This window comes from Mangifera indica, chromosome 1, assembly GCF_011075055.1.
Source record: "Mangifera indica cultivar Alphonso chromosome 1, CATAS_Mindica_2.1, whole genome shotgun sequence".
Classification (NCBI taxonomy): domain Eukaryota; kingdom Viridiplantae; phylum Streptophyta; class Magnoliopsida; order Sapindales; family Anacardiaceae; genus Mangifera; species Mangifera indica.
In genome coordinates, this window is record NC_058137.1 from 14,765,828 (window position 1) to 14,837,916 (window position 72,089).

At 33.1% G+C, this 72,089-nt stretch overlaps 2 protein-coding genes across 4 annotated transcripts; one reads left to right on the forward strand and one right to left on the reverse strand.

Annotated features, from left to right (window-relative positions):
• Window positions 1-4,459: 4,459 nt before the first annotated feature.
• LOC123226653 (beta-galactosidase 10-like) lies at window positions 4,460-18,539 on the forward strand. The gene is made up of 19 exons (XM_044651161.1): window positions 4,460-4,753; window positions 5,075-5,170; window positions 5,275-5,387; window positions 5,502-5,568; window positions 5,724-5,816; window positions 8,847-8,990; window positions 10,614-10,702; window positions 10,916-11,021; window positions 11,170-11,257; window positions 11,360-11,478; window positions 12,223-12,387; window positions 12,905-13,104; window positions 14,084-14,193; window positions 14,750-14,859; window positions 15,118-15,225; window positions 15,633-15,743; window positions 15,839-16,047; window positions 17,706-18,033; window positions 18,210-18,539. Exons 1-19 carry the CDS (start codon window positions 4,592-4,594, stop codon window positions 18,318-18,320), a joined length of 2,529 nt encoding a protein of 842 aa, XP_044507096.1. The 5' UTR covers window positions 4,460-4,591; the 3' UTR covers window positions 18,321-18,539.
• Window positions 18,540-25,511: 6,972 nt separating this feature from the next.
• On the reverse strand, window positions 25,512-51,751 carry LOC123220321. Of its 3 annotated transcripts, XR_006503031.1 has the most exons (11): window positions 51,283-51,751; window positions 49,800-49,897; window positions 49,662-49,707; window positions 49,286-49,368; window positions 49,108-49,172; window positions 48,118-48,179; window positions 47,267-47,326; window positions 47,004-47,036; window positions 40,113-40,158; window positions 25,853-25,918; window positions 25,512-25,768 (listed from the first exon to the last, which is right to left on the reverse strand). XR_006503031.1 is itself a non-coding variant. In XM_044642490.1 (10 exons), the coding sequence occupies exons 1-10, from the start codon at window positions 51,652-51,654 to the stop codon at window positions 25,721-25,723; spliced, it is 933 nt and encodes a 310-aa protein (XP_044498425.1). In that variant the 5' UTR covers window positions 51,655-51,751; the 3' UTR covers window positions 25,512-25,720. The 3 variants fall into 3 exon arrangements, 2 of the variants coding, with proteins under 2 accessions (XP_044498425.1, XP_044498436.1); XM_044642490.1 differs by lacking the exon at window positions 40,113-40,158; XM_044642501.1 differs by lacking the exon at window positions 40,113-40,158 and having other exon boundaries at window positions 46,981-47,036.
• Window positions 51,752-72,089: the final 20,338 nt, after the last annotated feature.

A 72,089-nucleotide genomic window follows, 5' to 3' on the forward strand; every position in this document is an offset into this window, starting at 1 on the left:
CCTTATGTTTATAGTCGTACCTTGACCCAAGGTATAACCATTTTTCATATTTGTGAATAATCATACACTTTTCTATACAATTATTCTACAAGTCTAATTCTACGTGTCACGGATGCTTATACGTGTCTTCCATACGATAGTTTGATAGTCATTGGTGCTTTTACCCTAGTTGATGAATGATCATGTAGGTCTTATGCATGTTTGTTTAACACGTATAGATTCCCAATTTTCATTTATCACAATTGTTCTTGTCCTTGGAAAGGTTATGCCTACAAGTTTAAAATGATGAAATTTGTTAATTTTGACCTTAAGTATATACCAATTCAAAACTAATTCACACACTCATAATCTTAACATGTTTAACGACAATAATAACATAAATAAACACAAAAGAAACATATCAAATCAATATAACAATGAAAAATATTCTTAATTCAAATATCCTCTTATATTGATATTTTAATGATAGCCTTCTATTAAATTTGTCAATTAACCCTTTCTCATATCATTACACTCACTATTAGACAATTTCATATCAACTTAGCTGATCGAATTCAATATAAGGCATAAATATAACAAGACAAGATTCACATGCTCAAAAGACAATGTAGTAACAATATCATGCTTTTGAATCATTGTTACAAATACCATAACTCCCATAATTTATATAACTCCCTTAAATCAGATAATTCCTAACCAACAATCCTCATATAATCATATTCAAGACCAAAACTAAATCTAATACTTACTTTTGATCTTAGCTCGAAGAATTCGCTACTAGAAAATGCTTGACTTCATTGGAATCTTTATTTTGCAACTGAAACTTACATGCTCGAAGACTAGATACAAGTAGTTTTTAAATAATGAGTTGCTTAAGAGATACTAGCAAAAACCATGTGATTACACACCTTTTAAAGTTTTTCTTAATTTTACCCAATTGAATGGTTGTTCACTTATTTAAAGTATTTGACATGACATGTTATCCAGATGATACCATATGAATAGGGCGTGCACCCTTCATCAAGGTGAGATTTTCATAAGCTCGAGAATATGATTTTAGAAAACACATTATTGAGGTAAGATTTTGAGATTGATTTTTGAGGAAATGATTTAGCATGTTTTCTTAGAGATAGGGTGTTGAGTTGGGACTAGAGATTCCAAGACTGTGAAACTTAAATGCCACCCTTGTAAACATGCATCCTTATCAATTGTTTGAGATGTGTTTTCTAGAAGGCTATTGTTGGAGGGCAACCATGACATAAACTATGTACTCATAGAGAGGTGTTGTACCTAAAAAAGACACAACATTCACTATATGCACCCATAAAGAGGTGTGTACCCATATGAGGATGTTATAAGAAAAAGTTCATTTAGTGGTGTCCACAAAGAGATGTCTGGTTATTGAGAACTTTGATAGTCTGAGAAATTGATTCACATGGCAAGGTGTTGAATGCTTGTCTTAGTCTCAGGTCCTAATGGCTTATAGATGATAAAATGAAAAGAATTACTTTTTAGAAAATGCTTTCTCCAAAGGACAAGAGAGAATCAAATTAGGAATGTCCAAATGTGTGACAGATGATTAAAAAAAGGAAGACAAGATATGTTTTTACTGTAGGATATATACTCTTACTTACTAAGTGTTTATGTCTCACCATTTCCTATTTAATTTTGTAGGTGAAAGATGATTGATGACTACATGGCGTTGGTTCAACGATCGAGTAACATGAAGACGACTAATGTTGATTCTTGTTATTGTAAATGTTTTTAATGTTTGATTTGGATTTGTACACACATACTATTTTGAGTTGTATTTGACACTTGAAGATTGTTTCCAAAATTTTTTTAAGGGCATCTTGCTAATTTTGAATTGTTGTGTTTGGTAATTATCTTTTATTACTTAAAATGGACTAAAGTAGTAGCATATTTCTCTAGAGGGTAGGACTTTTAAAGTGGAGTGTTACACAGATTTCTTTGGTGAATTATAGAAGCGTTTTTTAAAGGCTTTCTCTTTAGCACTAAATTGTTAGTGAGATAAGATTAACACCAACGAGAAGTACATTGAATAATAGCTAAGTTTAATGCAAGAAAATAAAGACACAATAAGATCTTTTAAAATGGTTTTGTCAATGAGTTAAGAGCCAACTTCTACGATTATGCTATTGATTATTTAGATAGAAAATAACAGAGTTACAATAAGAATGTTAGAAGTTATGAGTGCTTGTTTGATGCTCTAACATTTTACTTAACCTTGCATTTATAGGAAAGGAGACAAAGGTTACAACTATGACTTAGTAAGTAAAGTGATGAATCATGACTCTTAAAAAGGAGTTGTTATAGGATGGATGTGTGCTCCTGATTTGGTAGAAAAATAGTTTCTTTTTTAATCGTAATTGCTAAGTCATGTTAAGTGGTTTTGCGATAATAAAAAATTATTGTTTAATGTAGATGTGTTCTTGAAATTTACGGTAATTGTCAAATCCAATTCTCAATGTTACCTTTAGATTAAATATTTTTTATTTACATTTTAAATCAACCCGCAAGTTAGTGATTAGTTTATCTACTATTCACTAATTGTCACTTAAGTATCAAATCTACAAGTTTAACAAAGAAAGTTTTGACAATATAACAAATATCGTTATAAAAAAATTAATGAATAAATTTTTCTCTTACTTGAGAAGTAATAATCATCCTAAGAGGAAAATTAGAAATCATGGTCAAAAGAATAAGACATAGAAATGTTGTCAATGAGCAAATTTTGACACCCGTAAGTTTTGTAGAGTAACAACAATAACCCAACCGTTAAATACCTTGTCTAATTAAAAGACCGTTGGCATAAATAATAATTTCATACCCAAAATCAAATTCGGTTAAAAATAAATAACTAATAATATAAGGGTAAAATGGTAATTTTATCATCTATAACTTTTGAAAAATAAAAAAATCTTTTTACATATCATATTCAAATATTTTAAATATGATAATTTAATATTTTAAAAGGTTTGAAAAGATAAAAGTCCACAGGACTATTTCTCACCTAAATTTAGATGCGATCTCAAAGTTATATCCATAGAGTTTAAAAAATCCGATGTCTCACCCATGACATAATTACCGTTAAAATTCTCTATTAGAGATAGGATGAAATCGTTATTTTATTAATAATATTTAAAAAATATATAATTTATTAATTTTCTCCCTTAACTTTTAAAAACTAACAACTTTATCTCTACCTAAAGTTTTTTAACTTTAGAAAATCACATTTTCCCCTTAAATTTTCTCTTCACCTCTCTGGCCACTATCTCTAACACTGACGACCTCCCCTCTCTACCCTAAATCATTGGTTAACGAACGTAAATAAATCTGAAATGGATCTCTTCGTCAAAGATGAAGAGATCCGATAAGATTTGGGTGAAAAGATTCTAGATCTCTTTGTTGATGAAGAGATCTGGAATCTTTTTGTTGGAGACGAAGAGATCTAGAGCCTAGATCTCTTCGTCGATGAGGAGGCTTTGTCATCGTTTTTTCCAAATCACCGGAGAAAATAGTCAGAGGAAAAGAAAAGAATTCTTAAGTTTTAGGGGGGAATATGATTTTTTAAAGTTAAAAAACTTTAGGAGAAGTGAAATATTAGTTTTTAAAACTTAAGAGAGAAAAATGTAATAAATTATATATTTTTTGATATTATTAGTGAAATAATGATTTTACTCTAACTTTTAACAGAAAATTTTAATAACAGTTAGTTAATGAGAGAGACTTTAGGTTTTTCAAATCTCGTAGGTGCGATTTTGAGATCACACCTAACCCCCATTGACAATTCCTTACCATTGCCACAATCTCACCCCCACCACCATTTCTTTCATCGCTTTTAGATATGTCATCGACAACTCTTCACTTAATTGAGTTGACGACAACTTGATTGAGTAAAAAATTGATGATGATAATGCAAAACTGCAACAGAGAGAAGTTAGTAGGGATCGATGAGACATATGACAAAAAGGGTGAATGATGGTAGTACGAGAGAAAAGGTGGATTGACAGGTAAGTAGTGTAGGTTGAGTTGTCTAAGAAACAGACGTGGTGGCAGCCTACAAAAAACAAAAGTAGATAATGGTGAGAGTGAAATGAATGGGAAATAAGATAGTTTTTATACAAATTAGATATTTAAAGATTTTTTATATTTTAAAGTTAAGACTATACAGCAATTTTGAATAAAGTAATAGAGATGAGATGGTAATTGCTTTTTATCATTATGTTAGCATTTTTTTTTATTGATATAATTTTATTTTAAATAGAAAAATGTTAATTATACCAGGAACAACGGTGAAAAATTATTTTAGTCAAATCTTAGGTGAGAAAAAATATTTTTTCGACACCCATAGGTTTTACTGGTAACAATGGCACCCCCACCGTCAGACACGATAGCTGGAGATTTTTTGACAGCATTAGTCTCTAGATTAGCCAGATACAAATTGCTGATCTGAACCCGCGTTGTCTAAATAAATGCCTGGTACCCAACATGCACATGTTCTTGCCTTTTCCTGCTTATAAATTAACACACTTTCTTCACTTCCTGCTAAACACCACTACTCTTCAAAATGGTGTTGACAAACATCAAGTTTTTTCTCTTCTTCTCAAGTAGTTTAATCACATTTTGCTTCGCTTCAAATGTAACCTACGATCGTCGCTCTTTGATTATTAATGGACAGCGAAAGCTTCTCATTTCCGCCGCCATTCATTATCCTCGCAGCGTTCCGGCGGTGACTCTCTCCCTCTTTCATGATATATTGCGACAGTTTGAACTTAGACATATATCTATATTTCATGATATATTGGACAGGCATGGGTTTATTGTTTCAGATTTTACTGTTGAACTCGGTCTGTATTGGACTTTATTTTTACTTCTTTTACTTGGGAGATTAAATGGAGCCTAAATGTTTGTTTGTTTAACTAGCTGATTTCACTGTTATTCACACTTCCTGCTGTGTATTGATTTTCGTTCTTGATTTTAATGTTCTTTGAAATGTGCGTTTCACTTTGTCAGTAATTGTATAATCTGAATGCAAATGTGATATGCCTAGATGTGGCCGGAGTTGGTTCAAACTGCAAAGGAAGGAGGAGCAGATGTGATCGAGTCATATGTGTTTTGGAATGGCCATGAGCTATCTCCTGGAAAAGTGAGTAACACGAATGTAATACATAAAATTTTTAGTTTACGTTTTTTAAGAAAATTTTCTATGTTGGTTATATTAATCTTTTTCTTTTAATCTGGAACTTAAAGTATTATTTCGGGGGACGATTTGATCTGGTCAAGTTTGTCAAGATAGTTCAGCAAGCTGGGATGTATATGATTTTGCGGATTGGTCCATTCGTTGCTGCAGAGTATAATTATGGGTACACTAATGTTTTAAATTGAAAACTTAATGCTTATGTTGCCGAGTTAATAGTACTTACTCTTTCACTTCTGTTTCTATTTATAAAATGTGAAAGTTTGATCATATAACACAGGGGGGTTCCTGTTTGGCTGCACTACATTCCTGGCACTGTCTTCCGAACTGATAATGAGCCATTTAAGGTATGGAATTTATTTTTGGTGTCTCAGTTGCTTGGAAAACTATAGACAGCACTAGAAAATCTTGATGTTGTTCTGATATATGCAATAGCGCTCATCACGCATATAAAGGAACGATAAACAATTGTATCTAATTTGCTTATTTGTTCAATATTCAGTATCACATGCAGAGATTTATGTCTGTCATAGTGAACCTAATGAAGCAAGAAAAGCTTTTTGCACCACAGGGAGGTCCCATCATCATGTCACAGGCAAGTTTGCTAATAATACTTCATCTGCATATTTCTATTATCATTGGAGGGTGGTGGATCTAGTGCTTAAAGGTTTTAGAATCGGAATGCCAGTATTTGGTATTAAATTGAGTCAATCTACCAATTCATTGTTTAGAAAATTACAAATTATCCTACTCTCTTCTCAGAAGGATAATAATTTAAGATTTTGATGATTGATGCTTTCATCAATTTACGTAACTAAAGTTTGCTTTTACAGTTTTCTTTAATTTGTAAAGCCATAAATTCTACTTATACAGGAAGGTGCTTTGTGTCATATAATATAGTGTCTTATCCATGAATATAGACAATGGGACTACCTGCTTACCACTTACTTTTTCTAGTGTTGATTTATTTTTACCTAACAAAACTTGTTCACAAAATTTATAATATTCCCTTTTCATATTATAGAGGATCTACGAAGCACAAAAACATTTTTCATATAATTTTTTGAATTTTTCTTTTCATTTTTTTGGATTTTTTTCTTTTTTTTAATCTTTTGGATTCTTTTTTCCTGATTTTTTTGGTCACCTTTTTTTAATATAATTATTTTTCATACATCTCTTTTTTTCTTCCCATAGGTTATCTCACTTTTCATTTTACGTTTCCACACATTTCTCAAATTTCACATTTTCTTATAACCCTTTTCTTTATTTTTTTTTCACTTTTCTATTTAACTTCCAAAACCTTCTTTTTCAATTTTCACCTCTGCCACCTTTTGCCCATTACGTTCTTAACTTTTATTTTTTGACAACTATGACACATTTTCCCACTATTCTCCAACTGTCTAGGGCCCCATACTCTTTTTTTTTTTTCCCTCTCCTCCTTCTCCTCTTCGTCTCTTTTTTCTTCTTGTATTTTTTTTCTTTCAATCGGACATTCTTCTATTCTTCCACGATTGAGAGTATTTGATCACTCACCTTTGACATGAATCCAACGTAGCATCATCGATCTTGTCTAGATGTTGACTTTTCCCCCACCTTTGTCACTCTTTTTCCTTTTCTTCTATTTTCTTTTTCTTTTCTTTTTCCAACCACTTTTCCCATGTTGAGTCTGGTAACTCTTCATCTTTTTGGTCAATGATTTGTCTCTCCTGCCGGATCTACTGTTCTAATACCATTTGTTAGAATTCCTAACAATTTATTCAACAAAAATGAAAATAAAACAACGAACAAATTTAGCTATAAATTATTTCATAGAATATTTTGATTGATTTCACTAATAGAAAGGATTATAAAGATAATCCGAACAATTAAAGGAGTCTGGAGCCTCCAATTTTCGGTCGTTCGAAGTATCGGAGACCTCCCACAATTAGCCAAACTGGTTGCCTTCAATACCAAAACCTTAATATTGTTTTCCCTTTCCCATTTGAAACCTATGTATCTTGTTTCATTAGGACAAGTATCTCAATCCTAACAACTGAGTATTCCATAAATTCATGGGAACAAAAAGGAAAACAAAAGTATAATTTCCCTCTTATCTTGTTGTATTTTATTAGAAACCTTCATAGTAATTTTATTGCATATATAGCTTTTTTATTTTGGACGAAATGCTAAAAAAATTATTGCAATCTAATATCTTTTCGTCTTTGATATTGAGCATGGTACATCTAAGCTTTAATATTTACTATTGTGAAGCTTGGTATTGAAGACAAGTTGCTTTTCATTTCATTGATAATCATTAATGGAGTTTGTGTTTTAATTCATTACTGTTAAAGCAAAGAAATTTTCAAATAAGAAAGTCTGACCGTGCAATACACTTCAATATTGATGTAGTTATTATCCCTCATCATATTCCATAAATTTTCGCCATTCATGTTTCTTTGTGTTGTGGGCTCCATGATAAAAGTTGACCTATATTTTAATATTTGCACGTGCCTCCACATTTTGTTTCCTATATTTTTGAAAAAATGCATTGTTGTGTTTTAACATTTCTGTTTTTGTGTTTCTATTTCCATGCAACTTAGTAGAGTATACTAGAAGATTACTTTTAATATTGGTAGGTAAACTAAATGTTTAACTAATTTTGTGCAATTATTTTAATGGGAACGTTAATCTCTATTTCATAAGATTGTCGTGAAAATTTGAATTTGTAATCATCATCTTCAGGAGTGATGTCTCAATCAATTTCTGAGAGTTTTAATTCAATGCCAGTACAATATAAAAAGTTTGTCCCTTCAAAGACAAGGAAAATCAGATGTCAAATAAAGTAGTAACACCAAACAATGATGTCAATTAAAGTACTAACACCAAACAACCCAATGTAATTTTAATGTAGATCATAGTATGTAATAGTCTTATTTAGTAAAATGTAAAAGAAAATAAACAAATCCTAAACCAACTGTCAAAATGCAGAAGTTTTTTCCAATTCAAATAGGAAAATAAGGCATAAATACTTGTAAACTAAATTTGGAAAATGAGAAAACCTGTTCCTAAATATGCTAGAATAATACCACTTGTATAAAATTTCTATACAAAGTGATATGGCATAGAGTGAATGGATGGATTAAACAAATTAAAAGATAAAGTGGCATAAAGTGAATGAATGAGATAAAGTTTAAGATAAATCAAACAATAAAAAAAGATGAAGTGGCAATAATACAACAATGTTGAATTACATTGTGTGTACTGATTTATATGTTACTATAAACAATGTTATTTGGATAAATTAATTTGAATCCACAACAGGTTTTTTCACCCCTGAAATTGAGAGATTTGATATTGTTTTAAAATTTTGGGCCCAAAAAATTGTGGCCTGTTCTGAGTTTTCATAAATGATTATATAATCAGCTTTTTAAAATATCATAATACTAGTATCAGTAACTCCGTAATTTATGTTGATATAATTTTTTCTGGTAAGTGTGTTTATGTGTCTGTTCGTGCATTGAAATTTGATTTTTTCCTTTGGTTTTGGTATGCTTTATTTTTGCATAGGTTCATATATCTGTTTTGGTGTTTCTTTTAAGGTAGCTTGTGGTTTTAGATATCATTCAACATCTGGCTCTTATTGCAGGTTGAAAATGAATATGGATTCTATGAAGCAGGATATGGAGAAGGAGGAAAGAAATATGCCTTGTGGGCTGCAAGAATGGCTGTTGCTCAAAATATAGGGGTGCCTTGGATAATGTGCCAACAGGATGATGCTCCAGACCCTGTGGTAAGAGTCTAAGAGATCTGATTTTTTTTTTTCTATTCCTTTGCTACAGTGTCATACAGACTAGACCAACATTAGATCCTATGTACACCAACTTTTGGTAGCAGAAATACACATCCAGTCATGCATGTAAACATAACAAGTGGTAAGAATTCTTCATTAAACTGGAAACAGTAATTTCTTTCATTTGATACTAATCGATCTCTAATTGGGTCAAGTATCAATTAAAAGAAGGCTAGATTCTGTGGACATCTGACTCTTTTGGCATAAATACAGGCAAATAGGACTACTATAAAACTTTATTGAAGACTCTCCAGCTGTTTTTTTTGTGTGTTGTGCATTTTACAATTCCATGATGGGCAAAGTTTCAATTATCATTTACATAGGAAAATGGTTGATATAATCTCCCAATGTCTAGCTCCCAAGTTCTTGATCCCCAATTTCTCCCTTCTTTGTTGATGCCCAAATTTGCTACAAATAACATGTGGGAAATTCTATAAAATCTCTATGCAGTATATAGTATATGAAAAGAATGAGTTTTTCTTAGTTTTAAAGTTAGTAGGAGTACATGATCCTTTTTATAGATATTGGGATCTGTGGACAGAGAAGCAATTTTTTGGGTTTAAGCTTATTGCATGCGCTTTTCCCCAACCCTTTATCATGGATAAGCCTCCAAAGGGGAAATTTTATGCTACCTCCACTTTATCGGTGGAAATTTATATGGATCTATTTATTGTTTGAATGTTGATAAAATGATGGTAAGAAGAGAGGAAACTGGGGTTTCTGGTTTTATGTTATATCATAGTTGTTCCAAACTAAAGCCTGTATTATACTGTAATTTAATTAATAGTATCCATTTCTTTGGACTCATACTCATTATAATTTGTTACCATGTGGTGTCACCTTCAATTCCAAAAGCTTAAATGTATGGCAAATGCTTCAGCATTAGTATTCAAACTTTAATTGCATAATTATCATAACTTTGTAAAATATGAGAGTATCTTCATTCAGTTAGAACTTTACTGTTTTTTAATACTTAAGTTGCAGGCAAATCTAGTATCACAAGTGCAACATGCACACACACAAAGACATACTTGTCTGGTTTTTAAATATAAAGTGTGACCATGAGTTTTCTGTTAAATATTTCTTCTTGGTAGGAAATAGAAGAGATGCTTATTTTATATTTAAGCTCTAACATGATCTTGTTTTGTTTGGTCTTAAATGTCTTAGTTGATAGGAAGAATTAAAAGCTGCATTTAAGCTCTAAAACAATACATATCTCAGATGAATCACCTATTTTTTTAAATAGGTCTAGCTGTCTAAATATATAAATCTACTAGTCAAGTGTCTTAGCAATCGTATTTTAGTTTTCTTATTTTAATTGAAGATTTGCATTGATTATTTCGCAGAAAGTTCATGGTAAAAGTTTACTTTTTAGTTGTTATAAGTTATTTTATGATCCTTTCCACTATTAGTAATGCACTCTACTTTCTCTTTCAATTGAAATTCATAATTAGGACTGCACTCTCCTTTCTCTATTGCATGGTCAAATTCAGAATCATGACAATTTTAACACTCAGAACAAATAATATAATATTTTTTCTTGTTCATTCTCTTATTTTGCAGATCAATACTTGTAACTCCTTTTACTGTGACCAATTTAAACCTAATTCACCAAACAAGCCCAAAATGTGGACTGAGAATTGGCCTGGATGGTTTGTATTCTAAATTTGAACTCTGCTTTGATTGGAAACTTTGCTCTGTATATCTATGTATTTTATGTGTGCCTTTTTAATCATTGTTTGAATTTCTTCTGTCTCAATAATGATTTTTAGAAGGATGTAAACTACCCTAGACTTAACAATGCATCTCTGATTTTTTATGGTTTCTCCTGAAATTGTGATACAACAATGCTTTACCTTTTCCAGGTTTAAAACATTTGGGGCTAGAGATCCCCACAGGCCACCTCAAGATGTTGCTTATTCTGTTGCTCTTTTTTTCCAGAAAGGTGGCAGTTTACTTAATTACTACATGGTATAACAATTAATCTTCTATCTTTATGCATTAAATGTATTAAGTGTTTTACTAGGTAGTTCACTTCAATTATTGCATCCATCAACTTCTGTTTTAAGTTTTCCTTCCATCATCATTGCCATTGCCATCATTGTTTCATGTGGTTCAGTATCATGGTGGAACAAATTTTGGTAGAACGTCAGGAGGCCCTTTCATTACTACAAGTTACGACTATGATGCACCAATTGATGAATATGGTGAGTTCTCATTCTAATGACTATGAGCATGTGATTCAACGCTGTTAGGATGTATTGTATTTAGCATGTACTATTTTTTTTAATAATTTTGATTGTTTTTAGGATTACCAAGGAATCCAAAATGGGGACACCTTAAGGAGCTTCATAGAGCTCTAAAGTTATGTGAGCATCTACTCTTAAACAGTGAGCCAATTAACTTGTCACTGGGCCCTTCCCAAGAGGTGATTTGCTTCTCATTTCTGACTTTTTTTTTTTAAATTTTAAATGCAACTTTTTTCTGCTAAATGTTGATATCTAATCCAAAAACAGTTTAAATTCTTTTATCTATTTTCAAATTTATATATATATTTTTTGGTCATTTATGGTTCTTTTGATCTAAGAATGTAATTTCTTACTATGTTCCATCCTATTCTTTCATACTTCTATGCTGCCTTGTTTGAATGTGTCAGGTCAAGCATTTTCCCTTTTTGATAAACTGTTTGTTGTGATTTGAAATCTACTTGTTTTGGATCTGATTGGGCATATTGTAACTCAATTTGATTGTTGATGGAGTCTGAAGGTGAAAATCCTGCCTTTTTTTTTTTTTTTTAATAGGAAATGTAGATATGTATATTTTTGTAAAAAAACCTTACATGGTGGATCAACTTGAAAAAGAGATGCTGTTGTAACTATAAGAGTTTTATAATTTATTTGAAAAAAAATAATGGCAAAAGCAATTAGTTTTGCTATCAGCAGGGCATCTAATAAAGATAATGAATTGCAAATTTTTTTACTTGGGAAAGATAAAGGGGAGGCCCTTCTGCTACCTTCCTACCCTCCATAGAAAGAAATAAGAAGTTTGTTATCTTTTGCATCACTGATCATGTTCTCCATTGATAATAGTTTTGCCATTCAAATTTACTTTAATGTGCCTTTTATCCATTCTGCAAGTAGTCATCCTTCATAGAATAATGACTTTTTTGTAGGCCGATGTGTATACTAACTCTTCTGGAGGATGTGCTGCCTTTCTTGCTAACATGGATGATAAAAATGAGAAGATAGTACAGTTTCAAAATGTGTCATATCACTTGCCGGCATGGTCAGTCAGCATTCTGCCAGACTGCAAGAATGTAGTGTTTAACACAGCAAAGGTAATTTTTATATATTTCTGTCCCCACAAGCTGCTAACAGTTAAAATTGAAAGTCACATTCCTGATAAAAATGTACTTCGATAAGCTTTCAACTTCCTAACTGCTATCTGGCGTACATACATGCCAAGATTTCTAAACAAGGCAGAGTCTTTAAAAGATTAATTTCTTTTGTTTAAATCTTGTATTGGGAATATCTGTGTTTAAATATGTTTAGAAAAAATCTTTATAGTAACCAATATTTCTTGTAGTTAACTTATTGGGAGAATTTTTAGTTCAAACTAAATGGCACAGCCAAAATGCATGGAAATAAAAGCAGATATATAATGAAGTAGATCAACAAACTATGAAATGTTAATTTTTCTAAGTGAGAATTAACATCAGAGACTGACTATTTTAGCATCATATTCTGTAGTCTGGCAATAAACTGCTCTTGACACCTTTCTCTGCATGCCCTAAATTCTGTTCTGTGAATAGTGCCCTGAATTAACTTCTTTACCAACGCATAAATTATTGACAGGTAAGTTCCCAATCGTCAATAGTTGAAATGGTCCCAGTGAATCTTCAGCCGTCAGTGGCTTCAACAGATAAAACTCTAAAATGGGAGATATTTAAGGAGAAAGCTGGCATTTGGGGGGGAGCTGACTTTGTAAAAAATAGTTTTGTGGATCACATTAACACCACAAAAGATACCACTGATTACCTCTGGTATACAACAAGGTTAGTCTTACTTTGGAAAAAGATTACAGTACAATTTTATCTGCTGTAGTGTTTTCTTTTCCTCTATCTGTTTTTGTTTTCTCTCTGGAAATATAATGTGTTGTTAAATAACCACTCAACTCAAGGGCTTGCGCTATAAGTGGGGCCCCAGATTAGTTTCAAGCTCTTTTATAAGCCCCCTCACGTTTAACATTCACTGAGCCCATATTTAAATAGCTCTGCCAAACCAATACTAAGTAACCTAATAACATTGGCTAATTGTGATATTTGGGGAATTTAAATTCAAGACCTTTTGCATTGACACTATATTTAAGCAGTTGCTTGACTCAAAAGCTTAAACTTAAAGAAAGAGTCTAACACTATACAATGCTTTAAGATAGAGTTCTAGTAGAAGAAGAACAAAGATAAATTAGTTTTAATATACGAGGGTGCTACCATCTTTAAAGTTTTTTGGAAGGGTGCAATGCCATCTTGGGAAGATGAAACATTAGGAGGATGAGATGTCTCGCTGATAAAGATCTCCATGAATGTTTCAGAATTCAAAAAACCAAAGAAAGTCACAATCATTAACCACCCCGTTAACAACAAAACTTAATGGAGCAAAAGAGAAATCGCTGTAAAAAAAGTTTACCAGAGACAATGTTTCTGCATATGTACTTAGTTTGTTGTGTTTTTGATGATAAATAGTCATCTTATCAGAAAAGAAGTTATAAACAACTTGCAGAAACGTAAGATTGAAAGGAAAAATAAATTGAAACTTCTGTATCTTTTGTAGCTTTGCCATCTAGTATTTTTCAGGTTCTTGGAAGAGGGCCTATGCTTTCTGTTGCGGTGTTTTCTTTTTATGCAGACTATCCAGAAAGTGCATTTTAATACTAATTACTATGCATATTAAGCCTTTGCTTAAATTTACCATAAAATTAAGTGAAGTCAGCTTTGAACACTGGTATTGATATTCTAATATAGTTTTTAATTGCAGTATATTTGTTAGTGAAGATGAAAAATTCTTAAAGAATGGAAGCAGCCCAGTTCTTCTAATTGAATCCAAGGGTCATGCACTTCATGCTTTTGTGAATCAAGAACTTCAAGGTTATTATTATTTCTTTACCTTGAAGGTGCTCTTCCAGTTGCATGCCTTTAATTTTCTAAGTCAGACATTGCTTATCACCTACAAAAGTTTTGAAGCAATTTGTGAAACTTTTGACCTGTGTAGGGTCACTTTATTTTGTATTTGACTTTAGTTTATTCAATGAAGTATAAGAACTATAATAATGTTTCTCTTTTCTACACCTATGTCAAGGATAAATAATTTAAATTTAAATTTGTAGGTATTTTGTTTGATCTTTACATAATATCTATTTTTCATGCTGCTTTGTTGATTTTTATTTGTCCACATTACCACTTGAATTTATGGTTTCATTGTAAATATTGGTGCATATCATGATGCTATCTTTTCATACAAAATTTCTTTTTCACATATTATTTGATTGATTCTAATCTTTCCAAATTGTTGTGCGTATTTTTTCATTAATTTTGCATAATTGTCATTGATTGGGTCAGTATATATTCTGGACAAGCTCCTATGAGTAGTCATATTTCATTCCTCAGTATTTTCTGATGAGCTATTTATATTTCATGTCACTAGGTAGTGCATCTGGAAATGGCTCACACTCACCATTCAAATTTAAGAATCCCATCTCTCTCAAAGCAGGGGAGAATGAAATTGCCCTGTTAAGCATGACAGTTGGCCTACAAGTAAGTTAATTATCTATACTTATCAATATTATCTGGTCTTTTATTTTTTGTCATTAATGGTATTTTATATTTTTGTCTAATAATAAAAGGGAAGAATGCTACCTCACAGAAACACTTAAAATGTTGCTTTTGGTTTTGTTGAAGAATAATTTTTTCTCCCTTGTAGCAATTAAAAATGTTTCATAATCTGTCTTTTAATGTTTATTGATGTTATATTATCTAATGCTGCATTTTTAAAATCCTTACTGCTGTTTCTAGAATGCAGGACCATCTTATGAATGGGTGGGAGCAGGATTAACAAGTGTCAAGATTAATGGGTTCAACAATGGGACACTGGACTTGGCTACATATAGTTGGTCCTACAAGGTACATTTCTTCATCAGGCATACTGAACTTTTATATCTCATGCTGTAGTAAAATTCTTAATAGTTTAGCTCTCGGACCTCTTTGCAGAAAAATTGTCAATATCTAATCTAATAATATAATTAACTTTTTTTTTCTTACCAATTGTAATAGTAACATTGTCATATTGATATAAGTAACTCAGAGTTAACAAGTGAAAATTTTAGGAATAATTTCAGAAGTCCTCCTTAAAGTGTAGGCTATTCTACATTAACATGCATGAAACCTTAAATTTCACATATCACACTGTAAGTAGCCAGGGGAAACTGTTTCTTGGAGTGTTGAAATTCTGGGGAAAATCATCCTTTAATCAACAGTGGGTAACATCTAAAATTTTGTAAGCTTTCTTTCCTTCTTCCTGTTTTTCCCAGATAGGTTTGCAAGGAGAACACCTGGGCATATACAAGCCAGATGGTTTGAATGGTGTAAAGTGGGTATCAACTTCAGAACCACCAAAAAAACAGCCTTTGACATGGTACAAGGTAAATACCCGGGAAATATTTATATTTTATTGTTATATAATAATCAGCTCCTATCTCCATTTGCCATGAATTTCAGATTTTCATGAATGTTGCAGGTTGTGGTGGACCAACCACTCGGGGATGAACCTATTGGTTTGGATATGCTTAAAATGGGGAAAGGTTTAGCTTGGTTGAATGGAGAAGAAATTGGAAGATATTGGCCTAAGAAAAGTTCTGTCCATGGGTGTCATCAAGAATGTGATTACAGAGGCAAATTCTTCCCAGACAAATGCTTCACTGGATGTGGAGAACCAACCCAAAGATGGTAAACCAACATATGGAAAATGCTTTAACTGCTTGGAACCAGGAAATATGTTAGAGGTCCTTTGCTCCTCAAATTGCATAAAAAGTGCCACAATAGATAGCTCAACTCTTTTGGGACTTCCATAGCCAACTAATATTTCTCTTTTGTTGGATGAAAGAATGGATGGATGGATGGATGTGTATACATCCAATCATAATGTGTGAATTAGTCATGCATGTTAGTGTGGCACGCTCTGATTGCATGGATGCATATTAACCTGTCACAATGAAGATTGTCAATGTTTATACATAGGAGGAAGTCTTTAGTGAGATAATCATTTGCACCTATTTAATTGTGACATGTTTGTCAGCCATGCAACTTGAATTGAAACATAATTGGTAAACATATATTTGTTTGTTTCATTGTAGAATTAAGAATATATGCATATGTATGTGTATAAGCGTGCATGTATGTCTGTGTGTATGTATGTATGGATATATGAAGAATTATGCATATATGAATTAATGCATGCATGTACGTATGTATGTTAGTGTGCAAGTGTGTCCGATACAATACGTGCTAATGTGATTGGATAGGCATATATGCACTTGTCTCATTGAAGAATTGTTGATATATTCAATGAGACAAACACATGCATTCATTGAATCATAGCATGTCATATCAACATGCATGGTTGGTACATGTCACAATTGGATGCACATGCCTCTATCCCATATATAACCCAGTTAAGAATTTTTGCATTGATGTGAAACAATGTGATTGGATGGATATACATATATTCATTCGATTGAAGAATTATTTTTTATTAGGACAAATGCTATTGCACCTGTCCAAAAATCAAATTTTGTTATGTGTTAGCCATGGTTTTTAAGATGGCACCCTGTGATTGGACAAACACGTCTCCCCATCTTAGTGAAGAATTGTCAACATTTACAAATAAGAAGTCTTAGTAGGATGAAAGCTTGTGCATTCATTCAATCATGGCAAGTAACCAAGTGAGTTGATGTGACACACTGTGATTGAATGGATGTACATGTGCCCTTCCCATTGAAGAATATACACCCACACGTTCTTCACATGCCTAGCTAACATGCTGTGATTATATAGGCATACATGCATCTGTCCCACTTAATAATTTTCATGATATATCTATATATTATATGAAGGAATTTTTTTTGTAGGATGAAAACATTTGTCTCTCTCCATTTGTAGCATATGTGCTAGCGATGCAAAGAATTGTGTTTGTGCTTGTGTGCATGATTTTTACATATTGATGCTTGAAATGACAAATTGTATCAAATTGTGTAATTTGCATTGAATGTCAACCATTTAAAGTGCAATGACTAGATGTTAAGATTTTTTTTAAAAAGTTGTTTAAAAACTTTTCTTTACATGTTTCTTTCTAGTCGTTTGTAATACCTAAAATTATATATGCACAGATATTTAGATTGTAAAAGCATGGCTTGTCTATTAAGTTTTTGCCTTTGCACATTGGTTTCTTGAAACAATTTTTTATGGCTAGTCTTATTATTTTGAACTCTTGTGAACTTTAATATTATTCCTTCATTCAAAAAACTTATAAATTAACTGCTTGTGAAAGAAAAAGAAGAAAGTTTTCATCTGGTTATGAAGACTACTTTTGTATCTGCATTGATCAGGTACCATATTCCACGGTCTTGGTTCAAGCCATCTGGAAACATTCTGGTAATTTTTGAGGAGAAAGGTGGAGATCCAACGAAAATCAGATTTTCAAGACGAAAAATATCAGGCCTTTGTGGTCACATTGCCGAGGATTACCCTTTGTTTGGAAAAGAACTATCAGAATACAAAAATAAGAGAAACAAAGCAACTGTCAATCTTAAGTGTCCCAAGAGCGCTCGCATCTCCTCTGTAAGATTTGCCAGTTTTGGAACTCCCACTGGAACATGTGGATTCTTTAGTTTGGGAGATTGCCATGATCCTAACTCTATTTCTGTCGTTGAGAAGGTAAAAACTGCTTTATCAGCTCTTAACTTTTTAAAAGAAGCGTGCTTCATTCAGTTGTAGCCTTTTAGCATACGCTAGGAGCATTTGATGTACATCTTGAAGGACAACTGAAACTTTTTATTTTATTTTATTTTTTCTGTTCTGCATTTCTTTAAAATTCTTTCATATTGTTGCAGGTTTGCCTAAACAAAAATGAATGTGCCATAGAACTAACAGAGGAGAGTTTCAATAAAAGTTTGTGTCCAGGCGCTACTAAGAAACTGGCAGTTGAAGTAGCTTGCAGCTGAAATGGCCATCTTGCCGATAGCAGCTTCAATTACACAACCTAAATTTTTTCTGTTTCTTCTCTGCCTCCATTCATTAATATATAGCAGGGAACTGTGTCTTTCGGTCATTTTTTTTCTTATATAATGGGTTTACTTTGAGAACTGGGTTTGACTAGTGGAATATGTGTAGAAATGAGTGTTATTGCAGTATGAATACATTCTGGAGAACTTTTGCATTGATTTTGAAGTAATTAACTAGGCATGTTCTCAATTTTGGCCGGCCATGGCATGAGGTGGCCGACGAGCTCAAATTGAATCAAGAATCTAGAATCTGAGGCAAATGCTCTTTGTGCACACCTAGCCAAACGATATTTGGTGAAGTCCCATTATTTAAGATACGGGTTAAAGTTAGAGATTAAGTTTAAGGGTTTGAGTTTATAATTTAATTTTTAAGTTTAAGGTTTAGAGTTTTAAGGAAAGGTTAAGGCTAGGGTTTAGATTTAAGATTTGAGATAAAAGTTGGATCATAACCAGTTTTTTAGTTTTCCTAACATAATTTATAGTATTATTGTTTGTGGTTGTTTATTAAACTTTGTATACAATCAACACAATAAATTCCGACGTTTTAATCATTCTTATTATTATAATGGTAATATCATTCATTTTAAGAGAAAATGTAATAAAAATTCAAAAATTACTAAAAATATTCATTGCACTCGTAACTAAACGCTATCTGTGGAATAAATAAATTGCTAAACTATAAATTTATGAAACTCCACCAAAAAATCAAATTCTTAATTAACCCATGAATATATTAAGAAAAACTACAGACCTCTTTCGACATAAAATCTTGCAATTATACCCTAAAATATAACACGACTTGTGGAAATTAATTATTTTAGGCAAAAACTTATGTGAGAGTTGTTACTAATATTTTTAATGTTAATAATTTTACCTTTTGCGTTGTCTCCAAAGGTGACATGTCCCCTATCTTTCTTGTTAATTGTCAAAAATTGTAAAATATCTCCGATCAAATGTCATGAGCAAGCGCTATAGAGGAACTATTTGTTTTTCTTCCTTTTGTTTTTCCATTCCTAAACACAATAAGATATTCGAGAATTTGTCTTAGATACCCAAATCATGTTGGGTCCTTAATGGTTAGTTTTTATTCTCCTAGGAATCCATACTTTCTTAGTGCCCAGATGATTTTTTTTTTAATTGGGCAAGATAATAAGATGTGACTTTTATTTCCACAATAATTGCAAGTCATATTTTATTCACTTGAAGTTGAGTTTTTAACAAGATAATTTTTTAAATATTTTGCTTTGATAAAAAGTTTATAATCAAACCCTCTTTTATTTAAAACTTTCCTTTGTACACCAAACATTTTATCAAGAATGTTCTTCTATTTTTTAATTTTAAAACTATTTCACTTAAATTTGTTGTTGCCCTTTTTAAAGCTTTAATTTCATTTTCTATAGTTTTTTTTTTCCTTTTTAGTTATGCAAAGATTTTTTTTTCAAACTTTTGTTTTTCCTTTTAAAAAATGAAACACTTGTTTTCTTTTTTTTTTTCCTTTAAGCTTAAAGACTTTGGTTAAGAAATTCATTTTCTTTCTTTGAAGACTCATTTTCTTTTTCCAAGTTTAAATTTTTCTTTTTAAGAGTTGTATTTTTAGACATACAAAGAACAAGTTTTTTCTTCATCTCTTCAAGTGTATCATATGACTCTTCATATGAAGGGTTTTCATCTATGTCATCATCTATAATATCTAAATCATCACAAGTATTAGATGAGCTAGAATTTATTACCTCATTATTTGTGATTGTCATGAAGCACATTTTGGCTATTTTGTTATCCTCTTTTTCGGATTCACTTTCATCATTATTTTCCCATGTAGCCTTTATTACCTTCTTTTTTTATCTACCAATTTTAAAGAGAGGAAAATCATATTTAATATGCCTTGACTTCTTGCATTCATAGCACACAACTTGTTCTCTCTTTTATCTTTCTTCTCTTTCATCTTTAGTAGTTTCCCTTTTTGTAAAGTTTCCTTTTCTTCTTAGTTTTCTAATTCTTAGCAACTTTCCAATCTTCTTAGTTAAGAGAGCAATGTCTTCATCTTCATGATTTGACATCTCCTCTTATTCTTCTGGAAACTTTTCACTCTCTTTGATGGATGATTTTAGGGCAATACTCTTTTTCTTTTTCTCTACTTCTTCAATTTGTTGTTGTTCAACTTGTTGTCATTTTATAGTGAGCTCCTGAGTGAGAAGTGACCCTAAAATTTCTTTAAGAGATAAAGTCTTGACATATTTTGCTTCTTCAATTGTTGTCACTTTGGGATCCCAAGGAGGAAAACACCTAAGAAGTTTTTTGACATTTTCTTAGTGTAAACTTACCAAGATTTTTTCAATTGATTTACAATAGTAATAAATCTATTAAACATATCACTAATAATCTTATCTTTTTTCATTTTGGATAACTCATATGAGTGTATAAGGATGCTAACTTTAGTCTCTTTGACTTGTGAATTTCCCTCATTTGACACCATTAATAATTCCGAAATTTCTTTAGCCGAGGTATATGTTTATACCTTGTTAAAGTTATATTCATTTAATGCATAATATAACACATTCATAGCTCTAGCATTAATGTCAATATTTTTCTTATCTTGAGAGGTCATTTCTTCTCTAGTTTTGGACACTTATATTCCATCTACTTTTTTCATAGGAACAAAAGGTTCATCTTGCACTATATTTCACAATTCATAACACTTTAAAAGAAAATCGACATGCAATTTTTTCAATGAGTATATCCAATGTCAATATCAATGTTGGGACTAACAGAGGCTGATATTCAACGAACCTGCGAATTAGAGCTATTTTTTTTTTAATTTCTTTATTACATTTTGTAATTGTTTTAAATTTTTTTCTATTTGTAGTTTTCACATATTTGTTTTGTCTTTAAATTTTTGGTTGAAGTCAGGCTTTATAAGAGCAAAGAAGAAGCAGCGAAGAGAGAAGAAGTTCTGGGTCGAATTAGATAGGTGTTTTCAATCTTTTCTATCTTGGGGTATTTTTGAATTATTGTGAAATTTAAAATCTGGGTTTTGATTGTTTTTAACTGTTTTAATTTTCTTTTTTGTTCTATTAATTGTTTGGCATTAAACTTAGCATGTTTTCGAACATATTCGTAGTTGTAGAAGGTACATGTGGTTTCAGTTTATTGTATATAGATAGGCTTCATTTATATAGAACATCAATTTTGATAAATAATGTTAGTATGTAATCCATTGGCCTTTTTTAGGAAGAATTCTTTGTTGTTTATTTGAATTTTTTAACAATTTAATTTTTGTGTATCTAATCCATTGGTGTTTTTCAGGAAGATTTCTTCTTTATATTGCAAAACATCCTGGCAGAAATGGAAGAAGCTACAAAATTGTAGCCTGTTCCAGAAGCTCATGTCTTGGTGATGAAATGCATATTACACAACTTCTATTGATGTTTTCTTTTTTGTTGTTTAATAAATTTTGATTGAAATAATGATATTTATGTAATTCAATTTTATTAGATGAGTTATTATAGTTTAGTTTAGTTCCAAATCGTTGAAAAGAAAGCAGAAACACATGGGCTCTGAATAGGCTTGTTTGAGCTCACCAAGCTTGGCTCATGGTCAAGCTCATTAAGCATACCCAAGCCACACTCATTAGTGGCTCATGAACGAGCTGAGTTTAAGTATTAATTTTTTTGGTTGACTGAACCCAAGCTTAGGCTCGTTTCAATAGTAGCAGAGTTGAGGTCGAGCTCGGCTCAAGTCGTATCTAACATTAACTAACAGTATAAGATTTTCCTAGGTTCATGGCTATTGTTTTAAATGGTTAAGTTTAGGAAAATGAGCAACCTCTCTAATACCGATTAAAGGATCGAATGGCTTAAGAGGGAGATGAATTATGCAATATAAAATAATATTTAACAAATGAAAGAATTGAACCAGTTTAAGCTACTTAATGAATGGTGATTATTTTTAATGCAATTTGTAAAACTGTCAAGATATATTTCGAATAATTAATGCAATCAAAACAATACACAACACAAAATATGAGTTTAGGGGAAGAGAATCAAACAAACAATATATAGAGGTTCGACGCAATCTGGCCTACATCTACTCTTTCAAGCTATGTCTCTTTGAGTATTTCACTAATATTTGATTGATAAAACCCTAACTAGGGCTGGACTCGAGTAGAGCCAGCTCGAGCTCGACTCGGTCGAGCCCGAAACGAGCTGGGCTTGGTCGAGCTTGAGCTGGCTCGGTAATTTTTTTTTAATTTTTTATACAAAACGACATCGTTTTGGTCAAAACGATGTCGTTTTAATAACGAACAACGAGCCGAACCGAACTTGAGCCCGAAAGGAGCCGGCCTTAGCCGAGCTCGAGCCCAACTCGAGCCACCCATATATGAACCGAGTCGAATTCAAGCTGACTGCGAGTTGAGCTCGAGTCGGCTCGGATCTAGCCCTAACCCTAACCAAGCGTTTCTTTACAATATAAATACCTTCTAAGGTGTTATTAACCTTTACAAGTGTTATAACCTACTTACTCTCACTAGAAATCTCTAGTCTCTCCAAGAGTGAACCTAATTCTTTTATAATGCAAATTTTTGTATGAATTCGGAACATAATCTCTCTCAAAAAGTTTATGTAAAAATTTAAGTTTAGTACAACCCAATACAAATGAAATCAAAAAGTGCATAAACAAGAGTTTTGATTAGAGAATAGGATTTGCAAGTAAATATTTCAAAATTGATTTTCTCTCAAATATATAAAAGTTCTTGATGGCAAAAAATCATTCCCAAATAGATTTGATTAGGTTTATATAAGAGAAAATGAAGAAAGTTACCATTATGCACAAAATAAGCCATTCTAATTTTTCAAAAAATACAAAATTTAGTCGATCAGATGTAATCCAGTCAAACAAATATGATGTAACACTTATGTGACATCTATGTGGCACTAGCTATTAGAAAATTCATAATGCAATTTAGTGGCAAAAATTCGCTCCCAAATAGATTTGATTGGGCTTATATAGGGGAAAATAAAGAAAGTTATCGTTGTGTATAAAACTAGCTATTTTAATTTTTCAAACAATACAAAATTTGATCGATCGGATGTAATTTAGTCAACTGAATGCGATGTAACTTCCATGACATATATATGACACTAGCCATTAGAAAATTCATAATACAATTCGGTCAACTAGGTGGAATCGGTTGACTGGATTTCTAAAAGCCAAAAAACATGGCTTCTATATAATTTAGAAGCTACCATCGAAAACTTCAACTGGTCAAATTTGATCAAACAAATTTTATTACTTTTTACCCCTTGAATTTTGAAAATTTACAATCCCTAAACCTTTGAAAAGTGACAATTTAACCCTTTTTTGAAAACTCTTTTAAAACCAACTTTGAGATATAAAAATGTAGTTTACAAAACTTCATCATTTAAAATGAGTTGCTGAATTTTGATAAAAATTTGGCTTAACCCAATAAGTTTGAAAAACGATATTTTAACCCAAAATGTGAAAGATATGAGAATAATTTTTTTGAATGAGCTTTCACATGCAAATAAAAATTCTAATCAAGACTAATGCTTCAAAACCCTAAACCCTTGATTGTGCTTCAGAATGTTGTTGCTCATAGTTGGTTATAACTTCTTTAAGGCTTGTAACTATGCTAAGAAATAACAAATTCCTTGTGTGTGCCCTGGATAATCTTATCATAATCCAAATATCATAGTCATCTTTTAATAAATACAAAAATTCACTAGAGATGGTTGGGTTTTGCATATAAATTTTTACATAATTGTAACTTCAGTTGATGCCCAAACGAGAACACGCTACATCTGCAAATCTAATGTAATTTATTTTTACATCAATTGATACCCATGTTTGAATCCCACCAATAAATTTTGAAGTGTTATTAATCCATTATCCACCATATCCGAGCATATATATTACCTCAACCATTTTCCTATAAAACATAAATTTAATGAAAAAATACATATTACAACTAACCCACATAAACTTTGAAATATTTAATTTCAATCAAACAAACTCCACACACACATGCATATCATTTTTCAAGAAAATCACAATTCTGGTGATCCTTTGATCTAGACACTAAAACTTTTTCTACATGGATAAATACAACATATATGTCCTGTCTACAAGCAATGTTTATTTATTTTAACTTCCAACAAATAAAAAATAAACATCACATTCTCTCAAAAAATCAATATGATCTAGTTGTAAAAAGCTTGAAATTATCATCACTAACACAAATGAATTGAAAATTCTGATATATATAGATATAAGTCAGGATACTTGGAATGTGATGATACTATTGAGGAAACAAAATTGCTAAAGGAATGTGTTTATTGTTTGTTGCATTGAGAGAAAACAGTAAAAAAGAAGGAAATATAGAGAGAAAGGGTACTCTTAATAGAAAATGTGGGATTTTCCTAGAAAGGTAGAAGTCAAATATAGGCGGGAAACTATTATAGCCTAAATTAATTAATTTCCCCATAACTTCCCAAAAATATTATGGTAACAATGTATACCTTACACTAAAACATTTTCTTTTAGCTCTTCTAGCTTATAAGTTTTGTATATACACCCCTCGATACATTAATAAAAATTCCCTTCTTGTAAAATTATAACATTTAAAAAAACATTTTTAATCTACCAATATCGCCCATTTTCATAAAATAAAACATTACATTAATTTTTAAAAAAAAACCAGACATTGATCTAAATACTTGGGTTTATTTATTTATTTATTTTTTAAATTTTGTATATTTTTATCAGATTTTACAAATGAAAATATGAGATAATAAGATCAGCAATGACAATCGTAAGGTTGAGGGATGTAAGGGTTTTGTTGGAAAGTTAGGGATACCGCAAAAATTGTACTTAAAAAGTTACTTGGCTGTATTAGTATTGTCCTCAACTTGTTGGCTACCTTTTATAACCTTCCAAAAAATTGTTATTTACTTTTCAGTCTCTATAATATTAAATGCAAAACCACTTACTAAATTTTATTTTTCTTTAAACCAACTCAACAAATGAATTTTAACATAAAAATATTATTTTAGTCAATAAACAAGCCTAATTTTTTACAAATTAAATTATATTTTTTGTCCAATAACAATTCTCTATCTTTAAAGTATTTTATTTTAATATTCAGAAAATAAATAAATATGTTTCAGTTTAAATGATCCTTAGAACCCCAAAGTAATTCTCAATCGAGTTGACATTTAAACAAAACTTGTTATATACACTGAAAAGGAAACATTTGATTATTATTGCTCTTCTCTCTACAAGGCAGATGGTTCACTAGAACTGAACTGACAGTCGAAACGTGGTTATCTTTCTTTACCTAATAAAGATTCAAGAAGAGCAGCCTCTTCCTCCTATAAAAACATACAAGCCATAAAATGAGTTTAGCCCAATTCAAGATTTAATGAAATAGTTATATGGAAAGATCAATTAATTACCACCAAGGCATTAAATTCGGTCTCTTCATCTATGGCGCTTATCACTGCTGGGTCCTCCAACAGATCCTGTTTCAACCATTTTCAATTGGACCAAAATTAGTATCTTTATCATTCACTTTATAACTAACTGAACTAATTTTATTTTGTTGCACTTCTGGTGAAACCTGCTAGCAAAAAGATCCAAAGAATCTAAATATAGCTACTGTAACAGCCCAGATAAATGTTAAGAAAGATATTGTGGATTTATCTCTTATGCAGAAGTGGGTAGGACAATATCTAAGAACGTAACTCTTGGAGCCCCACCGAAAGAAGCATTTATGGCAAGTTACATATACAGTAATTATGCAGTCTACTGATTCCCAAACCAATGCTCATTTTTATCGTTCTCCAAACCCTTTCAGGGTCTAATTCTGAAACCATCTAAATGCACAGAAATTCACCATCTAAATGCCATGTTTTGTACCATCATGAACTTCCAACAGCTTAGACAATAATTCAACCCCACAAAAGGATACATCTTCCATATGGAATTTCATTTCGGAGTATGAGAAGCTATGGCACTTGGCAAGGGAATCAATCATTTATTTTTACTGCCAATTACTAGTTTTTTCTGTGTAAAAAGCTAGATAACTATACATTAAAGAGTTAATACAAAATTGTGTATATACACTAAAGTACCAAAATATAATCGGATGAATTAATATAAAAAGTCAAGTTACACATTAAATGATAGTGAATGACATGACAACACAATATTACTGCTATGAAACTTTATATGTAAAGACTTTGAATGTGTATTGTTATTCTACTTATATTACAATTAAAGATCAATGATTACTCCAACCACAATCTAAACATGAAAAAACTTAATATTTCACCCTTTAAAGTTGGATACCAGTGTCAAACAACAAAAAGCTTGCTACAACCTGTTAGGACTTATGCAATGCCACCCACAAAAAGGAAATGATTAGGAGCACATGAGGCACAAGCTCAGGGCAACAATTAGGGAGCACACAGATGTCATTCACACACAACCAAGGGCAGGACCACATGGAGGGGAAGGCACTGTGGCAAGAATTGAGAGGGACAGTTAGAGAATGAGCATAAATGAAGCTGGATGATGGAGTGAGGCAGCAAGGAACTAAGAAGAAAAACAATAGAATGAAAGTGGGGAGATTGTGAGGTTGTGATTCCCATTTACTTGTTTCTGCGGAGAATGAGGATATAATAGACTTGAATGTTCTGTATTTACATATATAACACCGATCAATATAAATTACTCTAATTTCTTCTTCATTCTGTGTTTATTGAACTGTTTGGTTGAGCATTTTTGTTGTGTTGCAGGTTTATAACAGAACAGCCTTGGTGGAGGAAGTAATGAATTGCAGTGTTGAGTTGTAGAAACTGTAGAATTGAAGCAGTGAGTGCAGATACCTAACACAACCTCGTAAATTCAAGTTCACACTATACACAAAGTTCAACTTTATTCTCTGATACAAACTTTGGAAGAATTACACTCCAAAAGCTATTTGTTGGGATTTAAGAGACCAAAGGCATATAAGCTCTACACCAAAAAACAATACTTACTGATATAGGATCCAAATCGCCTACCTTGTACTTGCAACCCTAACAAACAAAGCACCACGCTTCGCAACCCCAATACCCCATGGGTTGGCTGTGCGCTAGTTCTCTGCTAACCCTGAGCTAACACTGTAATGACAATTCACTACCAAAACAACATGATTGCAATTTGGAGACATGACAGTGATTTTGATACCGAATGATACAAACCTTGTGAAAACCACATTTCAAAAACTAGTTATTGAGATTGATATGCTCAAAGTCATATAAACCTCATCCCAGAAGCCCATAATTTCTTATGTGAGATCCAAGTCTTATATCTTATACATGAGGTCCTAACATAACTAAGAACAAAATCAAATATTTACCAGTATATACTAATGACTAACAATTAGTATTATTAAACAGAACACTAATACACTGATAGAATCTAGATGTAGTTCATCGCTTGTAAAATGAAACTCTTCATTCAAAATATTCATGTTGCTCCCCTCATTTTATCATTTCTAAGACTAAATTGAATAATGGAACTATCGTGGAGGATCCCAATAAAGTCATGAAGGAGGTGGTCAATCATTTTAGATACATCCTTATGGAATCCATTAAGCATAGGCATTTTAAAGGGTTGGAAGAAATTGATTATGGTCAAGTTCCACCCATTCACAATCTTCTCCTTACCACCCATTCACTATCCACCTTCACCATCTTTTCCATCACCCCTATCATTCTCTTCCCTCGTCCTAACCACCTCATATCTCTTCATCTCCCCCAATTTTGTTATCATTCTACCATTCCCATTCACCCTCCTCTTTCACCCATCTTTGTTTTCCTACTCTTCCTTCTATTACTACTACTGTATTGTCCTGAAGTTGATTTGGTGAGTTGTTGGTCCTTTGTGAGGTGAAGAGCAGTAGTTTATTAGTGATGTAGATGCACGACTTGTGTTCAGTGTTCTTGGTCTGTTTTGGTGGCATGGTTCAATGTTGTCTTTCTGGATGCTTTTGGAGTGTCATGTTTGTTGTAATGTTTTCATCAATGTTGTGTTGTTGATATCTTGAGGCGTATACTGTGGTTTCCTCTTTCCAATCAGGTTTGTGTTTCTTCCATGCTAGAGTTTCTTCTTTATCTTGTTTCAAATTTTGGTTCCACCTGTTTCTCTTAGTTCTAAGTTGTGTGTGAGGTTAACTTTGCTGTCATTTTTACCTTCTCTATCCAAGAATTTCCTTTGCCTAGGATTGCTATTTCCAAGCTTTGTTTCGTTACAAATGTTCTATAACATGCTACATCACTATCTACTTTCCTTTTTTTCTCATTTTTGTTTGTTTCTTTTTGTCCTTCACGTTTGTTTCACTCTTGTTTTCCTGTGCTTAACTTACTTTTGCCTTTATCTTTTCTCTATAAATTCTATATTGTCCAATGTATACTATTCATTCTTCACTTCATTATGCCACTCACTGTCTTATGTCCTTATTAATTCTAACTTGGGCTTTATTGTCCTGGTTTTTATACTACAAATCACATTACTCATCTCCTTATAACTTACTTGCCACTTATTTGTTTTCCCCCTCTTATTCTTGATTGAATCTCAGCCCTCTTTGCAAGGCTATTGTCTTTTAGTTGTTCCATTTCGAGAGATTGCTTTTCCTACAAATTGATGTCCTTTTTACTATCCTTGTTGGTCTTCCCCTCTAGTCCTTATGGAGTTCATTGGTAGTGCTTTGTCGAGTTGTGTTAGAAAGGAGGCTCTTGTTGATGTTAATGATACCTCAAATTCCTCCCCCTCTCCTCTTCTCTCCCTCCCCCCCCCCCCCCCCCCCTCCTCTTCCTCTCTTCCTTTCTCCTTCTAAAATGTAATTGTCTCCTTTGGTGGTATAAAGAATGAGTCGAATCCTTTTGTTTGCGTGGCAATTGTTGTGGATTGTGAAAAGTTGAATGATGCAAACAACCGAATGGAAATTGGGGATGTGTTGATTGTGACAAAAGAATGTGCTAAGAAGACCTAAGTTGTTGATGAGCATTTGACTAGTGTCAATCTTCAGGATTCTTCAAATGGTGTGGATCAAAGTAAGAAGACTAATCAAGTGGTGAATAGAGGCACGTGGAGAAATCTTTTCATTCAAAAAAAAAAAAAATCCAATGCAACCATGGAATGTTTCAAACCCAAGATTTGTGAGAACGGAAGAAAATGTGTCTCTCTTCCTAGTGAGGTGGTGGCATTGGCCATTAGAGGTTGAAAAACAGAGAAATTGCTTAATTGGATATTGCCTTGGAAGAAGGTTTCCATTCATGATGATTAAGAAATTTGTGGGGATGGATTGGAACACCTTTGGAAAACTAGAAGTTGTCTTGAATGGACAAGGCTATTTCATCCTTTGGTTTCAAAATGAAGTTCATATGCTTGGAGCAACAAAGGGTGGTCCTTGGGATATTGTTAGCCAACCATTTTTGTCGAAAAAAATGGGACACTAATTAGAATCTTTCTAAGGAAAATCTGAAAAGTACTGCCACTTAGGTTAAATTTTTTTGGGGTTCCATTGGAATTTTGTACCTAAAGGGTTGAGCTATTTACCTGGCTTTGGGGAGACCTTTGTATATGGGCTCAATTATTGAAGAGTGGTCTAGAATTGAATATACGAGAATTTGAGTGAAGATGGAGTCGTCTTAAAAAGTTTTTGGAAGAGTTTGACTTGTTTATGCCAAATGGTGAGAAGTTGGTTAAAAAGGTGGAGTAAAGTTGGAAGCCTTTTACATGCTTGTGGTGCAAATCTTTTGGGCATACAAGCAGAGAGTGGTGATGCTCCAAAAGATATTATCAATAAGTCCCAACAGGAATAGCTTGAGAAGAAAGAGCTTGAATGGAGACAAGTGTCTAGGAAAAAAGATTCAGCCTTAAAGAATCCAAGGGGTAGTGTGAACATAGATGATAAGGCCGAGGATAAGGCAAAGTTGTTCTAGTGAAGGCTAATACTTCCAATTGTATGAAGGTTGCTAATGGTTTTACCATTCTTTGTGATGAAGCATCTGGCTTAGACGGAGAGTTGGAGGGTTTATGTGAGGAGAGATTATTAGAGGATAAATCAAAAGGGGGTGGTGTTATAAGTGGAAAGAAGAGTGAGAAAGAGAAGGGTACAAAAATGAGTAGTTGAAGGGGAAAGGGTGGAAATCACAAGGCTTGAATGTGAAGGGGAGAGAAAGAGTGGTATTGAGAAAGATAATGGGCTTACATTAGGAGATCCCCGATAGGAGTTTCCTCGGTTGAAGAGGAGGTGACTGGTAAGGGTTTGGAAGGGAAGGATTGTGTTAGAACTCATATCTACATCTCTCGCAAAAATAAGAATCAAAGGGAGGGAAAAATCTCTAGGGCAAGTGGCAACAAAAAGGAAGAATAAATGGCATTTTTATAGGATCTAGGACCACCAAACTTGAAAAATGCATGTGGCATTCCAACAACAAACTTGGTTGTCATGGAGCATAAAGAGGAGGAAAAGTAGAGGTGAATATAGTTGAGAATTGATAGAAAATTGGAGTGGGATTGTAATGGAACCCTAATAATGAAGGTTTATGAGCACAAGCCCAAAAATGCAAATAAAGGCAGAAATCAGGAGGGCAGTTTGGAAAATTCAGAAGATATTGAAGCTACTAATTTTGGTCATCCAAAAGACACGTAGGGCAGTAGATAGATCCCAACATATAAGAGGAAACAAAGAAGATAATAGACAGAAAAATATATTATTATTGATTTGGGGAATATTGTTATTAATATAGAAAATATTGATATTGATTTTGTTTTCTAAAATAACTCTATGCTTTGATTTAAATTCCTTCCGAAGGGAGGCTAGACTATTCTGGTTATTGTGATGAATTATAATTAGTGTTATTAATAGAATTGTTATTTCTTTATTTCTTCGCTGTTGAATTGTATGAATTCAGAATATTGTTTTTCTTATGATTCAGAAAACAAAATGTTACAATATATACAATTACAAGGAAGATATAAAAGGAAATAAATCAAATCAAATCCTTAAAATACAAATCCTATCCTAATATGGTTTGATAACCTTCCTAATATAACTAAATACAACTCAACATTAACAAAATACAATTCAACACTCCCCTTCAAGCTGGAGCATATAAATCGTATGCACCAAGCTTGTTACAAATGAAACTAATTCGAGGTCCTCGAAGAGATTTAGTAAGTATATCAGCTAGCTAATCATTTGAACTGATATAACTTATAGAGATACACCCTGACAGAATCTTTTCTCGAACAAAATGACAATCGATTTCTACAAACTTTAATTCTTGTGATATTTCTACAAACTTTAATTCTTGAATCAACTGCTTCAACCAGATAAGCTCGCAAGTGACTAAGGCTATAGCACGATATTCTGCTTTTACGCTAGATCTGACAACAACATCTTGTTTTTTACTTTTCCATGATACTAGATTTCCTCCAACTAATACATAATACCCAGAAGTAGAACGTCTGTCTGATGGAGAACCTGCCCAATCAGCATTTGAATATCCAACGATCAGAGTATGTCCTTTATTCTAGTATAACAATCCTTTTCTAGGTGCCCTCTTACTGTACCTCAAAATCCAAATAACTACATTCTAATGACTGTCACATAGAGACTAAAGGAATTGACTTACAACACTAACAGCAAAAGAAATATCCGATCGTGTGATAGTGAGATAATTGAGTTTTTCAACTAGCCCCCGATATCTCCCAGAATCTGCAAGTGGCTCCCCTTACCCAGGTAAGAGCTTAGTATTAAGGTCCATGGGAAAGTCTATAGGTTTGCAATTTGACATTCCTGTTTCTTTCAGAATATCCAATGCATACTTCCTTTGAGAGATGACAATTCCAGATTTAGACTGGGCGACTTCTGTACCAAGAAAATATCTGAGTGGACCCAAATCTTTAGTTTGAAAATGACTAAGCAAATGCTTCTTTAATTGCTCAATACCCTCTTAATCACTTCCTGTAATAACAATATCATCAACATAGACCACTAGATAGATACATTGTCTCTGTGGAGTTTATCTATAGAACACTGAATGATCAAATTCACTTCGTAGTATGCCGAATTCTTGAATAATAATACTAAATTGACCAAACCAGACGCGAGGAGATTGTTTTAAGCCATATAGAGAACGACGAAGCTTACAAACAAATCCAGACTCTCCCTAAGCAACAAAACCAGGAGGTTACTCTATATAAATCTCTTCTTGCAATTCACCATGAAGAAAAGCATTCTTGATGTCTAACTGATGCAAAGGCCAATGGCGAATGGCAATTATAGATAAAAATAGGCGAACAGAGGACATTTTAGCAACAGGAGAGAAAGTTTCATAATAATCAAGCCCATATGTCTGAGTGTATCCTTTAGCAACCAACCGCACTTTCAATCTGTCAACCTGACCATCAAGACCAACTTTAATAATATAGATCCACCTACATGCAACTGTTGAGTGACCAAGGGGCAATAGAACTAGTTCCCAAGTATTATTAGCATGTAGAGCAGATATCTCATCCACCATTGCTTGTCGCCATCCGAGATCAGATAATACCTCATGAACAGTAGCAGGGATAGATACAGAGGATAAAGTAGATACAAAAACATAGTATGGTGAAAATAAACGATGACAATTAAGAAAATTATAGATGGGATAAGGATTACGAGTTGAGTGCATACCTTTAAGAATGGCTATGGGAAATTGATCAACAGGAGGTAAGACCGCTGTGACAGAGGATTCTAGAGCAGGAAGGGGGTGCACCGGGTTCGGAGAGATTGACTCACCTAAAGGAGGAGCAAGGCCATCACTTGTAGAAGGACTAGTGAGTGTAAGATCTACACTAGTCGGAGAACGGTTAGACTCAAAACGTGAATCTAGTAGAGGACAATGTAAGGAACAGGAAAAACTTCTGTGATAGGAGGCTTGTCCAATTGAGAAGAAGACGAAAAATAAAAAGAAGACTCAAAAAATGTAACGTCTGCAGAAAAGTAATAGCAACGTGTGTCAGAAGAATAACATCGATAACCCTTCTGAAGACGCGAGTATCCAAGGAAGACATATTTAATAGAACAAGCAGACAATTTATCTTGACCAAGAGATAAATCATGAACAAAACACGTACATCTGAAGACATAAGGTTGAAGAGGAAACAACAACTGATCAGGATATAAAATAGAATGAGGTACCTAATTTGCAAAACTGAAGAAGACATTTGATTAATTAAGAAGCAAGCAGTGAGAACAGCATCTGCCAAAAATATAAGGTGCATGACTATGTATGAGTAAGGTATGGGCAATTTCAATAAGATACCGATTTTTACGTTCAGTAATTCCATTTTGCTACGGAGTATCAGCATAGAAGGATTGATGTAAAATGCCCTTGGATGACATTAATTTAGTAAATGGAGTGGAAAAATATTCATTTGCATTATCACTACGTAATGTATGAATAGTAGTGGAGAATTGTGTTTCAACTTCAGTATAAAAAGATTCAAAAATAAAAAATAATTCAGATATATTTTTCATTAAAAATAACCAAATGCAACATGAATGATCATCAATAAATGTAACAAAATATTGAAAACCCAAAACAGACATGACTTAACTAAGACCCCAAACATCGGAATTGACTAACTCAAAGGGCGATGTAGCCCGTTTATTAACACATTTTGGAAACGATATACGAATATGTTTTCCAAGCTGACAGGACTCGCAATTAAAGGACGATAAATGTGTCAAACTAGGAACCATCTTCTGTAGTTTGGATAAACTAGGGTGTCCCAAACAATTGTAAAGAAGTGTCGGAGACTCAGTGATGACACATGCTACAAAATCAGGTGGACTTAGTCAGTAAAGGCCCTGTGACTCACGTCCTATGTCAATCATTCAGCCCGTACTATGGTCCTTTATAAGAACAAAGTCATTAGTAAAGGTAATTGTACAATTTAGGAAACGAGTAAGTTTGCTAACAGAAACAAGATTAAACGGACAGTCAGAGAGATAAAAGACAGATTCCAAATGCAACAGTGGGAGAGGATAGGCACAACCTACTGCCTTTGTAGTAACAACAGATCCATTAGCTAATATTACAGTAGGTAATGAAGTAGACTTAGTAAAGTGAGAAAATAGACAGGGGTTACCAGAGATGTGATCAGAGGCATCGGAATCAAGGACCCATGGCTCGAACGAAGAAGAGTAAGGCACACAACTGAATTACCCGAATAAGCAATCGAAGCAAATAGAAGATGAAGATTGTTTTGTTGTTTGATATCGGAGATAGTCTTCAAGATTAGCACCTGTGAGTGTCAAAGATGGTGGAGACTACAATCTAGAGGAGTCAATAGGAGAATCAGATGTCTAAACAATATTAGCGGTTCGAAGAGGACGACCATGGAACTTATAACAGTTGTCTCTAAAGTGACCCCATCTATTACAATAACTGCACTTTGGTCGATTTCCCCAGCCATCACGCTCACCTGACTATTGATTCTAGGAGACAAGGGCAGATGAGTCAAAATTAGGGGAACCAAAAGATCTAGTCATAACTTCTGGGGAAAGCACACGAAATAGACAAGCAAAGACTTCATCAAGAGTAAGGACAACACCACTAACAAGAATTTGATCTCAAACATGAATAAGATCAGGACTAATGGTCGTCAATTTGAGAATCATAAAGAATTTGTCTCGCTAGGCTAAGTCTTCAGCTGCAGTTTTACCAAAAGGTAACAATAAATTGAATTCAGTCTTCAAAGATGCCATCCGATCCAGAAAATCAGACATACCCATGTCATGTTGTTTTAAAGTGACCAAAGTCGATACAACATAGTATAACTGTTGAATATCATTGGTGTATAGAAGTTTGGCTTAAGTCTAGATGTCATTGCATGTCCTATATGCATTGAAAATAGAATGGAGTTAAGGATCAATGGTATACCATAGCATGCTACATAATAAAGCATCAGTCCTAGTCCATACAGTTTTATCAGATGTAATATCCTCAACCTTCTTAGTAAGATGGTCTTCAAGACCCTGTCCCATGCACCATAATTCAACGGATGCAGCCCATGAAGCATAATTATTGATCCCTATTAATTTTTTCGTAGTAATTACTAGAAGAGAATTAAAAGGAAAGAGAGAACCTAGTTTGGAGCTTTCAACAGACATGGTGAATCACAAATCAGAGAACAGAAGAAGCTTTCTGAAAAAAGTAAAGATTCGTAGAAACCGAGGCTCACAAACTGATCAGAACATTGTTGAATAGTGAAACAAAGCCTGTTGGATGCATGAACAAAGGAGGAACTGTTCGGTGACGTCACTAGCAGCGCGTGGAGCAACCAGTGAAGGTGGGTCTTCAATAGAAATGATCACCGGCTTCTGCTGAGTCAATTGGTGTCGGCAGTGTAGTCGCATGTGCAATAGAACAGTAGATCGGAGATTATGTTTCAAGAAGATAAACGGTAGGCGTGTGCAACAGATTCCGACGTCTGATGACTGCAAGCTTACCACAAATTTATTCGTCGACGTCGTCTGAGTTCAACGGAAGAAGCAATGTCGTTGTACTGTCGCCAGAACAGGAGATCGACGTCTGAAGATACCGAGAGAACGAGCAACGCGTGTAGGTGCGTGGAGCGGCGAACAATGATTCTATTTTGACGGATGTGTCGGCGAGAGAACCCTGGTCACACTAATATAAGCATGATCACCGAAAAATGATAGAAGCTCAACAATCAGAGAAACAGTGGAGAAAGGACTTGGATTCGCCGGAAACAAAATTGAGAACGCCGGAAAAGTTTTAAATGCGTAATGTAGGCTCTGATACCATATGAATTCAGAATATTGTTTTTCTTATTATTCAAAGAGCAAAATGTTACAATATATACAATTACAAGGCAGATATAAAAGGAAATAAATCAAATCAAATCCAATCCCTAAAATACATATCCTATCCTAATATGGTTTGATAGTCTTCCTAATATAACTAAATACAACTCAACAAATTGCTTGAGTTGTTTACTCCAATTTTTGGATGCCATATTGCATTCAGATTGTGGGAATATTGCTTGAGTGATTGAGATGAGAGTGTAAGGAAAGCTTGGCCTAGAACCCTCTGGAGGAGCTATTTTGTAGCTAGAACCATCAATTTGGAGGTCGACAATTACAATGCATGGTATCAACGGGAATGGAAGGATGCATTAAAGAATTAAAAAAAAATTATTGCACTTCGGTAGACCATGTGGCTACCATCGATGTTCGAACAGGGGAATTAAAGGGCAATCTCAAGATTAAAAGGCTTGCACGGGCGAACGATTCAACTCCATCGACGGCAACCTTTACAAAATCCTTCAATTACTCTCAAGAAATCAAGGGAAAAGACACTGAAAAATCAGTGTCGTCACTAACAAGCATCCAAGAGAGACATCCACCCCGAAATGGAACTAAAGGCCTAATGGGTGATCATCTGGAACAATCAACACCACACCCTTCGTTCGCAACTGGATTCATGCAAAGAGAGACGTCTAGAATTTTTCATCCCCCTCGGTTTATGACAGCTAAGCAAGGAACACGCTGTGATAACCACCATCCTCATACAAAGAAGACATACACCATCTTGGTAATTGCTGATCAACTTTCCAAGTATAGTTGAATTGTTTTACAGGGAAATTGTTAAATTTCACGGGTACTCTTGCTCAATTATTTCAAACAGAGACCGTCTGTTTATGAGTTAGTTTTGGGTGAATTGTTTCACTCAATAGGCACCACTCTAAAATTTTGGTTGTGCTTATCATCTCCAATCAGATGGAAAAACCGAGGTAGTTAACCGAGGACTAGAAATATTCTTTCATTGTTTTTGTGTTCAACAGCCATGAGATTGGCCCAAGTGACTCCCTTGGTCAGAGTATTGGTATCATATAACTTCCCATAGTTCCCATGAAATGAGATCCTTAGACAATATTTTGATGTATTGATTCAAATAAAATGACAACATTATAGATAGGAAGTGTATCCGACTAATCTAAGAAGGTTATTAACCACATCTATCTAACTTAGGAAAGATATCTTTGCATTCCTATTTTACACAATGTACTCTCTATTTACATGATATTATAACGTATTTTTCAACACTTTCAGACTAAAGACCTGGGGCCACTCAACTATTTTCTTGGCACAAAAGTCGCATAATCTAAGTTTGGAATTGTTGTCTCTCAAAGGAATTATGCTCTGGATATTCTAGAAGAAACAAGAATATTATACTACAAACCCATAGACTCTCCTATAAATCCTAATACTAAGCTCATACCTGGATAGAGGGAGTCTCTTGTAGACCTTGGGAGATATCGAAAGTTAGTTGGTAAACTCGATTATCTCACCATTACATGACCTAACCTTTCATTTTCACTTAGTGTGGTAAGTCAATTTCTCCAGTCTCCATGTGATCATCATTAGGATGCAATTGTTCAGATTTTATGGTATATTAAGGGAGCCCTAGGAAAAAGTCTACTTTATGAGAATAAGGATCATACACAAGGTATTGGATATTCAAATGGTAATTGGGTAGGTTCACCATCAGAGAAACGATCTACTCCTGGGTATTATGTATTCATTGGAGGAAATCTTATATCCAGAAAAAGAAACAAGACATTGTAGCCAGATCAAGTGCAGAAGCAGAGTATCGTGCTATGGCCTTAGTTATCTGTAAACTTGTCTGGTTGAAGTAGTTTGTTCAACAGTTGAAATTTGTAGATATCTCACAAATGTCATTACTTTGTGACAACCAGGCTGCAGTTCACATTTCTTCCAATCTAGTTTTTCATGAAAGGACAAAGCACATAGAAATTGATGGCATTTTGTTCATGAGAAGATTATGTTAAGACGCATTACCATAAGTCATGTCAATTCAAACGATCAACTTGTCAACATTCTTACTAAATCTCTCCGAAGTCCTCGAATTAATTATATTTGTAATAAGCTTGATGCATATAACTTATATGTTCCAGCTTGAGGGGAAGTGTTGAAATATGTGTTGTAATATCATGTAAAAAGAGAATACATCGTGTAAAATAAGAATGTTAAGATATTTTTCTTAAGTTAGATAAACGTAATTAATAGCTTTTCTAGATTAGTCGAATTCACTTCCCATATAATGTTATTTTTTTCTTTGAATCAATACATCAAATTATTCTACAAACATCTCTTTCACAATAACAATATCATCCGCATAAACCACCAGATAGATGTATTGTCCTTGTAAGATATGTCTATAGAATACAAAATGATCAAACTCACTATTTCGCATGCCAAACTCCTAAATCACAATGCTGACTAGGCATGAGGAGACTGTTTCAAGCCATCCAAAGAACGACTATATATCCATCGACAACCAACAGTGGACTATCCTGGAGGAAGAGAAACCAATTCTCAAGTACCATTGGCATGCAACGCAGACATCTCATAAATCATTGTTTGTTGCCCCCCGAGATTAGAGAGTGCCTCACGAATAGTGTTAGGAACAAATACAAAGATAAAGTAGACGCAAAGACATAAAAGTGTAACAATAACAAATAGTAACTAAGGAAATTATAGATGCGATGAGGATTTCGAGTGAGACGCATACCTTTGCAAATAGGAATAGGGAACTGATCAATAAGAGACAAGACCTCAGCAGTGGAGGAGGTTGGAGTAGGAAGTGGGTGCACAAACCAACACCATCATCTACAGGATGATGAACAAGATCGGTATCGGGCAGGGAAGAGAGTTCCTCAGTGGGAGGAGACAAAGGAGTAGACTAAGAAGGATAATCTAGAAAAGAGATTATAGATGGTAACAGAAGGATTTCTATAATAGGTTGACCATCTAACGAAGAATAGTAAGAAAATGACTTAAAAAAGGTAATATCAACACAGATAATATCAGCGTGTCAAAAGAATAACACCGATAAACTTTCTAAAGATGGGTGTAACCAAAAAATACACATTTGAGAGCACAAACGGTTAATTTGTCATGAGCAAGAGATAAGTCATAAACAAATTAAGATTGCTTTATTAGAAAACAAGCAATGAGGAACGTATCCGACAAAAATTGGAAGCGAACATTATTATGTATAAAAAATGTGCTGGCAGTCTTGATGATATGTTGATTCTTACGTTCAGTGACTCCATTTTGCTGAGAAGTATAAACACAAGAGGATTGATGTAAAATAACCTGACAAGACATGAACTTGGTGAAGGGAGCAGAAAAATACTCACAAGCATTGTCACTACAAAGGTATGTATAATAGTAAAAAAATTGTGTTTTTATCTCAGCACAAATGGATTCGAAAATAGAAAATAACTCAGATCGATTTTTCATTAAGAAAAACCAAGTGCAACACAAATAATCGTCAAAAAAAGTAACAGATGCGACTTGACTAAGACAACAGACATTTGAATAAACTAACTCAAAGGGGGAAATACCCCGATTATTGACTCGCCTGGCAAATGATTTTCGAGAATGTTTTCCAAATTGACATGAGTCATACCGAAGAGACGATAAAGAAGAAAGACTAGGTATCATGTTCTATAGTTTGGAGATACTAGGGTGTCCGCGACGATTGTGAAAAAGTATCAGAGATTCAGTAATCATGTAGGCTACAAAATCAAATGGCAGATGTAAACGGTAGTGACCTTGTGACTCATGTCCTGCACCAATCGTCTAATCCGTACTGCGGTCCTGTATAACAAAAAAGTCATTAGTGAAGATAATGGCACAGTTTAAGGAACGAGTGAGTTTACTAGTAGAAACGAGATTAAAAAGGACAAGTAGGCAGATAAAGAACAGAGTGTAAAGGCAAAGAAGAAAGAGGATGTGCATGACTGGCAACCATTGCTCGAGTTATTGATCCATTGACTAATGTAACCATAGGTAAAGACTCAGATTCAGTACAATGAGAAAGTAAATTACAGTTATCATAAATGTGATTGGAAGCACCAAAATTGAGAACCCATGGACCGGGAGGGAAAGACTGAGTGAGACACACTGCCAGATGCCCGTGTGTGTGACTGAAACAATATTAGAAGACTGCTTAGAATGTTGAGATTGAGTGCTAGAGGAAGGCCCGTCTAAATAAGATTGGCTACCCAAGGACGATCATGTAGTTTATAGTATTTTTCTCTAGTATAACCCCACCTGTGGCAATAACTACACCACGGTCGATTTCCTCAGCCACCATGATTTTTTATTCAGTCTAAGAGGCAAAAGCAAATGTGTCTAGGTTAAAAGAACTAGAGAAACCTATTACAATACTTGAAGAAAACACACGGAGTAATCGAGCAAAGACCTCATCAAGGGATGGTATAACAGCACTGGCCAAAATTTGATCCCGAACCGAATTAAGGTCAAGACTGAGAGCAACTAAGGTCAACACCATAAAGAATTAATCCTGTCGAGCCAAGTCTTCAGCAACTGACTTACCGGTAAGAAGAAAGAAGTTGAATTCAATTTTAAGAAAGGTCATTCGTCCAAGAAATTCTAACAAGCTCATTCCTTGTTTTAGATGAACCAAGTTAGACATGATCGAGTATAATTATTGGATGTCATTGGTATAGAGAAGTTTAGCTTGAGCCCATATGTCAAAACATGTTCGATAGGCTTTAAAAATGGAGTGAGCCTATGTCGATAGTATTTCATAACATACTACACAAAGCAACATCAATTCCAATCCAGACAGTTGCAACAGTTTTAATATCTGCAGCTTTGGTTGTTAAATGGTCTTCAATACCTTGTCTCATATACCACAATTCAATAGAAGCAACCTACGAAACACAATTACTGCTACCAACTAACTTCTCAATTATGATTATACGGAAAGAATTGAAAGGAAAGGTCATACATAATCTAAAGCTCCTAATATCCATATCAAATAGAAAACAGTGGAGAAATCAACCAAAAATTGATGGAAGCTGTTGAAGAGCACTTGGAAACTAGGCTAGCAGATCAAACATAGCCTAGAGAGGAGAAAAAATCCGATAGAAGTTTTTCGGTGATAACGGAGACGACCAGTGACGAAGAGCATGACTGACCGAAAAAGATGCACTAATGTTATCTGAAGATGATGGTGTCAACAATGTATGTCCACGTGCGTTGGAAAAGTAGATCAGAGAAGATGATCTAAGAAGGAAACAATCGGCGCGTGTGTTAGGATCCCAAGTGCAAGATATGGGACTTGGATCCCATATTGGAAAGTATGGGCAACTAGTGTGGGGTTTATATGGCCTTGGCTCTCCCATCTCAATAGCTAGCTTTTGAGGTGTGGTTCTCCTAAGGTTCGTATCATTTGGTATCAGAGCCATCACCATGTCTCCCAATTGCAATCGTGCGACGCGGATGGTGACGCCGGCATTGCAGTGTTCGCCTGGGGTTAGCAGGGAGCTAGCGCACAGCTAGCCTGCGTGGGCGCCGGGGCTGGGGAGCGTGGTGGTATGTTAGGATCCCAAGTGCAAGGTATGGGACTTGGATCCCACATTAGAAAATATGGACAACTAGTGTGGGGTTTATATGGCCTTGGGCTCTCCCATTTCAATAGCTAACTTTTGAGATGTGATTCTCCTAAGGTTCGTATCAGCGTGCAACAAATTCCAGTGACCGATAATGGTGGGGTCACCACAAAATGACACATCGACATTTTTGAGTCCACTGGAAGAAGCTGTGTTGTCGCACACTCACTAAAGAAAGAGATTGGTGACGGAGGCTATCGAGAGGACTAAAGGCGCGTGCGATGGCGAATGGTAACGCTCTTTCCAAGGGTTTGTTGGCAAGGTCATTTCGGTCAAATGGTGTAGACACGACCACCAGAAAAGAACAAAAACATGGTGGTCAGAGAAGACAACTGAAAAACTATTTGGAATCGCCCATGAAAAATTTTAAAAGCCTAACGTAGGCTCTGATACCATATGAAAAGAGATGCTTATAAAATATTTTGATGTATTGATTTAAAGAAAATAACAACATTTTATATAGGAAGTGTATCGGACTAATCTAGGAAAGTTATTAACTACGTCTATCTAACTTAGGAAAGATATCTTCATATTCCTATTTTACACGATGTATTCCTTATTTACATGATATTACAACAGATATTTCAACAGTTCCATTGGCAAGACCCCATTCAAAGCTTTATATGAACAAAAGCCCCCAACTCTCTTGCGAAGGGTTCAAAGCGATCTAAAATTGATGAGGTTGATGTTTACCTTCAGCAACGCAATGCTATTTTGATAGAATTAAAAGATCAACTCAATCGTGCATGGGAATGTATGAAAAAGCGAGTTGAATTAAATCAGAGGGAGATTCAATTTAATATTGGGGATAAGATGTTTTCAAAACTTCAGTTTTATCGCTTTGAAAATTGGGCTTGCCAACCCAATGAAAAATTAAGCCCACACTTTTATGGCCCATTTGAAATTATAGAGAAAATCAGATCAATTGCTTATCATCTCAACCTGCCTCTGAAAGTAAAATTCATCCTCTCTTTCATGTTTCTTAACTAAAGAGGGTGATTGGCCCTACCATTCTACCAAAACCTCTTCCCACTTGCTTATTTGAGGATATGGAATTACAGTTACAACCTGAGTCTCTACTAGGTACTCACACCTCCGAAAATGGTTGTCTGGAGGTTCTTATTAAATGGCGCCACCTGCTTGACTTTGAAAGCTCTTGGGAAGATTTTATGGAGATGAATGAGCAGTTTCTCCTTTTTCACCTTAAGGACAAGGTGAGAGTTGCTCGTGGGTAGGGCTGGACTCGAGCCGAGCCAGCTCGAGCTCGGCTCGGTCAAGCTCGAAACGAGTCGGGCTTGGCCGAGCTCGTGCTGGCTCGGCAGATTTTTATTAAAATTTTTTATACAAAACGACGTCGTTTTGATCAATATATATTAAAAATAATGTCGTTTTGATAACAAAAAACAAGTCGAGCCGAACTCGAGTCTGAAATGAGCCGGCCTTAGCCGAACTCGAGTCTGAAATGAGCCGGCCTTAGCCGAACTCGAGCTCGAACTCGAGCCACTCATATATGAACCGAGCCGAGCTAAACTTGGCTCAAATCCAACCCTACTCCTAGGGGGTGGGGGGATTGATGGAAGTCTAATAATGAAGGTTTGTGCATTCAAGCTCAAAAATGCAAATAACAGTAGAAAGAAATAAGGTAATTTGGAAAATTTAGAAGATATTGAAGCTACTAATTTTGGGCATTCAAAGGATATGCAAGGCAGTAATAGATCCCAATATATAAGAGGAAACAGAGAAGATAATGGGTAGAAAAATATATTATTATTGATTTAGGGAATATTATCATTAATATAGAAAATATCAATATTGATTTTGTTTTCTAAAATAACTCTATGCTTTGAATTAAATTCCTTCTTAAGGGAGCTAGACTATCATGGTTATTGTGCTAAATTATAATTAGTGTTATTAATAGAATTTGCTATTTCTTTATTTCTTTGCTATTGAATTGCTTGAGTTTCTTACTCCAATTTTTGGCTGCCTTATTGCATTCAGATTGTGGGAATATTGCTTGAGTGATTGAGGTGAGTTAGAGTGGAAGGAAAACTTGGCTTGGAACCATCAAGAGAAGCTATTTTGTAACTAGAACCATCAGTTTGGAGGTCTGCTTACCACTAATTCACGGGTACGTATCAGATTGAAATTGAAGGAAAATGTTGGCCTCTTGAATGCCAAGCAACCTTAGGAGTTGATTTTAGAGATGTTTGATGGTTTGCTAAAATTACTAAACATTTTATGGACTCTGAGTATTTTGCAATATGATTTTAATGTAGCAAGAATGTTCCATTCAGATATAATATACCAGGTATTTTCTTGTATATTCTTGTGTGTTGTTGTGTGATTGTGTTGTGTTAAGAATCATAAAGTGTGCAAAGAAATCATTATGGTAGTAAGATGAAGGGAGAAGGTGCTGAATTGAGAAGTTGTGAAGTTGAAGAAGTGTTTTCTAGCCAACTGAATACCCAAGTTTGTATCTAGATAGGTATCAAAGCACACGATTCCGAGGATGGAAAAAGTCAATATCATCAAGGACAACAGTGGACAATGGAAGTTCGTCCATGACTAATACAATCGAAAATCCGAGCCTGGCGGGAGAACGGAATTTGCCCTTGCTGTGAATGTAAGAATAACTTGAACCATGATTGTATACACAAGTCATAAGTTGTCCTTATCGCAAAGGAAGACAATTTGGATGGTGGAGGTATTTTAGTTATATTCGATGGAGAAACAAAGAAGAAAAAAGTTAAGATAGTTAATTCTAACATCTTGGAGGGAAATCTAGCATTATCTGAAGACCTATTGGTGGAAAATGCCCATTAGAATCTAAAACTAGCATATTTCGACAAGTTCCAATTGCCATGAAGAAATTGAGTGCTTATGTTAGGAGACTTGTGTTGGTAAAGTCAATAGTAGTGAGTGTTTAAGTATATTGGTCATCTATCTTTATTCTTCCAACTAAATTACATGAAGAAATCAGAGCTTATTGAGAATTTCTTATGGGATGGGCTCGACTTGAAGAAAACCAAAGCAAAAGTCAAATGGGATATGGTTTCTATACCAAAAAAGAACGAAGGTCTTGGATTAAGAAAATCATATAATAGAATCAGGCAACAATGACAAGGCAAGTGTGGAATATGGTCTAAAACAAAAACTCCTTGGCATAGGTGAATTCGACAAGAATAACCTCTTGAGGAATCTTTCTATCCCAAAGGATTGCTTATAGGCATTGAAGAATATTTTGAAACTTAGGAGTGTTGTTCAAAGGATAATACGAAGGTTTAATAGGTAATGGTAGAAAAAATAATTAGTATCCTAAAAGCCCACTTATCAGGAAAAATGGAGAGAGGATAATATAAGACTTGAGATTAGGGAAAGAAGCCAAAGTGAGTTAAATAATAAGGGAAGGACAATGGAAATGGCCCTAAGCAAATTCAACAGCTCTAATGGAGATGAAGGCTTAAGTTGACTTTAATCCTAATGGAGGAGATGACATGGTAGTGTGGTTGGTAGCAATCAATGGTGAACATAGTATAAAATTGGCTTGGAATGAAATAAGAAGTAGGAGTAGTAAAATGGAGTAGAAGCATATGGTGTGGTGTGGTGTGCAAAGAATGTACCAAGATACACTTTCATTCTTTGGATAGCGATTTTGGGAAAACTAAATACCCAAGACCGCTTGATGAGAATAGGAGTTATAAATAGAATGAAATGTTGTTATTGCAATGCATTGGAGGAATCCTATGATCCTCTATCTTTGATGTTCCTTCACTATGAGTATATAGGAAAAATCTTGGCTTATGTTATCTTAGCTACAACCCCATGCCTTGGCACGAATATATTGATTATATAGCCTATAGGTGGAAGAAGAAACTAAAGTATATACTTTGAAAACTTCTTTTATGAGCTACTACATAATGAGAGACTCTTCAAGAAACACTCCAATGACTCCTTCACCATCCAAGTCAAAATTAGACCCCTAGTACGAGATCGGGCTACAGAGCTTAGAAAATCAAAGATACATTAGAGAATAGAAGAATTGCATGTAATTGGGGTCTCTCGGATGCCATATTAAATTGAGGAGGAATGGGACTACTCATGAAGAGAGAATATAAGGAATTTTATAACTAAATGTTTTCATTTTGCATGTCAAATGTTGTTTACCATTAAAAGGAAAGAAATCATTTAGATCCTCCTTTCACTTGATTTGGTTGAATACGCTATGGATGTTAGAATGTACCACAAATTAATGCTTTGGGGTGTGGGTTGTTATGGTTTGGATCTTGTTTGAGATGGTGTAAGATAAAACTTTACTTCCCTCTTTTGCACTTGTTGCGGCTTGCTTGAATTTTGGAGTGTTGATTCAATTGTACTCTTGGCCTAGATCATGACATGTGGAGTGTTGCTTTGATTATTGGGTTGGCATGGCATTGGTTCTTGATTGATGCTCTAGGGCAAGAATATGCTTACATCACTCATCATACTTGGTTTGGCTAGATCAATGATGTGGTTGCTTAATTCAGTTTCGGTTTGATGCTACTATGGTTTGGTGAATGGACTACTAGGGGTTGGTTTGCACACCATCGGATTGACATCCTTTGAAGATAGCTACAAAGAGATATCCCCCATGGACATGTATTGATTGTATTAGCTCTATGCTTGCATTTGTTGTTTTTGCTATTTTAGTTTAGTATTCTCCTCTTGTTTTTTCCATAGATGGTTAGTCAAACAAGAAGAGATAGGGACAAATTTGAATAATATAGGCTCCTTGACGTTTTGATCCTAACCCAGGACTTGTCCTTTGGTAGGTGGTGGTCATTTTGTGTTATGCCTATGTATGTTATGTTTCTTTAATACAAACTCATTTACAAAAACAAAAAAAAAAAAAAAAACCACTAATGCACTAATAGAGTCTAGATGCAGTAATAAAGTGAAACTCTTCATTCAAAATATAGAGGAAAATAGGGAAGCGAAAAACAATAACTAAACATTCCCATACATCAAATGAGTAAGAATGCTTACGTCATCAGCAATTTGCAATATCCCACTACCATCCTGCACACATGAAATCCAATTTTTAAGTTTCAAGTTTGAATCACCAATCATTGAATCTACTTCCTCAATTCAACAATCCTAGATATCTAGAAATCTTGGATAGTATATTCAAAAGGCATTCAAATACTTTTTCATCCAAACATTAGTAATGAAATAAATAGAAAATGCAATTAGATACTATGAGTGTTAAAATAATGCAAATAAAGCAACTTAGAAATTTCAGAGGGTACCTTGACAGCAACAAATAGAAGTGGATCAGATGGAGTATAAATCATGTAATGAGCACCATCCTGCATAATGAGGCAAAAAATTTTAAAATTATAAATATAAAACCCATAAATGACCCAAGTGGACAAAAATTTTAATTCCTACAAAAACTTAATGCTGACTAGAGCAATTACAACTAACCACAATAGAAATAGATAAACAGAACAGAGTTAAACTAATTCCCATGATCACTTCTTTTAAGGTGAAAGAAAGACTTAGTAAGATAATAATTCAGTATCTGACATTGTATAAAATTTTACTGACATAGATAGTGAGCACAATAGAATGAAGTATTCTTGAGGTTTGCAGGAAAACTTATTCATTGGCATGTGTGAGAATTTTATTATCAGGGTATGGTTCATGTTAATAGACGAGAAAGATTATGATGGAAACGGAAATGCATAATACTTGTAGTGTGGTGGACTGAATTTTATTCAAAATAAGGAGCTATAGAAGAAAAGAAAACCAGGGAGCAGGAAAAGAAGGAAGAAGAAGAAAAAAGGCCTTCATTGCACATGATGGCAGAAGATTCATCCACCTATAGTAGAATTTGCAACCAGGGATCCAATCAGTCAGTCCTAGACACTGTGAAAAGTTAACAGTTAACCTCCAAAATCCAGAAATTCCTTGAATCATTTTAATACAAAATCCTGTTCCTACATTTTCCTAAATGGCATAAACATTAAGAAATATGAGCCAATTGACCATCTATCTCCATTTAGTTCAATTAGTCCATGAATTCATCTTTACATTATTAGTTCTTCAACTACCACAGAAAATTAAGATACAAGACAGAATTGATGGTATCACATACCAAATGAAAACATGTAATTTCAACCCCCTCTGTAGGCAAGCCATCTACATCCTCTCCATCATCTGCAAAATTGTTATACCAAATTGTTTAACCTATATCATACAATTAAAGACCTTAAATTTGGAAGTCGTTGGATAGATTTTCATAAAATCAGTACTATATTAGAGATGCAAGCGACCAGAAACCACAATATGTCTTCAACGGATTATTTATACCAATAAAAACTTAGAAAACTGGCTACTTAATTGTTGGCAAGACAATGTTTCACCAAAATGAAAATAACACAATAATTCAACAGCTGAAATTATTAAAAGGTGCAGACTGCATTATTTCTATAAATTGATCCCTCTAAATCTTAAGATCACATATCACAAGCTAGAACGTGACTAATAGTTCATTGATCCAAAAGAAATTGAATTTTAAGATACATGGGTAGCGTAATATGCTAAAAGCAAGTATGCCAGACACATCAATAAATGCATGGATACATAGACAAGTCCACTCAACTAAAGGACATAGAAAAATAAGCAAGTCAATAAAGGACAAATATCATTTTCATTCAAAAGCGCAAGAGACTCAAAATGACCATTCCTCTAGCTGAAGATGTATGCTTGTTGGAAAAACTATGACAAAGAGAATATATCATTTATTAAAATAGATTAAGACATCATTCCCTATGATTATTATCATGTCCCCTCACACTCAAATCATAAAGGTGATCTGAACAAAAATCATCGTCTCATATGCAAAGCTTCATTACAACCTGTAAATATTTTGACCTGAAAATAAGAAAAATGTTCATGAAAGCTGTACAACAGGCTCTTGCTTATAATTCAAGGAATGCAGAGGAAGAGGATTGCTGAATGCCCAGATTCTTGTTATAATTTAGATGTAAGGAGATCAAAGCGATTGACAAGCTTATATGACCTCCATAAATAGAATCAAAACTGTAAAATAGTTCAAGAAGCATAAGATAGTTAAGAAAATTGCCTGTGCGGAAATCAAATATGTCATCATCTGAGTAGCAAAATCCTCCCCGCGCCGTATAACAGAATCTGATAGGTTGACAAAAACATATAACTAAATGATATAAAGACATTTAGGAGAAACAAGACTCGAAGAATTTACATACACTTAAAATAAGTTAGAAATTGAAAACCCACGATACCCGCTATGTACTAGATGCATGTGTATCTTGGCAAGAGCATAGGCAGCTGTAGGAAGAATAGCTTCAACTTCTTCATCACCGACCTAAAATACAAAAACAAAGATATTACAGACTGTGGGCTTCGAAGTTTACAGAAAGAGTATATTTTGTCATCGTAATTACAGAAATCCAATGCATAAATGCAAAAGGGAAGAAGGGGGAGGAACAAATGAAATAGCAGTTATCAGAAAATTTTGAATTCTCCTTCTAACTGTTCACCATATAACCATCTCCTTGGATGTTTAATATACACCCTCCACTAAATCATGCCAAGATCCTAGATTAATTTGGTATATCAAAGATCAAACATAAAATAAATAAAGGAGAGGAAACATACAGCTGACCACCCGTCAATATTAGTGCTCTTTAATATCTGAACCGGCCTGCAATAGAAATTTATTAATAAGATTTACATGAAAAAGATAAAAATTACTAGAAGAACTGTTCTGAACTCATAACAAAGAAGACTAGTTACGTGTCAACTGGGCACAACAGCATGCATTCATCTCCTCGTGAACTTGTAAACACTCTTCTTATAACACAATCCAGTGGATTATTATTGCTAGAATCAACCTGTCCATGCCCACATCAGAATTTTCATTTATGAATATTAACAGCAAAAAAAAAAAAAAACCATAAATTCAATCGCTATAGTTATAACCAGCATAGCATTGACCTTAAGTTCGTGGAGAAAAAAGTTAAAAAAGAAAATTGAAATGAAATAAAGAGAAATTTTATCAGAGACTTTATATTTAATACAGATTAGGCACCAAAAAAACATTTGTGACTGACTGTAATCATATAAACTGCACTGGGAGTCCACCATCCCAGATAGAAGCATGTAAATAATAGATGTGCAAGCAAGTGTAGTCCCTTCAAAAAATAAATACTTTGTTTATTATATGTTCTCATAGTTATTAATTATGGAACTTCTAAAATGAAAATTTTAAATTGTGAACCAGTAACATGACATCACTAATCAACTGAAATCAGTAAAAAGCAAAGTGTTTACAACTTCATAAACCCTCAAACAATATCTCAAATATAAAGCTCCAGACCTTAAATCATTTTTCAATACCATTCTAATGAACAGAAGTGGCAGCAGAGAATTAACATAACATCCTTAAAAATAATCTTTAATACATTCAAACTGCCCAATATGACTGCCAAGATACTCATGGTTGACATGAAGAAAAACTCTGAAATCTCAAGAAAATGTAAGTCTATTACAATAATCAATCTGATACTTTTGGAAAGTGAAACACTCAAAGGACCCAACAGAAATGCCATAATTCAGTTGCTAGTGCTCATGGTTTGAAAGAAGCTTCTCAATTGTAAGAAATTCTATGCTGTATAAAAATAATTAATTTTGATAAGTCCAAGATATTAACTCCAGAAACTGATAAAGCCCAGCAATTAACAGGTCCTGAAATTCCAATCAGTTAAATCTTAAAAACTTAGGCAATAATTTTCCAAAAAAAGTTAAGTAAAAATCACTCAACACAAACCACTTAAAGCTACTAAAACTTACAAAAACAACTCTCTCTGTGTGTGCGCGCATTCAAATTCATGAAAATGGTAGCCCCAGCAGGCCAAAACTTGCTGAATTTAAATACAGCATCAGCTACCTAAATGAACTCCTTTTTCCATTTGGCTCTATCTAGGCATATCTTTTGTAAATAGCACAGAAACAGCAAGCATCGAAATGGCTTAAAAGTTTACACAATCCTCAAATTAGAAATGCTATTATAAAATCATCAGAAGCAAACCCCGCATATCAACTGGTATAAAATATTCTTTCAAAAAACCCTAGAATGCTAAATACTAAAAACAACAAGATATCAATGTAATTTGATAATTTGATGAGAACTCAACAAAATCAACTAGACTTGTATTTTTGAACTACATAGATAAAATAAAATTTCCCTAAATTAATCATGTTCAAAGTAAGCACTCACAATAGTAGCAATTCGCTTGTTAGAAGCCACGAGAACCCTTCCAGATTCATCCACAACAAAACCGGCAGGGGGTTTCGGCAGAGGCTCCAAAGGTTCATTTTTATAATCATTATCAGCAACAATTTCAACATCACTGAGACTCAATTCATCTATAGAATTTTTATTTCTGTCCTTGGTCTTCTTTTTGTTATTAGGCGAATGTTTCTTGACGGGCCCCGTTTGAGACTTAGCGGCAAGGCAGAGGCTGGAAAGGTTTTGGTTGGCTACAGAACGGGAAAGAGAGAGTGGAAATGAAAGAAAAGGTTGTTTATGGAAATGGGTAGAGCATAAATTTGTTAAGGGAGATAATGTTGAGGACATACAGAATGCCATGATAATTAGATAATGAAACTGGAATTTTGGGTTTGAGATTACATATCTTTTTAGGTCTCCAGGTTCTGTGGTTGGCGCTTGGCAGCTGTATCATAAAATTAAATTAAATTAAACATTACATCCAAATTGACTGCTTATTTGAAAAATACAGAAAAGGGAGGAGGACTATTCCCACCCATTTTTTAACCCTATCTTAAACTGTATACTTATATTTGATAAAAAATTTAAATATTTACTTAAAATTTAATCTATTTAGATCCACCTATATATTTTTTGTTAGAGTTAAGGGTAAATTCATCATTTTATCAATAATATTAAATAATTAAAATTTTATCTTATTTTCTCCCCTTTAATTTGAAAAACTAACATTTGTCCTTTAAATGAAGTTTTAAAAATTCACTTTTCTCCCCTGAAATGCAACCACTTTTTCTAGCAACAACGAAGAAGTTTTCATCTAGAGATCGACCATTTCTGGACGACGATGACCTCTATATGACGATCGTCATCCAAGAAAGACGACCGTCATCCAGATCTAGACGATGATGACCTTTGGACGACGTTTTGTCATCCAGAGAATGGATGACACTCCGTCGTCCAGTGAAGCTTAACAAGCATCATTCAGATCTAGACAACGCTCGTCACTCTCCCTCCAGTCACATCATCGCCGGTGGCCAGAGGAAAAGTGAAAAAAAAATTAAGGATTTCAGGGAAAGTGAAAAAAATGTATATTGTTTATTTTATAGACAAAGCTATCAAGTGAATATTTCTCTCTCTTTCACCACAAAGTTGTCCTCGAGTTCTAGCAAGCAATGAGCATAGTCAAGCTTCTATTGTTAATGCTTAGTATGGATACCAAGGAGCAGGCCTATGCTTGGTTCTAAAATCAAGACTTTGTAACCTCTCGCCATTAGAGAAAGATGAATAAGCCATCAACACAGATATATTGAATAAACACCCTATGCATATTTTTATATGTTTGTGAATTAATCATATTACGGGGATGATCCAAAAGGGGGTTTTGCAAAGTGTTTGTATTGTTAAAGTAAATTTTTAATTTGTTATTCCATTACCAAAGATGGCAAAATCCTTATTGTATGAGATCTTTTAGAGTTGTCTGATGGGATTAGACTTAATGGTTATAAATGGGTTTTTAAGACTAAGAAGACTCTAAGGGCAAAATCAATTGATTTAAATCTAGAATGGTTTTTAAGGGTTTTACCCATAAAGAAGGTATAGACTTCAATTATACTTTTTCTCTTATGTCCACTAAGGATTCATTTAGAATTATTATGGCTTTGATAGCTCATTATGATTTATAGTGTCACCAAAGGGATGTGAAAATAGATTTTGTTAATAGAAATCTTTATAAAAAAATCTATATGAGGCAACTAAGAGGTTTTGAAGTTCAAAGAAAATAGCATATGGTATACAGGCTAAAAAAGTCCAAATATGGATTGAAACAGGCTTCTTAGTAGTATTATTTGAGATTTGATGAGGTAATAACTTCATATGGGTTTATTGAAAACAATTTTGCTCACTGTGTATTTATTAAGATTAGTAGAAGGAGATTCATCTTTTTGTTCCTTTATGTTGGTGATATTTTACTGGCCATGAATTATGGTAAGTTGTTTTTTATGTTAAAGTAACTTTTTTTCTAACGCCTTTGGTATGAAAAACCTCGGAAAGGCATTCTTCGTCTTTGGTATTGAGAAGCATATTTTATCCTTAGTATTGCGATTCATCATGATAGGGGTCACATGTTATTAGAATTATCACATAAGGCTTTCATTAAAAGGGTGCTTAAGGGTTTAATGTGTACAATTGTAAGGGTGGTGAGGTACCTGTGGTGAAAGAAGATAAGTTTAGTATTAAGCAATGTCTTAAAATAATATGGAGAGGGCATCTATGTCTCATGTGAAAGATAAAAGAGATGAAGATGAAGATGCAAACAAGTATCATACATAATGAAAGAGAAGGAATCAAGACATGCAAGCTCGAAAGTAGAAAGATGGAAAAATTACCTACTTTTTTGCCTCCTATGGAAAATAGGATGATGGAAAAGCTCCTCAAGTGCAAAAGCCTCCAAAGCAAGTCCACCATAAGCCTTCTTTCACTCATTTGCCTCTAAAGGGAGAAAATTAGGTTATCACCTTTTTTTTTTTAATTTTTGGATGTTTCATACACGGTTGTGTATCAGGCTGTATAATTAATGAAATTTCCTATTTCGCCATGATCATGATTTGATCTAAAAGTTTGACTTTCTATTGACCATACACAATGAGTGTATACCTCCATGCACAAGGCATTCACTATTTAATTTTAAAAAATCATTTAATTTAAAACTACAAAAAAGACTGAAATGCCTTTGAGTTTACTTGTGGGTGTTACAGTAGTGAAAACCTCTCTTAGCCATGTGATTAAGTTGTCCACATATATTTATTTATATTTGTAGGGTTTTAGGGCGCTATTAACCAACAGTGCAACAAAATTAAAAAAAATTATGAAAACATACATTCCTAAAACTCTAACTAGAATATCAATTTTAAAACATATTTAACATGAACATGTAAAACATTCATGGGGTGTTTTAGATTTTATACTTGAGTTAGTGGCTCCTCAAAATTTTCATGTGGCAAAGAAACAAACACCATCCAACAGTTGTAAGACGATTCCCTGGTATTCACACAGAGCACAAATATGGGATGTTATCTAGGAAAAAGGCTGTTAGGGCTTCTACATGTTGGACAGTTATGTTCGGGGAAGAGAGAATTTCAGAAAAACCAATGGCCAAGGTTTTCTTACTTTGTATGTGTATTATACGTAATTATTTTTAATTGACTTATGCTTATTATTTCTATTTTTGTGTAGGTGTTTGAGTGCAACAAAAGTTTAACTCATACCAAACATCTTTAACACACATAAACTGTGTGCCACCTGACACACTTTAAACCATGCACGAGGTGGACACTAAAGCGCAGCACCTGAAATGAATCATGCTTTGTACAGTTGGACAATTTTTTGTCCAGCTATGCCAAACTGTTGGCACTATGCATACTAACGGATTTTGGTCAAGTATAGTCAACAAGTTCTCTCTCTCTCTAAACACCAGAATTGTTATCAAATGATTCTTGTCATTAGGTTCGATTTAACACCTATATGCATGTGATCCATAAGCTTTCTATCGAATCGAAAGATATAGACCAAGATTGGCCTCTAGCAAACCATCATGCTTCTTGAATGACAAAATGTTAGTAGACATCTCTTAAGCTTTTACAATATCACAGTTATGTGTAATTCAATCCTTTTGTCAACTAATATCTCTTGAGGGTAAAACATAGAAATGTGTCTACCTTAGTAGCTCCTCAGTATGAATTGATACACATTAATGACTTATATGAATTAGACCATGCCCTTATCTTACGGTGGCCACCAATTCAAATAGTCATGAATGTTATTTAGTATTCTCATATGAGATATCTTCTCTTATACTCAGGAGTAACAAAGCTTTTATTGATTAACCATAACATCTGTGTATCTCACGATATGGTCATACACTACTTTTATGATACCTTAGTTATGGTGGTATGTTGGATAGTGTCAAAACATATCGATCCTTACACAAGATAATCTGATGACCTTAAGTTATAAGATCAAATGCACCTATATTGTTCAAAGTATTTATTCCATAAACATTAGAACAACCATTCATATGGATATTCTCTAGTGGGGTCAGTTCGATGAACATGTTTACAAAGTGCATCCATATGTTGCACCAAGTTGTCTATAAACAGCTTCAACATATGAGAACTATCGCCACCTTTGGGCAGGGTCACTCAATACTATGATAATTTTATCATCATTACATGTGTCTATGTTCATTGTAATGTTGGGATTACAAAAGTTTTTAGAATGACCACTTAATGTGTACATAAAGTTTTCACAATCAGTTGTCTAATTCTCTCGTCACAGTTTTATCATTTTGAGGGTATGTTATTCACGCAATCATATAAAAGGACACACATATGAATTGAATAACAATTAATCTTTTATTAATTAATGAAAATAAAATTACAATTACAAATATCAAATCAATTGGCTCTAGAGCACCTACCATAATAGTATAGACTTTAATAATTCTTTGGCATGTTTCCCTTTACTTTTAAAGAGAGATTTGGTCATCTTACCTTAGAGACAAGATTCACACGTTAGATAGGATTCAAAACCCAATGAATTTAAAAGCCCACTTTCTCCAAGTTGAATCAATCTTTTTTATCCAGTATGACCTAATCTATATTGCCATAAAACCTTAGGTTTGTATAACTTCAAATTTTTTTATTATTAAAAGAATTTGTACAATAATTATTCAATTCCAATACTTATAAACCATTTGTATTTATAGTTTTGCCCATTACAATATTTTCACAAAATATCAAACATTCATTTCCATTAAATTTAACATTGTAACCAAGCTTACAAAATGCGAAAATAGAAATGATATTTCTAGTGACTTTTGCAAAATACAAAACATTATAAAGCCTCAAAATGTGCCCTGATGGTAGTATAACTTGGCAAGTTCCTATGGCTTTAGCTACAACCTTTGCTCCATTTGTCATCTTCAAAATGATCTTGTTTTGTGACAAAACAAAATTATGCGTAGTGCCTACATAAAATCACACATATGAGACATAGCTATTGAATCTATGATCTATGATGATTATCTGAATCTAAATTTAATTCAAATTAAATGACTTTGATGATGGATTATACCTGTTTTATTCTTCTTAAGGTTGTCTAGGTATAAGGAACAATTCCTCTTCCCATGTCTATTATGCTAACAATGGAAACACTTTCCATTTTCTTTTGCCTTCTCTATCTTGGTAGCATTTTTCTTAAAATTCCTTTTCTTGGGTCTAACATTTGGACCTTTCTTTTGTTGCTTTTTGAGCCTCTTGTTAGCCCTACTGGTAAAAGATGCATAGACATCCACATGTCTAGAGTCCTTCTTCCCTTGCTCATAAAACTTTAAGAGCTTATTGAGCAACTTAGTAAATGTCCGCTTTATCTTATTCATATTGTAGTTGGTTATAAATGATTTATAACTTGATAGAAGGGACAGTAAAATCAAATTCACTTTGACATGGTCGAGTAAGATGATGCCTTGAACGTCCAACTACCCTAATGCATTGATAATCTTTATGACAGGTTCTTCTGATGGCATGTTTACCCTTAATCTCATGTTAAAGAGCGAAACATATAGCTTGTACTCAACTACTCTCGAGTTCTCATTGTACAACTTTTATAAAGCAACGAGGATATCATAAGCCCCTAAAACATTTTTGTGCTTAGTTTGGAGCTCCATATTCATTGAGGCTAGCATATAGCCTCGAGCTTTCCTATTATCCTTAACCTATGCCTCGAACATCTTATGTTCCTCATCGAAGGCATCTGAAGCTATATCAATAAGAAGCGGTGCTTCCAAGACGTGCCTAATCTTTTTAAAATCTAATACTATTTGAATATTTCTTAACCAATACTTAAAGTTGGGTTAAATCTAAATATTATTATCCAAAATCCTTAAGAGTACATTGTTGGCCATTTTTTGAATATATCACAATTAAATAAAAATATTGCAAAGAGAAATAGTTTTATTAGTGAATTGAATATGCTAATTTAAACCTTTCTTAATTGCATAATCTCTTTAGCTCTCATTATTTTATTTGAATCCCACACTCTTTTTAGCCAGGATCCGAAAATTTGTTAGATTAAATTTCTAGTGAGAAATCGAATTTTTATTAAATGTAATTAACCTCACATAATAAAAATCTTTGTTAATTAAATTTAATAAGTAGGAATCCCTTTCCATTTATATCCCTACATAAGACTCGATTCATCTTTCATGCCCTTTGTTTCGAATATCTCATATAATAGAAATTTTCATACCCTTAGCTAGTTAAATTCGAACCATCGTGCTTTCTGAAGTAGCATTCTCATCATATCCTCACATAATAAAAATCTTAGGCATGATATAGATAACTATCTAAAAACAAGATAAATTTAATTCCACGACATTAATTTCATATCCCTTACATAATAAAAATCTTCGGATATTAGAATTTATATTATAGAATTTTAATTATCTCATGATGGATTTATAGATTTAATAATTTTAATTAGGAAAATTTTAGGTTTAACTTATTAACTAATCTAATTAATATTTGCATGACATACATACATTACATATATGCATAATATAAAACTTGGTATGATGACCATGGGTTTTCGAAATTACAACCTAAAGGCAAACTATTTACCTAGGTCTAAGTCTTCATTCAAATTGTCATCTGGATCTTCTCCGAGTCCTCGTCCATTTGCTCCGAATACATTCAAAACTTAGGCATGCATGCTCGATAAAGTTAAATTAAATTAAATTAATAGGATGAGGTTATTTAATACAAACCCCTTAATAAAAGAATATTACAAATCAATTACTTAAACTTTTGAAAATGGCAAATTACACACATGACTATCCCTAAATAATCCATCCATCCAACTAAAACTAATATTTAATATAAAATATGAACTCATTTACATTTAATTAAATACTAATCCATAAAATTTGATCTAATCAAAATAATGATTAAGATGCAATGATTCAATTACAAATGACAAAATGTTTAATATTTTTTTCAAATAACTTTAATTTAATAATAGGTTATGATGTCATGAATACCTATGCAATTTAATATTATTAATTTTCAAATTTCTATCAAATGATTAAGTCTCATCCTCCAATTTTCAAAAACTCACATGAGCTAATTTTCATTAAAATTTTAGTTATGATTAAGGGTAAAATTGTCATTTATTGACAAATTTTAAAAATAAAAGTTTTATGACATTTTTCTCCTTAGTTTTAAAAATCTCACAATTTTCCCCAAAATTAAGTTTTAAAAAGTGACATTTTCCCCCTACCTAGGGTTTCAAATTTCACCGATGATTTTCCAGTGAACAACGACCAATATCTCTTCTTCTTAGCGATGCTTCTCCCTCTGATGCTCTTCCTCTAACTAATGATGTCTAGATTTGATGAAATCTAGATGAAGAGTTAAAGTTCTTTGTCTGTACATTCATTGTCTAGACGAATCGACTTTGTTTAGACAATGACGACACATCCAAACAAAGAATTTCAACTCTTAGTTTGAATTTCGTTTTAATTCTATCAAATCCAGATGTCGCTAATTAGAGGGAGAGCATTAGAAGGAGAGACATCACCGAGAATGAGAGATATTGGCCATCATTCGTCAAAAATTCACTGACAAGAGAAAAATGTCACTTTTTAAAACTTAATTTTGGAAGGAAATTGTTAGTTTTCCAAATTAAGAGGGTAAAATGTTATAAATTTTTATTTTTTTAAATATTATTATTAAATAATATTTTATCCTTAACCATAATTAAAAATTTTAACTGAAATTGGTTTATGAGTAGGTATTTGAGTTTTTGAAAGTTAGACGATAAAACTTGTGATTTCACTATACCTTAGGCGAGAATGAGTCTTTTGGCCTATATAAATATTATATTTACCATCATATTAATTCATGTCAACCATCACACTCAATCACCATTAAGGGCTAGTTGGTATTTGTACACGACATCATTTAATCAACATTAAATCTAGCAAAAAGGCACATGCGTCATTTCACATGCCTTCAAAAATTCAATTTTATGTCAACATTAGATCATATCTTTAACACCTAATCATCATTAGTGCAAGTTGACATACCTACAAAAATTCAGCATTTTATCAAATTATGCAATAAACTTTCATCCTTTATTCATACAAATTATGCATATTCTTTCACCATGCTCCATAATTATATAGATCATATGTAATTACACTTAATCACATACTTCATCTAAATGCTTTAATCACCTTTAAAACATCATTTAGCATGTCCAAATTAAAACTTTAAAAATCAGAATTTTTATTAAGCACCATTCAAGATATGTATATGCTCACAAATTAATACATCATGTATGCTTGCTTCCAATGCATGTACCAAGTTTGCATGCCTTTAAAATATGTATCTTATATACAAAATGAATTGAAAACAAAAAGCAAATCATAATATATCATGAAAACCAAAACATGCAACAAATTTAAGCTTCAAATTATTTTAATTCTCAAGTCAAACCATATATCAAGCTATACATGCATAGATTCAAATCACATCCTTTATGTTTCAAGCACAAAATAAACTCAAAAACAGATTGTATATCACCATATACAGGGCTGACATGACATGCAACAATATTCCATGAATCAAAATTCATTTATCAACCCACAATGCATATGCATGCCAAAAACAAGCACAATAACATGCATCTATGAACATTTCACCATATACATGCCTTATTATACATGTTTTTCACCTTAAAATTATTAGAACATGAAAAGAAAAAGAAAAATCCAGCCAAGAAGGTCCAGCTGTGAGCTGCAAGAAGAGTTTAAGCTTGGAAAAGTTGATTTTAAGGCAAAAGGAGCACATGCATGCATATATATGACACATTAATGTATTTTAAACATGTTTTTGGATTTAAAAACAACATGCAAGGAGTTGTCCAGCTCTAAAACCATTTTGAAAGATAAAACAGATGAAGATAAAGATGCAAACAAGTATCATACATTGTGAAAGAAAAGGAATCAAGCTTAAAAGGAAAAAGATGGAAAAATTACCTACTCCTTTGCCTTCTATGGAAAATAGGATGATGGAAGAGCTTCTCAAGTGCAAAAGCCTCCAAAGCAAGTCCACCACAAGCCTTCTTTCACCCTTGGCCAAGAGACAAGAGAAAGAGAGCGGAGAGAGTTATTTCTTTTTAGTGAAAGAAAGTGTTTTGTAAAATGAATTAAGGTTAGTTCAAATGAACTAAAATCTACCCTTTTATAATGGTGGGCCAAAATGTAGCTTGTTAATTTTCTTTTTGCCCAACAAATTCTCAATTTGTGGACTTACCATATATGTATATCAATTATATACTTTAGGTATCCTAATTTCATCTCACTAACATTTTTAACCATTAAAATGTTATATTTGCCCCTTATATACACTTTGGGAGGTGCTAGCCAACCCTAAATAATCAATCTTCATTCTTAAAAGATTGGTTTATTGGTGTGACCTTTTAGGTTCACTGTGACGTAGTCATGAGTCTTATTTCAGATGATTCGAAAGACATCTAAATACCCAACAACTATGGTGAACATTTAGCAATGGGTCATAGCCCTTGAACCATGATAAAGAAATACTCCATCAAACCTAATATGCCCATTTTGAAACTCATGGATCGTCAAAACCCTAATTTTTGTTCTATACGTATTGCTAATTCAAATATTTAGAACTTGTCATTACAAGCATCCTTTGTATGACTTATATTATACTTTGGCCAGAGATTCAATTTTCAATATTTATCAATGTTCACTTTGAAACTCAGATCCGAGCCAAATCAACGGATATTTGGAATCCAATACTTTTTGAGTCAACAGATCTCATCTTGAGCATTATTCTTCTTCATATACAAATAACACATGACCAATATAGTTTGTCCTACGAGATGTGAGTAACCCTATATATTGGATCTGACCATACGAATTATGCGTACCCATATTGGATCTGACTATGATGTCTCAGGTCAAAGGTTTACTTCATACACTAGTACAATCTTACGATAAGTATTAACTATGATTTGATGACTATGTGATTTATAATTATTTTGCCATATTCGAAAAATGGTTCTTTAACTATTAATCCTTACCAATACTATAATGATATGATCATCCCATCATTGTCTTCCGCACTAATATTATCTCATGACATTCAATAGAGATATTCGATATGCCTACTATATGATATAACTGTCGAAGTTATATCATGTTCATAGGGAACAATTTGATGACTTTGTTTGTATATTAAGTGAGTCATTCAAATAATTCACATGCATACTTTATATCATCATAAATAAATGAAACAACTTATGCATATGAACAAAAAGACTACTTGTTTTATTAATAATTCACATAAATGTACATACAAGATTAAAATGCCCTCGGAACTGATAACACAAATGGTTTCTAGGGTATACACTAACATCATGTTCCTTATGTTAGTGCAATTAGGAGCTTAATGTATACTCAAGTCTATACTATGCCGAACATTGCATTCATTGTGAATGTAGTTAATTATTATCTTTCTAATCAAAGTACTAGTCACTGGATTATAGTGAAGAAAGTCATGAGATATTTCCAGAGGACAAAAGACTTCAAGTTGATATACAAAGGGTTGAGAATCCTAAAGCAGTAGGTATTCTGATTCAAACTTTAGTGGCCATATAGATGATTACAAGTCTATTTCAGGATTCTTTTTCATACTCACTAGTAGGGTCATATCATGGAGAAGTGCAAAAAAAAAAAAAAAAAGTGATATCATCTTCAACCATATATGCAAATTTTGTTGCTTGTTATGAAATAGCCATTCAAGTGATGTGGTTGAAGAATTTTATTGCTGAGCCTAAGGTAGTTGATTCCATCACAAGGCCTTTAATGATTTACTGTAATAAAAATACAATTATGTTTTTTTTTCTAAGAATAACAAAAATTAACAGTAAATCAAAATATATGGAAATAAAATATTTGATAGTCAAGGATTTAGTAAAGAAATGTGACATTATTATAGAATGCATCAATACAGACTCCATGTTGGTAGATCCCCTAACCAAAGGACTGAGACCCATTACTTTTGAACAACATGTAGAGACTATAAGTGTATTGGAATCTTTTGATATCTTAGATTAGTGGGAGGAGTCATTAATGTAGCTTTATTACATTGATAAAATTTATTATGATTAAGTGTTCATACATATTTCTTGTATGATGTTTATTGATATAGGTATTTTAAATATATGTGCATATATATGTACATACTATTTTATACATGTATCTTAAGAATAAGATTTATCTTTAATATGACAACTGTATGGTTAATGATGTTATAGTATGAATACAACATATGTCTCAAGAATAAGGTTTATCCTGAGTATGACAGTTGTAGGAGCATTTTTTTTGTATATTTTGAGATTATTGGTGAAATGTACAAACTTCATTAGAGGTGGTTGACTTCATTTGGAGTTGTGGGATTTTTATTTTTTAAATATAAAGTTCAAGAGAAATTATAAAAAAGACCAACAGGTAATAATATATATATTTGTTATGATCACGTTTGGATACTATTCCTACCACACTTCCAAATTAAAGATCCATATGGTATAATTGTAAATAATTATAATTATGGACATCTTGTGTTGTCTTTGACACAGAAATATTATCTTGATTCATTATTGATAATTGTGTTGATATGATTGTTTTAGATTGAAGTGTTGTTTTTGGATTATATTGTTTCCTTACAAATTCATGGCCGCTTTAGAATAATAAAATGTCATTTACCCAGAAATTTTTTTTTTAAAGGATTATTTTCGTTATATATATATATATATATATATATATATATATATATATATATATAATTTTAATCAATGTTGCCTAAGTAGAAGAATGTTAAAATAATATGGGCATATATTGATTAAATTTTTTATCATTTAATAAAAACCGGGTGAATATGTACTCCAACAAAAATTCATTTTATGGGCCTAACATGATCATTTGAAAATGGGTTAATACATTTAATATTGTAATTATCAAATTTGGATTACAAGTGTAGGTTGATATAAGGTTATTAGACTTTTGATGGAATAGTCCAATTAACCCATTTTAGTTTTAAACAAAAGAAAGGTCAGGTAGCCTTCTGTAGTTACACAATTTATTTCTTGGCACCCTTTTTGCGCATTGCAATAGAGAACTGGGAAGGAAGACTTGCTCAAAAGATTGAGAATCAGATCTTTCTACAATAGTTTTTGGCAACAAAGTGAACAAACAAGTTTTTCTATGGCCCTAATCTTTGAATTACAGTGTTTTATAACTTGAATTGAAATTGAACAGAATAATCAAGTTTTATAATTCTGCAATTGGTTGTATAATTTTGATTTTGCTTACAAACCAAACATAATGCTTAACAAACATTGACTAGTCTATTGTAAAGTTTGAAGCCATAAGAGATTTAAGATTCAAACAATATCACAAGCGACCAAGGATCAGAAAATCTCAAATCTAAAATTATGAAAAGAAGGCTTCCTTATGGTTATCAAGAAAAGGACACAATCAAATCTCATGACACAATATTTTCATAACAACAACACACATTATATGCCAACTGTCACATAAATAAAATTTTGTTAACAGAGACATACATCCATCCATTTAAATTAAAAATCAAGCGTTTAAGCCATAAGAAATAGGAGGTTCAATTTTCTTTTTCCTTTGAAATACTTATATATGAGGAGAGAAAGAAAGAAAAAAGGAGAAGAAAAACAGACAAAATATTATAGATGCACATATTATTGTATCATTCTTATAATACAAAAAGACTATTAAGAACACCATAAACCTAGGCATTCCATATGTAGGCTAAAAGACATAAGAACTCTAGAGTCACATTTGTTTCTCTAACTTTGTCTCTCTGTAAGCATTAATATGCATTCATATTAGACTAACCTGGGCTTTTTTAGATTCTAATTGTTTCTACCATAGTTTATTTTGCGTAAGACTCTAAATTGCACACATCAGTTGGTAAAAAGAAATTGCATCAACAATTTTGTGCTTAGGGAAAGACACAAACACATCTCATTGTTTCACAATTTCAATAATGGCTTATTGAATATGGCATAAAAAGGCTAGATAACCTATCTTCATACAATTCAAAAAGTGGTTTTAAGTCTCTCTCCCAAGCCTAGATCATCTTTAAGGTTGGCATATCACAACTTGAGCAAGGTATCACTCTCAAACCTAAAATTGATTTCCCTTGCCAACAACTACACAAGTGTGTGAACTCTCTCACATGACTATGCACATCGAAAAATCATAAAACATAATACAACATGTAAAATGAGAGGCCAAGGATGAAAATAACCTTGAGCATTCCTGTGGGTGTTACAACAAACATACATGGGTTAGAATCGTAAAAAAATTCAAGGGTGTATGCTTGTGCATAAAACCATGCATGCTTATACGTCCCTGCTAAATACAAAATGAAACTTGAAAAAGATAAACAATGGAATATATGCAACATACACCTATACATAATATGATGTAAGCTCATGCATCTCTTTAAATGCACATACGTCTATGATTCTTCATAAGGATGGCCATACGTGATATTGAATAAAGGTATGCCTACGCATCTAACCAATGTACGTTCATACCTTACTACAAATAGATTATGTACAATTGGAACTTGACTTAAGAGTGATTATGTATGCCCATGCCTTACTAAATGTATTCTTATATATAGAAGAAAAAGTACAATCATGACTTGGTGATGCACCAATCATACATAAAATATAGTTTTATTGATTTTGATTAAGAATTGAGGTGTTGAGAGATACCTGAGGGGTTGATACCTAAGGGAAGGATTAAATATGATCGAGAGAAACCTAGTAGATATAAAATAGACTTGATAGAAATCAAAGAGAGTGGATATCAATAAGAATTGATTATCTTAATAAGATATGAAATGAGTGGATACCTACAGGACATAAATTATGAAATTATAGGCTGGATAAAGGAGTACCTGTGACCTAGGTAACCCATAGATAAGGTGAAGTATGTTGATTGCTATCTTTAGATTGAACAATAATTTCTAAGATTGTGTATTTATCAATTGGCTAGGACTTACCAAGATATAGAAAATCTAATGATTGGGTTCCATAAATTGATAAACCAGGATAGTGAGTTTATCGATTGGCAAAATGATTGGACAACCAAGACTAGAAAGAGATAACCTATAGTGTGGTCATTAAAGTGGGTACGTCGATTCCCTTATATTCAATTAAGAGACAATAGCTTAAGATTGACATATAGATACCTTAGGTTAGTAAAGGAATGGGGATATATATGATTGAGAAATTTAGGAAAGATCATTCCTACTTACTAAGTATTTTGTACTCATTCTCCTATCTTGCATTTTGTAAGCGACAAGATTTGATGTAATGGTGATGAGGTGGCAGATTAGTGATGAAGTGGCATGTGAGTGATGGACTCATAGACATTACATAGTTTGATATTGATTTGATGACTAGAAACTTGATTTTTATTTAGCACATAATATTTGTATTTATGAGATTGATAACTAGAGATTTTATTATGCTTATGATATTGATAGGATTATTTTCATTATTTTAATTAGTAAATACTAATGAGGAATTATTCATATATGATATATATGCATGTATATTTAATTTTAGATTTATTAATTTAATTTGAGAATATCATTCACGCATAATAGATTTTAGTAGAACTTTACCCCAAATGATAGGATATTTGGGGTGTAGTATTATAAATGGCATTAGACCTGCTTCGCCTATCCTTTTCGGTGATAATGGGGTAAACCACAACAAAGAAGTTAAGTCCTATAAGGTAGGGTGAATGTGACACCTTTAGACAAATCCTACTTCAACAAAGCACGGGGGAGCTACTAGGTTTGGATGTGCATCCTATATTGTTTGGTGATGCCAAAAGATGACTAGTTAAATAACTTGTGAGCTCCTAAACTATCAAGATGTGTTTTGGGTTGCAAAACCCAAAAAGCAAAATCATGATGGATTGTGTGTCAAAAGTGGACAATATCTTGATAGTGGGTTAGACTATTAGTTCAAATGTTACATCTTTCTTATACTACGCTTTCATATCCATTTTTATGAAATTTTTTTCTCCTTAATGTTATTTGTAACACTTACAAGCAAGACTAAGGGTAAAATAGTCATTTTAAGTGTTATTAGTTTACCTATGTTGACTGTGGAGTAGAATAAGTTAAAATTAAGTAAGAATAATTAGTCTTAGCATATGAATGAATGTTTGTAAGTTTAGGAACATTTGCGTATAGTCTTTCATGTCAACAAGATGGAAAGAAACCAAGGATGAAATTTTAAACAAGAAAAACAACATTCGTGCATAGTCTTCCAAGTTAGTAGGATGGAAAAAAGCCACGTTTACAATTTTAAACAAGACGAATCAATGTTTGTGCATAATCTTCCATGTCAACAGTATGGAAAGAAGCCACATATGCAATTTTAAACAAGATGAATAAATGTTCATCCATAAGAGGAGTGTTCATTCGTTCAATTATGGAAATTGCATTTTATAAGTGTCAAATTTTTGTGATTTTGGGGAACACACAAAAATATTCAACCCTATAGGAGTTATGTGTTAGAGAGAAAAAGGCTAACCCTGTAAGCTTTGGTTTCAAATGGCACTTTATAGCTTGTCTTCTCAAGTGAAAATTTTAGAGAGAGAGAGAGTTTGGTAACTTTAGGGATTGCTAAAATTTTTTCCAAATAAAGTAGGAAACCTCTCTTCGATTTTGCAAATAGTTTGTATGCCTATTTTGATGATGATCTATGTTATTAGTGATGTTTTTGCTAGTCCTTCCATTGATTTATACTATATAATAATGGATTATGCTTCAATGGTGTGGAAGTTATATGTGTATTTATATTATGAAATAATCTCTTATTATAATGCTTCGAGAAGTCTACATGTACGTATATTAAAATTCTTTGAATGATTTTGGTGATGTTTGGATGTGGATAATGAAGTACATGATGTTTGAGAATGCTTCATTGCATGTTAAATGTTAGAAACATGATTATGGTTTGAAATTTATCTCCACATGGTTAAAAAGTTAATATGTCAATTAGTAGTATGTTTTGGCATGTTTTGGTGTGTGATTTCTATTATTTATGATGTTAAAATAATATGAATTGATAGAGTAATATTTAGGCTTGGGAAATAGCGTATTTTAATAGCTCCAGATGTTATATGTCCAAGACAAACAAACATTTCAAACCTAGAGCAAAGTTTTTACACATCGTGAATACTCATTCACATGATAGCAAACGTTTGTTCATGACCTATAAATTTTCTAAATAAGGTTGGACGAACATGTATGCATGTTGTTCATTGTTCATCTTCATTAAAAAAGATGTCGTAAAAGACCATTCATTAGAATGAATGGTCGTGTATAAGACGTTAGAATGAAGGTATTTAGGATTTAGGAACATGCAATATGAAAAGTAATAGACGTTCACTGAGAGATGAAGAATGAACATTCATCCAACCAAAAATGTCCATTCTTCAAGAATAAAAGATGAACAAACATTTGTAGGGAAGAAACGATTGTTTGTTACACTGCATAATTTAATTAAGAATAAGTAATGAATCTAGAAGACTCCAAAGGTAAAATAAAAACCTATAAAATGAGATACTGCCTTGAGAGTCCAAGTTAATTAGTGAAAAGGTGAAAGTATAACAAGCTCATAGCTAAATAGCTTGAGATAACATACATGCTTAGTATAATGGTGTCATAGTTAAAGGTACAAGTCTTAGGGTTTTTATAAGGGGGCATCTGTGAGATACTCCTTACACTGTCCACAATAGGGCACAATCTACAATAGGACTATTGATTTGCAGTAAAACCTAATCACCCATAGTGGGGTATGGTAAGGTACAGTAGGCTTGAGTTTAATCGTAGTTCAATAATGGTGTAGTAAGTAGACTGCATAGTTATGATACTTATATAGACAAGATGTTAAATCTCTGTCTCAACTTAGTTCGATCGACAAGTTAGTTATAATTCAGTATAAGGTTAAGTGAACTTTCACCTGTAAATGCCTAAGGTAAATAGGATCTTATGGAATCATTAGTTAGGAGACATAAAGATAAAAGTAGTGAAACAAGTTCAATAAACTAAATAAATCTCAATAATTTAGATATATCAAAATAAGATTGGATTCTAGCCAAACCGAGGTTGAGCTTAGGCTCGTTGAGCTCGTTGTGCTTGAGCTTAAACTCGACTTAAGTTTGGCTCAGCTTGTTTCGAATTCGAGTATTCGTTATTAAAATGATATTATTTTAATACATATTGATCAAAACAACATCGTTTTGTATCAAAACTTTTAATTTACAAACTCTGATAAGCAAGCTCGAGCTTTCAGTGTGACCAAGTTAGGGTGAACCAAGTCTAAAAGGCAAAATAGGAATTTAATAAAGTTTAAGTTATGTTCCTACTTATTGAATGTTTATCACTCACCCCTTTCCTATTTTGTTTATTTTATAGGTGATAGGACTGAGTGATGGCAGCGATGTGAGCTCTCAGTGGGCATAGACAATGGAGGGCAATTATGTCATTTTTATCTATTTTATGTAAAGGTGTTTTTTCTATAACTTATGAGCATTTTATTTCTATATTTGGGTATTTGAACTCTTTTTATGTAAATAAGACACCGTTTGAACATTTTTTGCACTTTTTATTTAAATAAAAGAATTTCAATATTTTATTAACAAATATATGTTATTATTTTTTACACTGGTAATTAATGCTAGTAATACTTTCCTTTGAAGGATAATACTTTTAAATGGGTTGATATCAAAGTAAGATTTTGGTACCTAAAGAATGTCTTAGGAAATTTTTCAAAAAAGACATATACTTCATCATGCCAAGTTGACCATACTAGCTGCCAACCACCGTAAGATTAGTTTATAAATTTCTTGCTTGTTTAAGAAATGTCAGTAACCTATATGATTTTTCAGGATTCATGTGAAGAGATCCAGACGTTTGAATGGAAATGGTCAAGGCAACTAACATGAGGTTCAAGCTAAAGGGACAATTACCCTTACTTCTCAATTTGGATTAAACACTGCGGATATTCAGAATTTGACCTCAAGGTACTTGAGAAGCAAAAACAAGGAGATTCTCCAACGCAGAGAAGTGAAATAGTGCAAGCCCCACTTGTAACACCCACAGGGAAGCTCAAGGGCATTTTAGTCTTTTCTTAATTTTTTAAAATATAACAATTAATGATTTAAAGGGTATACACCCATGTATTGAGGTATACACGACCGTGTATGGTGAATAAAAAGTTAATAAGTGGATCAGATTGTGATTGTGACAAAACAAAAATTTACCTTAGTTGTGCAATTAAACACATAACCGTGTATGGTCCATACATGCTCGTGTATCATATCCTAGAGATAAAAATAAAATGTGATCAACCTTAATTTTCTCACATGTGTTTGCTTCTTAGTTACTTAAAAAGTGAGAAAAAAGTCTATGGTTGCCTGAGGAGTTGTCGTTGATCACCAGAATCATAATTGCCCTGCAAGGCAGACTTTGTTACCAAAATCCAAGTAAACAGAATGGCTTCCCTTGCTTGATCATGATTTTTACAAAGTTCTTTTCTATTATATACACAATCTAAGGTGATTTAGACATGATTGTGATGATCAAACTAATGAAATAGATATCATGTGTGAATAAAATGAGTTATTAGCATGCATAGTTTCTGGATTGTATGACTTTAAAGATCTCTGTTCTTAGATTTGATGCCTTGAGATTTTGTGTATATGTGTTATGGTTAAAAAGATAGTGAAAATATTATGTCTAGGATATTTATAGACTGTTGTTATGTATTAACTTATATGTATCACCAAGATCATAATTAGAAGGCATAAAAGCCCTTAGAAGCAATTTCCAGATCATGACACAAGGTCATGTATGGCTCTATACATGTTCGTGTGTCATTATAGAACTTTGAAAACCCAAAGATTCCATCCTCATCTTAAGGGGAAAAATGCACAATCATATGATATAAGACACATGCTTGTGTATAGCTTTCCAAAAGTGGATGATATGTGTTAAAAGACACGTGGCTCATACACGTGGATCCAAGTGCACAAAAGTATGCCTAAGTCACCTTCTCGTGTGCACCTACTCTATACATGACCATGTACCAAGTGTCATAGACCTATGTATATGGTTCAAAAGACACACAGGTGTGGGTTAAGAAACACACAACCATGTACCCTAGTCAAAGACAAAGGATGTTTATGCCTCTAGGCTATGTACATAAAGGGATGAGAGTTATGTAAGAAGGATAATAACCTAATAGAGGATGAAGGATTGAAGAAAGACATAGATAAAATGCTAGATTGTGTAGATAACAACACAAACTCAGATTGCATCGAATCTAATTCAAAAAGTTAGCAACCATAAGGCTAGTATCACACAACTAAATAGTTAACAACTATGTGTATAGTGACATTATTTGTTACAACAATAGGACTAGATACTCATGAGATGCATCATGCACTCGATGTCAAGGCACATAGCCACCCAGTTCAGTTCAAGTGTGTATGGTAAGGATGTGGTTTTTAGATATTCTTCATATGATCAGTGGGATGCACCATATATGTATGCAAGGTAAGGGCTATCTTTGAATGGTTAATTAACAATTTTGATCAACTTATGCAGTAAAGGAAGAAACTGATATTAGAGATTTTTTCATGTGATCAAAGTACCCCAGTTAGATAACCCAATAGGACATTTGGCATATGCACAAGATACTGTAGTAGATTTCACCAAGACATTAGATTTACCAATTCTAGCTTGGTTACCTTACTTTTCATGGATGACCTATGTCAGGGCATTGAGGTGTCATAGTGTGGCAATATTTAGCATACAAATGGAACATGAGTTTTACCTCTAGATAGTTTAATAGCCATGGATGTCAAAAGGTCTCTATTTACTGAGTTTTACTCACACATTTCCTTTATATGTTTTGTAAGTAGAGGTAAGTAGTAGGGGCAAGTAGGGATCCAACGTTCCAATGAGTAGCTATGTAAGGAAAAAGGCTTTTGTTAGTCATTTTATTAGACTTATATTTTTCATTACTACTATTACAGTTTTATTATCATTATTATTATTGTCAATATTTCCAAATGTTTGGGGTTTTCTAAACATTGATTAATAAAGTTTTTTTATTGCATTACCTTTTTACACATTTTATAATTTTGATCATGCATTAAAATTTAGAGATAATCTAGTTATACACATATCTTTTTGTATATTCCTATCAAGGGTATGATCTAGAGAGAGGTGTTATATTTATGGTATCAAAGCATAATCTTGGTAACCGAAAAGTTGAAAAGTTATATGTGTTTGAAAAATGCATATAGAGTTAAGAAAGAAAAGACGTGCAGCGTTGATCACCCTCGCTTGCTTACTATTATAAGTATAATATACTCATTTTTTAGATTAAAAGTATCATATGTCTAAAAGTTATTGTGATTCAAGATGAGAAGATCCAAGAGATTAATCAGAGATACCTTAGAGGTCCCTAATCATGAAAAAAGCCAAGATGATGCTTAGAGACAAGCATCTGATGCAGTAGTTGCACAAAAAGGCATAAATTAGCATAGGGCATCTAGCTTAAGCCTAAAGGTC

Coding starts and splice junctions, on each gene's coding strand:
- LOC123220321 (XM_044642490.1), bottom strand. CDS start 51,654: ATGGCATTCTGTATGTCCTCAACATTATCTCCCTTAACAAATTTATGC. Junction 49,898..51,282: donor ACAAGCGAATTGCTACTATT/GTGAGTGCTTAC, acceptor GGGCATGGACAG/GTTGATTCTAGCAATAATAA. Junction 49,708..49,799: donor CTGTTGTGCCCAGTTGACAC/GTAACTAGTCTT, acceptor TTTCTATTGCAG/GCCGGTTCAGATATTAAAGA.
- LOC123226653 (XM_044651161.1), top strand. CDS start 4,592: ATGGTGTTGACAAACATCAAGTTTTTTCTCTTCTTCTCAAGTAGTTTA. Junction 8,991..10,613: donor ATGATGCTCCAGACCCTGTG/GTAAGAGTCTAA, acceptor CTTATTTTGCAG/ATCAATACTTGTAACTCCTT. Junction 18,034..18,209: donor CTATTTCTGTCGTTGAGAAG/GTAAAAACTGCT, acceptor ATATTGTTGCAG/GTTTGCCTAAACAAAAATGA.